This window comes from Psittacula echo (assembly GCF_963264785.1).
Source record: "Psittacula echo genome assembly, chromosome: 4".
NCBI lineage: Eukaryota > Metazoa > Chordata > Aves > Psittaciformes > Psittacidae > Psittacula > Psittacula echo.
Window position 1 is genome coordinate 105,903,447 of NC_137738.1, and position 69,873 is coordinate 105,973,319.

The 69,873-nt window shown below is 49.7% G+C and overlaps 4 protein-coding genes across 6 annotated transcripts in view; 1 reads left to right on the plus strand and 3 right to left on the minus strand.

The window, feature by feature from the left end:
* The first annotated feature begins 12,000 nt into the window (after positions 1-12,000).
* Positions 12,001-23,970, plus strand: CTSB (cathepsin B). Its single transcript, XM_080616247.1, has 10 exons — positions 12,001-12,120; positions 17,525-17,676; positions 18,186-18,271; positions 18,651-18,765; positions 19,013-19,131; positions 19,919-20,004; positions 20,703-20,849; positions 21,518-21,634; positions 22,421-22,549; positions 22,641-23,970. The coding sequence occupies exons 2-10, from the start codon at positions 17,551-17,553 to the stop codon at positions 22,736-22,738; spliced, it is 1,023 nt and encodes a 340-aa protein (XP_080472373.1). The 5' UTR covers positions 12,001-12,120; positions 17,525-17,550; the 3' UTR covers positions 22,739-23,970.
* Positions 23,971-25,827: 1,857 nt separating this feature from the next.
* On the minus strand, positions 25,828-37,248 carry FDFT1 (farnesyl-diphosphate farnesyltransferase 1; the record flags this gene model as incomplete). 2 transcript variants are annotated; one of them, XM_080614825.1, is made up of 8 exons in its annotated part: positions 25,828-26,553; positions 27,586-27,738; positions 28,012-28,188; positions 28,797-28,988; positions 29,445-29,573; positions 31,333-31,516; positions 35,988-36,085; positions 37,115-37,248. In XM_080614825.1, the coding sequence occupies 8 exons, from the start codon at positions 37,214-37,216 to the stop codon at positions 26,332-26,334; spliced, it is 1,257 nt and encodes a 418-aa protein (XP_080470951.1). In that variant the 3' UTR covers positions 25,828-26,331. The 2 variants fall into 2 exon arrangements, with proteins under 2 accessions (XP_080470951.1, XP_080470950.1); XM_080614824.1 differs by lacking the exon at positions 37,115-37,248 and having other exon boundaries at positions 35,988-36,304.
* A 2,656-nt stretch (positions 37,249-39,904) lies between these two features.
* NEIL2 (nei like DNA glycosylase 2) lies at positions 39,905-43,655 on the minus strand (the record flags this gene model as incomplete). The annotated part of the gene is made up of 4 exons (XM_080615367.1): positions 43,515-43,655; positions 42,132-42,463; positions 40,697-40,893; positions 39,905-40,221 (listed from the first exon to the last, which is right to left on the minus strand). The coding sequence occupies exons 1-4, from the start codon at positions 43,650-43,652 to the stop codon at positions 39,905-39,907; spliced, it is 984 nt and encodes a 327-aa protein (XP_080471493.1). The 5' UTR covers positions 43,653-43,655.
* A 7,035-nt stretch (positions 43,656-50,690) lies between these two features.
* The window catches only part of GATA4 (GATA binding protein 4), a gene marked incomplete at both ends in the record, with an annotated part of 24,331 nt that continues 5,148 nt past the window's right edge, over positions 50,691-69,873 (minus strand). Inside the window, 5 exons of one of the 2 annotated variants that reach the window (XM_080617019.1) lie at positions 50,691-50,873; positions 51,077-51,219; positions 51,484-51,571; positions 53,140-53,265; positions 55,365-55,531. In XM_080617019.1, coding sequence (XP_080473145.1) covers positions 50,691-50,873; positions 51,077-51,219; positions 51,484-51,571; positions 53,140-53,265; positions 55,365-55,531 — 707 coding nt within the window. Of the gene's footprint in view, positions 50,874-51,076; positions 51,220-51,483; positions 51,572-53,139; positions 53,266-55,364; positions 55,535-69,873 lie in introns of both variants that reach the window. The other variant, XM_080617018.1, reaches the window with a different exon arrangement.

The window sequence follows — 69,873 nt, forward strand, 5'->3', positions numbered from 1 at the left end:
ATCTACTAGACACTCACTGTTGGCAGGTTAACTTGGCAGGACATGAATGATCCCTCCTATTAAGGAGGGAATTAAATAAGTGCCTTTGCCTACACTTTTAAATTGCTAGGACCTTGTTTTTAACACTGTCTAGTGAGCACTGAGCTAAACAAGCCCTGGGCACAGCCTGGCCATCAGCATACTCCCAACAAGCTCTCCTGCAGTGAAGAGGTCTCCCACATGGCATGCTCCCAGGAGCCTGTGGGTAGAGAAATGATTCTGAAGGGCCACTGGGTTAGGTGTCCCTCCATTGCACCCATCTGTGTTCTGGGGAGAGTTACACCAAAATAGCCAAGATGGACGATGGTAAGCACCCGGACTGGGGTTTTATCCATGCAGGTGTAGGGCAAAGGCTGCATCTTGGATAAACTAAGCAAAAGGACAAGATTTCCACATGTGAAACGGAAAACATGTGAAAGTGAGACCTGCTCAGAGGTGATACCAAGAGCATGGGTCTGAGTGATCAGCAGGAAGGTGGTGGTGTCTGCAGAAATCACAGCACCATAGAACCATTGAATACCAGATTAGAAGGGACCTCAAGGACGGTCTGGTCCAACCTTTCTTGGCAAAGCATGACCTAGGCTAAAAGCCCCCATCAGGAAGTCAGTCAGGAAACACAGTTGTTACGTTCTACCACAGCAAGATTAAACATCAGGACACCCTGAGACAGGACAGACCTAGGACATGGACACAAAACCTGTCTCTGATATGGTTCATCTCAGCAGGATAGCAAGGTGTTGGGTTCACATCAAGTCCTGTCCCCAGGACACTCCCTCTCTAGGGCTGTCTATGCACAAGGCAGTGACTCGCTCTCACCACAATGGGAAGCCTGCCACTAACAGATTAATTAGCAGGGCTTCACAACACCCTAATTAGCAACTTCCCACAGGGCTGTGCTTGGAGTTTCCCAGCCAGGTACAACCCCATAGGTATGTGACAACCCCTTGCACACAGACCTGCTGGAGCATGCCCAGCTCCTACCTTGCTGTGAGGCTGAGACCTGTTTCCTAACACAAGAAGAAGGGTTTTTCTGGGCTGCCTTTGTCTTGGCAGCTTCCTTTGCTGTAGGAGAAGCCGTGATCTTCATTTCCCTCCTACCCTCCATTATTCCTCTATATTTCTCTTCCAGGATCTTTTCCTTATCTGCCGCCACCTTCCTGTTTTTCTTCCTCGCCAAGGACCCCCCAGCCTCCCTGGCTCCTGGACCATCGGCTCCTGTCGAAATGCTTCCTCTCTCTCTGGCTGATGTCCTATCCCGGTGATAGCCCCAAGCATCCCAAGGGACAGCAGGCATCCCGCCCAGCCCCACGGGAGGGAGGTGGTGCTGACCCCACACCAAAGGAAACGGTGCTGGGAGGAAACAAGGGCACTGGGCTCCCAGAATATCTCCACAAAGAGTTACCCCAGGGGTGCAGAGATAAGCAAAAAAAGCCTCATTTTGGTGGGGGGAGGGGGGGAGAGGAGGTCAGGGCTGTTCATCGAAAATGTCTGCACATCTTCTGGCATAAAGATCAGCCTGGGCTTTCCCAGCATCCTTTTTGGAGTGGTGGCAATTGTTTATTCAGCCTCTGCTCACCTTGGGACGTGCAGCTCAGAACCACGGTGGCAAGGAAGATGCTCAAAGCTATGGGGACACAATGGGGGAACAACTGCTGACACAGCAGTTCCCAGGAGGGGCATCCCCTCTTGTTTGGTGTTTGTTGCCTTGGGTGAGGGCCAGTTCAGGGTTAGGACCAACAGTACCTGTTGCTGCAAAGACCTGGGGCTATCCCTTGCCCCTCAAGCAGGACATACAGGCACTTGGTGCACGCTTGGGGCCTTGGTGACACAGCCCATCCCGTGAGACAGCTGTCAGCCTTGTAAGGACTACCACAGATGATGTCCAGCTTAGATGGAGGTCCATCATAGATGATGACCCCTATCCCACTTCAGTGAGCCAGTCTCAGGAGCCTATGGCTCTTGCAGACACCGGCCCATAGTATTTGTTGGCTACAAGTACTCAGAGAGGCTGCAGGCACTTGAAGCACGCAGTAAGACCCCATGGTGTTTTGTCAGACCTCAAATGCTGAGGTCCATCCCCTGGTAGATGACTGGGTGCCTCACCATGGTGGAGGCTGCAGCCAGCATCATCACCATCTCCTTCCCCATCCCAGAGGCTCTCCATCCCAGGAACCTGCTGCAGCCAATTGATGCAGGAACAGGAGCAAGGAGCTGGGGGACAGCTTCTTGGCCCCCACTGCACAGGCATAGCTGGAGATACCAACAGGACTGTGCACAAGGGCTGTGTGTTGGGACATCTGCCTCCCTTACCCAGGGGAAGGGGAACCTCATAGCTAAAGGAGGTTTGTTTCAACCTAACTGACCTTCTGCCTCATCAGCTGGGGAAAGACACCAGCTGCCAACTTCCTCTCCAAAGCTCAAGACTTCTCTGAAGTCCCAGAACAGCATAATTTTACACTTAAGTCTCATTTTAAGTACATGCATGTGACTCTGTCGCAATAAGAACGAAGCACGCTTGCTGTCTCAGAGCCAGCTCCATCCGCTCTTCCCAAGCCAAACCTACTGCCTTCCTCCTGCTATATTTATCAGAATGATGGAGATGGTTGGAAAGTGCCTGGGGAGGCAGAGAGGGTGGAGAGACTTTGGAAATCAGCCATGGGAGAAAACCTGCAGCCGCCTCCATCCCGATGTGGCTGTTGCGAGATGCTCAGAAGTGTCCCTCCGGCTAATTCCAGTGTAAAGCTAGGAGCTTGCTCATCATGTGTTGGATTATTCATGCTCTACAGATGATTTTAAAGCCTTTAGCATCCTTGTGTATGGCCAGCTGGGCTTATCGTCCCTGTGCTGGAGATCCACTTGCCTCACAAACCTCCACAATCCTCATCTCCCACTGGAGATTTCCAGGATGCGCTGGTGCCACTTCTACCCAGGAGATGCTCCAAAGCTGTTCCTTTGAACCCACATGGATAGTTAGCCTTAAATGGGAATTCTTACTGATGCATGTGAGATTAGTGCATGTACGTACCTAAAAAAAGATTTTAACACCTCCAAGCTATCCTTTGGCAGTGAGACCAGAGAAGAATGACAGGTAAAACCTCTTCAAAACCCCCAGAGTGAGAAAGGACAACATGCAGCTGCCTTCTCCTCCCTTTTTGCATCCTCTGGTGGGATCTGTACCCAGCTGGAAGCCCGTGCCAGCCAGGAGGTACTTGCTCAAATCTGTGCAGCTGCAGACGTTGAGCAAGCTTTGCAGGCGGTTTCTGATGTACACCACAGCACATGGACTCCTGTTGGGCAACCAGGCTTGCAGCAACAGAGGTTCAGTCCTCTCTGCATGGAGATTTTGCAGTGCTCAGCTTCCTGTTCATTCCTGATGCACACACCCCTTCATTTTGGTCTCTGATGTGGCTTTTCTTTCTGCTCTGTGATGAAGCAGCGCTCTGCAGTTGCTTTATTTAGCTGCCAGCAGGCACTTTAAACACTCCCACCAGTCAATATTTGCTAAGTGCTGTGCAAGGAGGCTGTTTCCAGCCTAAGCAGCTGACAACGGTGTCATTGGGCTCGGACTTGATTCAATCTCTCCTGAAGACACAGATAAGGATGCTGCAGCTCCAGTATCTTATCACATCCTGATTCTCCTCACCTTTGAAGTGGATCTGCCGTTCGTTTAGGGAGGGGCAGAAAGAGTAGGGGATCACCCGAGCCTGCTCTGTATGGACAAAGGGCACTGATCACATCTGGAGAGGGTTAGGGCTGAAGGTGAGGTGAAGCCTCCCTTGGAGGGGTGATGCCGTCAGGGACTTTCCCCCATAGGAGCTTACAATGAGATGGGATAACCCAACTCACCAGAGGTATTCAGGATGGCCATTCCCAAACAGACGTGGGATGAGGTGGTGGAAATCTTCCTCCAGGAACGAGACCTCTTCAAAGTGATGGGGCCAGGGCCAGCTTACTAATGCCTAGAACAGTGGCAGCAGGAGCTGCTTGACTGCCTGTTTCCTAGCTAAGGAAATATGCTCCACACATCCCTTTGCAAAGCCTTCCCGGACCACGAGATGGCATCAAAAAACAGAGCAGCCTCAACCAGACTGGTTTCCCCTCCGGTCTGGGCTCATCCTGCTAACCCAGAGGTCCTGAGTTGGGATCCCGTTGGGATGGATGGTGCAGTGTGAACCTCCTTACAGGGACTCCCCTTCTGCCCGTGGGAAACTCATCATTATTTTCCTCGTCCTGCACATTTTCCCTAAATATATTGAAATAAAATGTGCTTCCAGTTTCCCCCGTATCCTCAACAGGTCCATCTCAACCGGATGGCTTTTAGGCACCCGTCTCACCAGGTCCATAGTCCCTTGCCACTGACCCTCAGAAAACCTTCCCAGCACTTTGCCCTTCCTGCCCCAGGTCCTTAAGAACGACCCTGATTTCCAGTCCCACCAGTCCTCCTCCTATTTCTATTTCCCCCCTGAGGCTCATGTATAAACAAAGCAAAGAACAGGAGAAAACAGGGTTACCAGGAGAAAATGGGTCCCGGGTGGCCACTGGCCAAAGACCCTCCCACATCACTGAGTGCCTGGCACTGTGCCTGAGGAGATAACCTTTCCCTTCGGCACCAAAACCACCCCTTTCCAAAGGATCCTGGGAGGTTTCCTTCCTGCTAGGAGTCAGCAACCCTTCTAGCTCTGCAGGCAGGCAAAGGGTGCAGGCAGTGTGACTGTGCGGTTGCAGCAGGGCTCTCCATGGGACAGGGCTGCTGCTTTCTCCCTCTGGGCTCACCATGAGACAGAGCCTTTAGCCTCAGTTTCCCTTCTGAAAAGTGGACACTGATAATGGCTATGCAGAGAAACTGGTATCTCCCTGAACCTGAATTGTGCATGTACAAGACCCAGCCTCCATCCCTATATCATCACAAGAAGGATGTGCAGCTGCTGGCGTGAGTCCAGGGGAGGCCATGAACGTGCTCCAAGGGCTGGAGCAGTTCTGCTATGGAGACAGGCTGAGAGAGCTGGGCTTGTTCAGCCTGGAGAAGAGAAGGCCTGGAGAACAGCTTCCAGTGCCTAAAGGGGCTGACAAGAAAGCTGGAGAGGAGCTTTTGATGAGGGGCTTTTGACAAGGGCCTGTAGGGACAGGACAAGGGGAATGGCTTTAACCTGACAGAGGGGAGACTTAGATGAGATCCTAGGCAGAAGTTCTTCCCTGTGAGGGTGCTGAGGCCCTGGCACAGGTTGCCCAGAGAAGCTGTGGCTGCCCCATCCCTGGCAGTGCTCAAGGCCAGGTTGGACGGGGCTTGGAGCAACCTGGTCTAGTGGAAGGTGTCCCTGCCTGTGGCAGGGGGTTGGAACTGGATGAGCTTTAAGGTCCCTTCTATCAAAACTAATCACAATACAGAACAAGTATTTTGGTCTAAGGAACCCCCCACAATGTGTGTTTCATGCCATGAGGGGAAGAGATCAAGAGATGGAGATAAATTCAGTGACACAGATCAGAGTCTGGGGGTCTCTTTGAACAGACAATGATAAGCACAGCCCTGTTCCTTGGTCAGATGCTTGGGAAAAGTATCTTCCCAGCCTTGTACCAGGAAGGAAGGCTTAGGTGAGTGTAGGAGCAAGCCCCATCAGCCAAGAGCCTAGGTGGCCACCTTGCTCACGTCCTTGTCTGGGCCACATCAACTGCAGAGCCTGCAGGGAAAGGCAAAATCGTTAAATACTTGCCCAAAAAGCTGTGCCCAGAGGTCTCCCTGTAAAGTCAGGCTGTTCTGACTGCTCTCAGTGGAAGGCAATGACATGCTGGTCCTGCAGAAGCACAAAGGACAGGGGTGCTTTATCCATCCCTCTGTCTAGCACCCACAGAAAAATGCTCTGGATGCGATTTCTCATGGTGTGTGTGTCACTGTCCCTGTTTCTCTTTCACTTCCTCTTTCCAGTGGATTTCCTCCTCCGAGGCCAGCTGGAGGTTTCTTTTTGAAGCAGAAGAGCTGTCGCCATCCTAGGCCTTTCTTATGCAAACCTGTCATCTGAGCAGAGAGTAACCGCATTGGGGCACGGGGTGGGGGGGAAGTCAGCTCCTGCTTACCATCACAAACCAGGACACACAGACAGAGATTGCGGGCAAGAGGCTTAAAAGCATGGGTTCAGCAAGTGATGGAAATAGGAGATGAGGGTCAGGTGCCTGGGGAGAGCAGCTGAGATCTGAGCACATGCCACCACTCTTGAATTTCCTGGAGGTTGCGGTATGGTAGGGGCAAGACTGAAGTCAGGCGTGTACCACAAAGGGAAATGAGACCACAGCATCTGCCTCAAAGCGTCCAAACCTCCCTGACACCTCGCATGGAAAGCACATGGGAAAGGTGCCCTGGAGGTAAGGTGCTTCCCAAGAGGAGCATCTTGGTCTACCTGGGACCATGGCAGCTGCCCCAACCAGGCCAAAATTGATGGGAAGATCCTCCCCCTCTGCTCCACTCTGGTGAGACCCCCCCCTGCAGTCCTGTGTCCAGCTCTGGGACCCAACATAAGAAGGACGTGGAGCTGTGGGAGTGAGTCCAGAGGAGGCCACAAAGATGCTCTGAGGGCTGGAACACCTCCGCTCTGGAGCCAGGCTGAGAGAGCTGGGCTTGTTCAGCCTGGAGAAGAGAAGGCTCCAGGGAGACCTTAGAGCAGCTTCCAGTGCTTAAAGGGGCTAACAAGAAAGCTGGAGAGGGGCTTTTGACAAGGGCCTGTAGGGACAGGACAAGGGGGAATGGCTTTAACCTGACAGAGGGGAGATTTAGATGAGATCTAACCTGTGAGGCCCTAGCACAGGTTGCCCAGAGAAGCTGTGGCTGCCTCATCTCCCCCTGCGGCAGGGGGTTAGAACTAGATGGTCTTTATGGTCCTTCCAACCTAAACCATTCTATGACTCTGTTAAAAATTCTGCCAAAGTCATGGAGGAAAAGCCATTTCTGGGTCACTACACACAAAGGTCCACCTATGGCTTCAGGAATACTGCAGCCAGAAATTGCTGGGAGAGCTGGGAAGAAAGGTCTGGCCACACTGAACACCTGAGCAGCAATGGTCACACTTACATCTCAAACCAGACATAGGACGAGTTTTACTCTCAGCATCTCTTACACATCAGACATGAAGAAAGCCTTTTCCACCTTTGTATGAGAGCAGTTTGGCACCTCCTTGGGCTGAGCATAAGCTTAATACAGCCAATCATGTTTGCAGCCAAAGGAAGGGAGGCACCTCAGGAAGACAAGATGGATGAAGGGAACAAAGGAGAGCTTTTCAATAGCAAATACAGAAAATGTTAATTAAAGTTTAATTTACAGAAGGATTTTGCCTTTCAATAGTGCCAAGGATCTATTTTGTCACTGTGCAAAGGGAGAGAAGCTTTGCAGGAACCAGTTATAGCCCTGCCATTGCCTTCCCACACCCAGCCAGGAGCAGCAGGCTCTGCCATTACCACCTCTGTGCTCACCCAGGTCTGGATTTGATTTGTCCAACAACGGTGGGAAGAAGCTTTTTGCTTGTGTCACCCATTCCTGAGTCACCTCCCAGCCAAGTCAATCAGGTCCTCGTGAGCAAGCTCAGCTGAGTCACTGCGTGCCCTGGGGTTGCACAACCAGAGTTCCCTGTTTGTGGAGCCTTGCAGGAGCCAGAGTTCCCTGTTCGCAGGGATTTGCAGGGAGATGCAAAGGAGGAGGATGCTGCAGGATCTAAAAGGGACCTTCATCCTCTTAAGGAGCAGCAGCATAAGGCAAAAGGGGTGCACAGGGGTTGCAGGACACCAAGAGTCCCCCAGTTTCTACCTGCCTTGCTGCATGCATGGAAATCCAAGCTCGGTGATGGATTTAGCTCTGCTGCCGCTAAGCTGTTTTTGGGCTAGATACAGACCAAACCTGCAAAGGTGGAAAGAGCAGAGCTGCAAAGCCAGGCTCTGCCCTCAGAGAAACCCTTCCCACCTCCTCTCCGTGCCTGGGGGGCTATGCGTGTGGCATTGTGGTGCTTTACTCATCTCCCACCCACAACAGCAGCGTGGAGCCCCCTTGCCTGGCCAGCAGACACAGCAAGAGACAACCTCTTGCTCAATGCAGGCAGCAAAGCTCATTTGCTGTCTGGGCAGAAGGATCTGGTCAACAGCCCCCACTGACACTGGACAAGCCCAGATCCCATAGAATTAGCCAACAGCCAGTCCAAGGCACGTTTCAGTGAGTTCTTAAAGCCATGTGCTCCAGCAGCAGCTCTGTCAGATGTTGAAAGCTGGCGAGCGAGGATTTAAACTCAGTATATCCTAACTCCCATGGAGAAACAAGAATTACATCGGTGTTCAAACCTTCCAGCAAGGATTTATCAGGCAGGGTTATGGCTTTATAAAATCCTACTTACCAGGTGCCCAGGGCAGGTTATTTACCTTGGCAGCTGATCCAGCTGTAATAACCACTATTATTCCCACCAAAACCTAACTAATGAGTGGTGGCAGATTTTCTGCTGCTGTGAGAGTGTGCAAGTCAGGGGCAAAATTTACAGAAGCAATAGGACACTTACGGATGCAGGTACAACTCACATTCAAATCAATGAGGAATCTCTGAAGCACCTATTAAAATCACTGAGACACTGGTTTTCTGTTTTTCAGATTAAAAACCCAGATATGTTGTCTAAAATGACAAGAAAGACCAATCTAGGCCGTCTAAGTCTCAATTTAAAGCTATAAATGGTGATACACACCCTTAAAAGTAATGTCTGTTGGGCCAAAAATGCAGGCTTATTTCATTGATTCTATTAATTCCATTTATTTAATTTATTCCCCAAATGCCTCATGTTGGGTCACCTGCAACATCTTGCAGATGAGGTGGTTCAATGCACCATCACGATATAGGTGGGAAGAGGAAAAACTGGCACTGAGAATGGCAGAGTTGACTTCTGAGATGAATCGTGATGCTCAAAGAGGGAGACGAAGTCAGGAATAGAAGACCTCTAACAGCAAATATTGTACAGCTGTTTTGGTAGCAAAGTTTTTAGTGTTTAAAAGTGGTTGATAAGGGTGTATTAGGAAAAATCTTGATGGATATGCTTAGAAGAAGGTCTGGCATCCCAACTGGACAGTGCAAGCTTTGGATTCAGGAAGAAGCATGCTTCACCCCTATCCTAAGCCAAGCCAAACTATTTGCTTTATTAAATAAATCTGCATTTCATACCCTGGTCATAAGCAATAATGATTTTAAACCCTGGAGCTGGAAAAAATACAAATACCTGCATTATTTAGGGCTCTTTCGGGGGGGGGGGGAGGGAATGAATAGCATAGAAACCTTTTTTCTTAAAAGTTGAGGTGTTGGTCCTACAGCAGCTTCATTAGGAACTGTTTGCTGCTTAATGTTGGAGCAGGGACACCATAAGTTAATCAGCAGTGACTTAACAAGCGATAAGAGAAGGTTGCCCAAGACCTCCTGTCTGTTTTCCTTATCTCATTCCTGTAGCAGTGGATTTTGCTCTGAAGGCTGAAGCTAGCCATAGCCTGAGCAAACATCATTTATTTCTCTGATACGCTAAAATATCTCATAAAAGCAAATAAGGGGGGTTGTTTCATGGCCTGATTTGGACACACAAGGGATTTACAAGCTCCCTGGAGAGCATCTCTAATGGGGAAACTCTCCTGGTTGCATTCAGCTTCATATATAAAACCAACTAATCTCAACAACTAGCATGCTCTCAGCCCAAACCAAGTGAAAAAGGGATGGCAACTTTGACACTTCTCCAAAGAGGGCAGAAAGGTCAGTAGTCTGTGCAAAGCTTTAGCTCATACTTCCAGTCCTTGAAAAAGCTGCTAAGTATCCATGGAAAAATAGGCAGCTGCTCCCACCCTGAACAATTGCATAGCCTGAAGGATGGGCTCCATGATGTCCCATGACAAGGCAAACTAAAAGGTGTTTGATAGGGTTGCACAAGTTTTAAATTGCTAATGTGCAACTTCTAGGCAAAAAAACTATCTGGAAATACGGAGGAATTGGGAATAAAGGGGTAACTGCTGCAAGTTACTGGGAAAAATAAGCAGTAGTGATGTCCTGACTCCAGCTCCTTGGCGTCACATGCCATGTCAGCCCCAAAAACTGCTGAGCCCGATTGTACAAAGGGCAGGACACAAATCAGGCTCATTTCAATGTGTTTTATGTCAACAAAACCTCAGAGGGAGCGTGGAAAACTGCAGAATCAGAGCACTGAGCAGAGCAAAGGAGTCCTGTGTGAGTCAGAGGGAGGTTAGGCAGGTTGCAAGTGATTTATTTACTTTTTTATTATTATTATAATAGCCAAAGCATAAATAAAAACATAGCGAAGGGCTTTGCTCTCTGCTGGCTAAAAATTATATGTAAAGGCAATCAATGGTCCAAAGGCCATCGAAGTGCATCGAAGCATAAATAAGCACAGCAACAACATCTCCAATTTTACTGCATAAATACTGGGGCGTACAGCCAAGTGTATTATTTTACTGGGTTTTTTTTCATCACTTCACTAGGAAGCCTTCTAAACAAAAACCAGTATTTAAAATGTGAATGTGACCAAGGAAATGATCGGCTATAAATGGCAGCGTAGGGAAAAAAAGAATATTCTCTCATTTTCTAGAGAAAATACATAACAAACCTTCCAAAAAGTTGAATGCAAATACTAAAACTTATGTAAAAATATGTACACAATGCTCGTGAAGACCCAACAGAGAGAGGGATCTGACCAGATGCCAAGGGATGCATTTGTTACCTTGCAGAAATGCTCTCAGATGGCCAAAGAGTTTGGAGCAGCCCTACCCAAGCACCGCAGGCAAAGCTGGTAAGAAATGAGCATTAATCATCTGCTTCTGTTCCATCCTGTTTGGCATCTGCTTGTGTCCTGCCATGAAGCCTAAGCTCCTGTAAAGCTTCTAAAGCTCCCTGAATGTCTAGAGAAGCCAGTCAGCAGCATTGCATCAGTCTGGTCTCTGCAGACCAGCCCTTCTGCCCCATCTCTACAGCACCACAGATCATCCCTGCCACCTAAGGGGATCACTCTGCTCCTAAGGGGATCTCAGGGTTCACCTTTTCATCGTCCAAAATAATTCCCAGGTGATTCCCATTGCCAAGCTTTGATTTTCTACACCGGCTGCTGGGTGTCAGTAGACTTTTGGTTGCTGATTAGTTATTATTTTCCATTCTAGGCTAAATGTTCTATCAATTTCTGAGGGTCATGGGGCATACATTTTTTATATATATATATGTGTGTGTGTGTATTTTATCCCCACCTTTTTCCAGAGAGGGTTAAGAAAGAAAAATACATGTATTGTCTTTCTCAATAAAGAGAAGCTTTAGCATCGTGGTTGTTTAGAGCAGGGCTTGAAACTAGCTCTGAAATTTACTTTTCTGTGCTGTTCATATTTCTGAAAATCAGCCAGAATTAGGGGAAAAAAAGAAGTCAGCACAGTAACAGTACAGCAACACAGAAAAAACCTGCAGGACTTAACAGGTGAAAAACTCAAAGACACTGGCAGGCTGGAGATAGGATGGGCAGGAAACAGAGCAGCTTCCAGTGCTTAAAGGGCTGACAAGAAAGTGGCTTTCGACAAGGGCCTGTAGGGGCAGGACAAGAGGGAATGGCTTTGACCTGACAGAGGGGAGACTTAGATGAGATCCTAGGCAGAAGTTCTTCCCTGTGAGGGTGGTGAGGCCCTGGCACAGGTTGCCCAGAGAAGCTGTGGCTGCCCCATCCCTGGCAGTGCTCAAGGCCAGGTTGGACGGGGCTTGGAGCAACCTGGTCTAGTGGAAGGTGTCCCTGCCTGTGGCAGGGGGTTGGGACTGGATAAGCCTTAAAGCCCCTTCCAACCCAAACCACCTCTGTGGCTCTATACAAACTAAGCGCCACAGAACACAACCTCCTTGCGCTATCCGCAAGCGGGGCGGGCCGCGGGCCGGATGCCGTCACGCCGGGGGCGGGCCGGGTGGGGGGTGACTCAGCCTCCGAGAGCTGCCCCTTCCGCGGCCGCGGGGAGTGCGGAGCGGTGAGTGCAAAGGGGACGGGCCGCGGCGGGCGCAAGGAGCGCGGCGGGGCGCGGTGCGGGCGCTGCAGAAGGGCAGAGGCAGGGCAGGTGAGAGGTTGGGATGGGTGCTGCGCGGCACGGCTGGAGCGGGGGGACACGGGTGGGTGCGTTGGGATGGGGCACCCCTTGCGCTGCCGCCGCGGGGAGCAGCGGGGGACCCAGCCTTGCGCCCGCCAGGTGCTGCGGAACACCCATTGGGCAGCAGCGGTGTCTCCCAGCTGCGTTTGGGGGAATTTTGGGCGGTGGTGGATGCAGGAAGGATGCTCTGCGGCTCGGCGGTGAGGTTTGTTGCAGGGAAAGTGCTATTAAGCCGCAGCGAGTCTCAAAGGCAGCTAAACCTTCCCCTAAGTGCCACCGGAGGAGGGAGGAGACCGTGTTTATATAAGGCAGATGGGAAGAAAAACAAACCAGCCCTGCTTGTCTGCTGAAGGAGGTCAGTTTGGCATCAGCTGCAGTGCTTGTGGGAAGATCCCGTGATGCGCTGCCGAGCTGGGGTCTGGCATCAGGACCATGGCTTGGAGATGGCGCCGGGTAAAAGCTGCCTTGGTCTGCCTGGCACACGTTCTGGCTCCCATCCATATATAGCTGTCACCCATATACCGCACCAGCGGGGCTGCGCTGCGGGCGTGATGCAGCAGAGATCGCTTCCCTTCGCCTGTTTACCTAGAGGTTACAAAGTTGAAGGTTGCAGAAAAGGGCAAGGAATTTCAGTAGAGCAGGGTGTCTGCTGAGGGCTTGTGCAAGACTCTGGTTTGTGGAGTGGTCTGTGAGAAGAGTGGAAAAAATCAGTGCAGCTCCACTGGGGAAGAATCTTGCACTGTGTGTGAATGGAAGCTGTAGAGGCCAGCACTGCAGGTTGTCTCAAGATGTGTTTATTTGGCAGATATCAGACTTCTTGTAAGGATTTGGCTTTTCTGGAAATGAATGGGTGTGGGGAAGAGAGGAATGGGTGTGGGAAAGAGTGCCTCATGCTTTTTTATTCAATTATTTTTAAGGAAAATGTTCAAGCTTTGATAATTCAATAATAACTGTAATGTAGTCACCAGGCCGTGAGTTTGGTGCTCCCAAGCTGAGCAAGCTAAGCTGGACTGCGCTGTTTATATGCTTGCTTTATTGTGGCTTAGAGTCATGCACAATCGTTGGCAGCTAGAACAAAGGACAAAGCTCAGCCTGGGTGAGGAGGACACATGACTTGGGTTTTGCTGAGCACCTTTCACCTTGGAGGGGTGGGGGTGTTGTAGCTGTGATCATGGGACAGCTCTTATCTTCCACTAACCCCTGCAAAAGGGTACGTGGATGCCTCTGTCTGTGCCTGGAGGGGTTTAGCCCAGACAGTGGAGGAGCTGAGAAGTGTTTCAGGGCTGTTATCTCATGGCCTGACCTGCCTGAACAGAATCATGTGAGCTGGGCTTTCAACAGCCTGGTTTGGGTTTTTTTGGGTGGTGGTTTATTTCTTGACTATGCTCAATTACATGGAACTTGGGGGTTTGGAGTTCTGGGTGATATCCTACAACCTTTGTGGTGGGACTCTGCAGCAATGAACTGCAGAGGGATTTCTTATAGCAGGCATTGCGCATCTCCCCTGGCTGCTAGGAGGCTGTGGGACCCTACTGATAACATGGTCCATACAGCTGGATCTCTGTCCCTGGGAAAGCAGGCGGGAGCTGGCTCCAGCTCTGAGATCTGCTGCTCAGGATGGATGGAGAGGGCACCTGGGTGATGTCAGCTCCTTCCCTGTGCCCTATTTGCAGTTGCAGGCAGCACAGCAGGGCTGTGGTGCAGCACCAGCTGCAGCACCTTGCTTCTCACGCTCCTCTCCCTTGCATGCTGCAGCCACCCCGACCAGCTCACGCTGGAAAGCCTTCAGCCTCTGTGCTTCCTCCTCACTGGCTCGCACAGGGGTGTCTCGAGGGCTGCTCTCAGGTGGCCCAAATCTCCCCTTTTTAAGCAGTGTCTGAAGTGTGAGGGCCCGGATCAGGGTGTGGTGTGCTGGTGGGCAGAGCTTCCCGCAGTTATTTCCTGTTCATCCTTCAAGAAGCTGAAGGTATTTTGGGTCCCAAAGCAGGGGGCTTGTTCTCAGCGCCAAGATCTGCAGCCCCAGAGGAGATGGAGAAGCCTGGGAGGCTGTTGGCAAGCCCCAAACATCCTCCTCCCACCTGGAGAGTTTGGGGCGAAGCTGCTGTGTCTTAAGACATCCAACAGCCAAGCTTTGCTTGTGTTTTCAAGCTGTGGTAGGATGTGACCTGTGAAGACAGCTTGAACAGGGTTATCCTTGTGCTGCAAGGCACCTGCAAGAGATTGGGGGGTGCAAAGGGAAGGAGGGTGCTCCCCTGGCCTGTTCAGTGCGCAGGCTTAAGAGCAGGTCTCTTGGTGCGAGCCTGGTTTTGGTGCTGCTCTTGTGTTGATATCTAAAACATCTGTGGGGCTCTATGGGGAGGGAGGTGTGTGTGGAGGAGATAGCAGTGGCGGGGGAAGTACACAGGCAGAAACGCTGCCGCGGGAAGTGTGTCACTGCTGGTATCTGCAGGAAGGGGTGACTGATGGTGGGAGCAGCAGCTCTGCTTGCCGTGTTGCTGCCGGGGCTGGCGAATTGCTGCTGGAGGAAACTCATCCTGCGGGTCCTGTGCCTGTGCTCCCTATTTATAGCTCTGCTGTACACAGGGCGCTTCTAAAGCTGGGGGGCAGGGAGAAGGAATCACATGAGATCGAGGATTTCCCCTTCCTTCTCCACGCAGAGCTTGGGATATTCTGTGCCATCCAGCTGTGTCAGCTCCCTCTGAGGCCTCACAGCCACAGGAGACTTCATGGATTCATGGAACGGTTTGGGTTGGAAGGCAACTTAAAGCTCATCCAGTTCCAACCCCCTGCCACAGGCAGGGACACCTTCCACCAGACCAGGTTGCTCCAAGCCCTGTCCAACCTGGCCTTGAACACTGCCAGGGATGGGGCAGCCACAGCTTCTCTGGGCAACCTGTGCCAGGGCCTCACCACCCTCACAGGGAAGAACTTGTGCCTCAGATCTCATCTCAATCTCCCCTCTGTCAGGTTAAAGCCATTCCCCTTGTCCTGTCCCCACAGACCCTTGTCCAAAGCCCCTCTCCAGCTTTATTGTAGCCCCTTTAGGCACTGGAAGCTGCTCTAAGGTCTCCCTGGACCCTTCTTTTCTCTGGGCTCAGCTCTCTCATGGCCCATAGGGAGGCTTCATGCCAGCAGGAGGTTTGGCAAGAGGCTTGTTTGCTGAAACAACCGAATGGCTCCGAGCTATTCAGGTTGCACTGGGCTGTGTCGCGGTGCTGCTGCTGGGTGTGCTGGCCGCTGGCCATGCCGTGGAGCGGGTGCAGTGCAGCAGAGCCTAGAAGGCGATAGCTGTCCAAGGGGAAACTGCCTGATATCATTTTCGGTCTGGTTTCAGGTTGTCTGGAGCAATAAGTCTGTGGCTGTGTGGCCCAGTAACCTGAGGATGTGAGATATCCCTTGTGTGCCCATCAGGAGCTGTACTGATGTGGGAGGCTTTGCAGGGTGGGTTTGAGCATGCCAGCAAATTTACAAGCAACCTATTGAAAACACAAGTGTATCAGGTGGCTTCTGGCCTCAGAAACGCTTCCCTTCTGTGCTACAGACAGTATAGAGTTGACTGCAGGAAGCGCATCGGGTTTGGGGTTTGATTTGATTTGGGTTTCTGCTGGGTTTTCATTTTGTTTCCAAGGATTTTTCATTAGAAAAGGCGCTTCAGATGAGGCTGCTCACCTCTAGCCTTCCTATGGCCATGTTGAAGGGCACAAGGCAAACCCTACAGTATCCTTAGGACCGTATATTTGTTTCTCTGGCCATAACTTCTTTCCTGCTGCCTAAGCATGGTGAGGACACCAGCGAGGCCCTTGCGTGCGAGAAACCTCTAAGCAAGGAAATAGAAACCCCTTCCAAGAGGTGAGATTGAGGGGCAGGAGAACCCATGTGCTGCTGAAACTCAGCTAGCATTTGGGCTGGGCATCCTGTTGGAAGCACAGAGTGGGGATAAAACCCAACAAATGGTGGAAGGAGGAGGGGGAGAGAAAGCAAGCCCCTTTATACAGTTAGCTGCAGCCGCCTGGGCTTGTCGCTGGCAGAAAGTAGGGCACTCCTGCTGGGTTCTCTTCTCTGGGAAGGCTAAACTTGGCTGTGAGTAGGTGGCGGCAGCCTGCATAGGAAATACGTGTGTGTCTCCCCATCCCTGCCCCGGCTCGGCTGGCTCTGTGGCCGCAGGGCTGGAGTGCTGCTGCCAAGAGCTGCATGTCCGGCTGCTGCGGTGTATTTGCCCAGGAGGGCTTAAACCCAGGCTTGCAGAGGTGATCACATGTTGAGCTCACTGAGATGAGTAGGAATTACAGCTTAAATATCTCTGCTGCTCAGGCTGCTGCGGAGGGTCAGAGGTGTTGGGTTGGAGCTCATTGGGGTGGATGTGGGGTTGGTGGAAGGGGAGCTGGGAGGTTTTGGAGCAGGGTGCCCTGGTGTGTTTGCAGGGATTCAGCAGCTCATGGCCAGAGTGTGTGTCCAAGTCAGGTGTGAGAATGTGGAATGAATGGTGGTTGCTGGTGTTGGGGCCGTAAGGGAGAAGCTGCTGCTTAAACCCTGCTTACTTCGGCTAAATAACTGACGTCTCTTAACAGGGAGTTAAATTGGAGTTGTGAATGAGGTTAAAGGAGGCAGGAGAGCAGAGAAACCACCAAACCCTGGAGCATCTTTGTACTGGGTGATGCCTGTGATTCTGAGTGGGAGGTTGTGTTCCACTGCTGCTGTGCTCCTGGATTTCCCCTGCATCTCTGTTCCCTGAATCAAGGACTTTCCTGGTGTCTTGTGCCAAGAGAAGCAGCTTCACAGCCTCCCCTATGAAAAACCCCAGTGGGAGGGGAGCACAGGCAGCTCTGGTGCTTGCGGACATGGGCAGGGGGTCACTACCTCAGGGCTGTAACCCCCATGCAGGTCCCCAGGGCAATGGGCTGGCCAGCGTGAGCCCATAGAGTCCAAAAATGTGATTTGGAATGGTAGCCTCAAAGGAAAGAAAGGCAGTCGCTGGGGCAGGGGCTAGCAAATCCCTGAGGCTGCAGTTTGATGTGGAGGTGGGGTATCACTTATTCCTTCTAGTCCTTATTCTCCGTTTTTGTGGAAGTAAACACAGCCTGTAATACCCTCCAAATCCCTTGGATCTGCTTAAAAAGATATTTTCCTGTTACTCCTAATCCTGCAGTGGTCAACAGACAGGGTTGCCTTGTCTGATTTCTTATGAGCTGCAGGAGGGGGGTGGTTACTCTCCTCCTGCGTCTCTCCTGACCTTTGGGGTAAACTGGGATCGGGAGGGACTTTATGCAGCCACGTGTTTTATCCTGCCACGTGGTGCTGTGATGGTGCTTCTGCCAAGCCTTGGGTCCGAGCCTGCCTTGGAAAGGTTTCCAATGATGCCCAAATCTGGCTGCAGGTGGAGTGTTCCTGTCTGTAGCCAAGATGTGGCCGTCCGTGTCCATCCTGTGTGTCCTGGTGGCCTTTGCCAATGCTCGCAGCATTCCTCACTACCCTCCTCTCTCCAGTGACTTGGTCAACCACATAAACAAGCTCAACACCACCTGGAAGGTGAGTACTGGCTTGGTGAGTACTTTTGGATGCATTGCTCAGCGGTCTCTTTGTGGGACTCAATAGCTGAGCTCTGGGAGTCTCACCATGGTGGTTGCTTCAAAGCAGCCTTGGTCCCAGTTGCCTTCTCTAGTGAGTTGATGCTGTCAGGGATTCCCATGGTGACAGTAACTGTGGATCTTCTCTGTGGAGCAGAGCACTGATGGATCTGTAGAGCAGGAGCAATGATAAGAGGAGGAAGGCTGGAAACAAGCAGCAAGTGTTGGTGACCTGGCCAAACCCAGGCTGCAGTGGCCAAAGGCTAGGGTTGGACCTTAGCTTGCTGATCATGATGCACTGATCAGGGAAGGGGCTGTGTTCTGTGTCTGTAGATAGCCTGGCTCTTAGCCTCTGGGTTGTATAGCAAGTGTCAGACACTGGTTGGGTCTGAGGGAGATCTTGAGCGCCAGGCTGGTCCCAGCATTGGTGGCTGTGAGGAGTTGTGTCCCATTTCTCTGTATCTCTTCCAGGCAGGGCACAACTTCTACAACACTGACATGAGCTATGTGAAGAAGCTCTGCGGCACCTTCCTGGGTGGGCCCAAGCTCCCTGAAAGGTAAGTGCTGGGAGAGGAAGATGAGCACCCTGTAAAAGCTTGTGTGGATGCTCCTGGTGCACTTGGGATGTGCGAGGGTCTCCTAGGTGCAGCTTGGTGGGCATCACACATGGAATTAAACACAGAAGCATGTGGAAGGGGATGGGAACATCCGTCCTCTGTTCTGTTAGATACTTAACCAATCATACTCCTTGAAACTTAAAACACTTGAGGAGCTGCTGACCTGGTCTGAGGAATTCAGAAGTATCTATGCTCCTTCACTACGCAAACAAGAGCCCTTGTCCTCCAGGTCACCTTCAGAGGAGGCTGGGGAGTCCTCCGCGCCCAGTCCTGTTCCACTGGTGTCCCTGTAGCAGGGCTTCTCTCTTCTCACTTTCAGGGTGGATTTTGCTGCAGACATGGAGCTGCCTGATACCTTCGACTCACGGACACAGTGGCCTAACTGCCCTACCATCAGTGAGATAAGAGACCAGGGGTCTTGTGGCTCTTGCTGGGTAAGTGCATGGGCGGTTTGAAGTCATGTTGGTACAGAGTTTGCTGAACAAAAAGAATGCCAATCAGTTCGTCAATGAACTGAATAAATGGGAAGTTATGGGGGGGATTCTGCAGTGCCTGAGCTTCTCAGTGAGCTTCTCCTAGCCAGGCTTATGCTTGCTGTACTCATTGCCAGAAGGTTGCCTGGTTTCTATCCCATGTCTGGCTCTAATGGTCTTCCCTTGGGTTTCTGGGGGCTGCCCACAGGCTTTTGGTGCTGTAGAAGCGATTTCAGACAGGATCTGTGTTCACACAAACACCAAGGTGAGCGTGGAGGTCTCGGCGGAGGACTTGCTGTCATGCTGCGGCTTCGAGTGCGGCATGGGGTGAGCTGCTCTTGGTTCTTGTGCACTGAAAGGGTGGGTGGGAGGAGCAGGGGCACAGCCTGGAGATGCTGATCATTTCAGCCCTGTCTTCTTGACAGGTTGGACGGGGCTTGGAGCAACCTGCTCTAGTGGAAGGTGGCCCTGCCTTTGGCAGGGGATTGGAACTGGATGAACTTTAAGGTCCCTTCCAACCCAAACCATCCTGTGATTCCTGGTCTCCCTGTGAGCAGGCAGCCTCACTAGTAGTTTATGCTGTAGATACTGGAGTTAGGTCGGAACATAAAGGTGACTTCGTGGACTGAAAGTCCCTCTGGGGCATATCCTACCCCCAGCAGCAGTGGATAATGATGGCTGGTGGTGGGAGGGCAAGCACGTAACAGTGCTTTCCTATATAGAGTTGTCAGCTGCCTAATCCAAATGAAGGATCTTCTAATAGCCCCAAGCCTTGGTGTTCAGGCACAAGCCTTTTGCAGTTGTAGAGAGCAGGGTAGAGAGTTGGGTCTCCAAACTGTAGCCTCTGCTTGCTCCTGGCAGCAATGGCTGACCCAGGGACCTGCTAAGGAGACACCACTGCTTTGGGATTTGGAGGCATGGGTGCTCTTAGCTGCTCCCTGCCCTAACACTTTGGTGTGTTGAAGCCTGGAAACCCTGGGGAAGGCAGGGACTCAACGTGCTGAAAGCTTCCCTTCAGCCACCTCAATTTACCACCTCAAAATCGATGGCTCAGTTTACCCCAAAGGGGATGGCTCTAAGAAGGCTGGAGCTGGAACTGCTGCTCTTTCTCTAGGTGCAATGGTGGTTACCCCTCTGGCGCGTGGAGGTACTGGACAGAGAGGGGCCTGGTGTCGGGGGGTCTCTACGATTCCCATGTGGGTAAGTCCTGGCAGATACCCTTGTGACAGCAAAGAGGAGCATCTCTGCTCCGTTACAGGTTCATGTCCTTCACAGTGCCTCTCTTCTGGTCTCTGTTGTTGTGCATGCTCCCTCCTTCAGGTCTGGGCTCAAATACCTGTGTTATCCCAGATGGCTGCTCCTGTCCCCATCTATGACTCCCTCTGGTCAGCCCCTGGGACAAGGGTTTATGAGCAGCATCTAGTGGCAGGAGGGACATCCAGGAAAAGAGCACAGTAGCCAGGCTTAACAACCCTGCAAGGCTTCTGCTGCCATCCCTGGCAGTGTTCAAGGCCAGGCTCGATGGGGCTTGAAGCAACCTGGTCTAGTGGAAGGTGTCCCTTCATATGGCAGGGGTTAGAACTAGATCTTAAGGTCCTTTCTAACCCAAACCAGTCCGTGATTCTATGGCTATGAGTTGGTTCATGTTTCCATCTTTTCCATCACATTTCCAAGGGGGAGGTGGTGGGAAGCAGGTCCGGAGGGAAACCCATTGCTGAGGCAGGGGTTGCCCGTCTAGCAGTGACATACCTACTCTTGCTCACACTGCACTGATATCTGTGGGATTTCTGGGTCAGAAAGGTCCTATGTTTTCATGGGTCATCCGGTGCCTTCTCCAGCACAGCTTTCGGACAGAGGTGCTCAGGGACAGCCAATTCATTACTATCTCTCCTCCACAGGCTGCCGTCCCTACTCCATCCCACCCTGTGAGCACCATGTCAATGGCTCCCGACCACCCTGCACTGGGGAGGGAGGAGAAACCCCGAGGTGCAGCCGGCACTGCGAGCCTGGATACTCACCCTCGTACAAGGAGGACAAGCACTATGGTAAGGGAGAGTGGCCTCCAGCACTGCTCCGTGCATAGCAGCTCCAGAGCTGTTCCCAATGGGGCTGGCAGGGTTGGACCTCTTCCTAAGCTGGTTTATAGTGGTTATTCTCTGTGCCCTCAGTGATGGGCAGTCCTGCAGCAAACATAAGCCTGGCAGATGCACAGTTTGTATTTGCTGAGGCACAGCTGAGACAGGTGAACTGATTTGTGTCCTTGTGGTGCACATGCCTGGGTTGAAGAGCATGGTGGGACTCTGGTATCAAAGCCACCTCGTTCTTACTCTGTGGTGGTAGCAAACCCTATACATGTAATCTGGTTATGTAACCCTACACATAATCTGTGGGATTTGTCTTGTCTTTGACTAATTTGGGTTGTTTTGGAAATGAGGATGAACAAGGAGAAAACTTTCTACTGAAGCTGTCTGAAACAGGTCTTCAGGTACAGAATAGAACTCGGGTTAAATGCTTCCCTCTGGAAGAGGGATGGTTGGAGTCCGCTTTTCCTGCCCTGGCTGTGTTAGTGCCTCTGGAGCAGTTGAGTTTGAATTCAGCCTTTAAGTGGAGAGGAGCTCTTGCAGGGGCATGCTGAGCAGTCTCTGTCCAGCCATGCCAAGGTCTCTGTAGACTGACAATGCCATACTAATGGTGGGACTTTTTTCCTCCCTAGGCATCACCTCCTATGGTGTCCCTCGCAGTGAGAAGGAAATAATGGCTGAGATCTACAAGAATGGCCCAGTGGAAGGAGCCTTTATTGTCTATGAGGACTTCCTAATGTACAAGTCTGGTAAGCATCAGCGCTGAGGCTGCAGGGAGCCCTGTTCCCTGCTACATCCATAGGGTCCATCCCTCTACTCACTTCTGAGAGGAGATCTCAAGTTCACACTAAAGTACCTGGTGTTACAAGAACGTGGGAAAAAGGTACCATCTCCCTTATCCATTGATTTATAGCAAGGGGAATAAGTGCTTGGGACTGGCTCAGGGAGGAAGCCCCAGTGGGGACCCCTCAGAATTGCAGCTAGGGTTTGGAATGACAGCTAAGGTTTTAAGTAAGATCCTGGCAGATGGCTTTCCTGATGTGGACCCCAGTTCCCTGTTATGAACTGCTTGGGATGTGCTGCCTTTGGGCCCCTTGCCAAGTGGCTCTGGGTGTCCTGTGCTGAGCTGACGCTGGGCATCAGTCCTTCCTTCAGACTCTACACTAAGCTCCAGGTTTGCTTTAACTTGGCAGAGGAGAGATTGAGATGAGCTCTTAGGCAGAAGTTCTTCCCTGTGAGGGTGATGAGGCCCTGGCACAGGTTGCCCAGGGAAGCTGTGGCTGCCTCATCCGTGGCAGTGTTCAAGGCCAGGTTGGACGGGACTTGGAGCAACCTGGTCTAATGGGATACATGCCTGCCTGTGGATGGTCTCTAAGGTCCCTTCCAACCCAAACCATTCTGTGATTCTAATGGTTTAACCAAACTCACTTTCTTGGCCGGTCTGTGGGGTTTGCTATCCAATGTCTCGCAAGCTGTGGGCGCTCTGAGGTGCAGCAGCACAGTGCCCATTGATGTGTTGGTGTGTTTCCTTGCAGGGGTCTACCAGCACGTGTCCGGGGAGCAGGTTGGAGGTCATGCCATCCGGCTCCTGGGCTGGGGCGTGGATAACGGCACTCCGTACTGGCTGGCTGCTAACTCCTGGAACACTGACTGGGGCGACAACGGTGAGGCACCCTGGATGCTGCCAGGGGCAACCCCTTCCCTGTTGTCTGTGGTCCGATGGGGATGTTGACTTGTGCTGTTGGTTGCTTTCAGGCTTCTTCAAGATCCTCCGAGGAGAGGACCACTGTGGCATCGAGTCCGAGATTGTGGCTGGCATCCCCAGGACGGAGCAGTACTGGAAGAGGATGTAACCTGATCAAACAACCCTGAGTCCCCGATGCTTTTAACTGATAGTGGGTTGAGTGCAGAGCCTCCCCTTGTAAGAGACTATAGTTGAAGTTACTTTATTAAAGCTTTTTATCTTTGTTTTTTAACTGTATGGTGGAGCTGGAGGTGGAACTGCTCTCCACCACCCCTTTGCTCCTGCTGGGTCACAGCTATGGGACATTCCCTGCTCAGAGGACTCTGAAGGGCTCGTTGGCCACTTGTGCCATGATACTTGTTTAGCCTGGACCCCTTCCAGCCATGTTTGTTGCTGGGAAGGTAGGAAGCAGTAGCTTTGTGCTGGGACTAGGGACTTGGTGGGGGGGTGGAAATGGACCCTGCTGGGAAGCCATGGCCAGGGGTGATTTGTACCTCCCTGGCTGGGTTGTTCTGACTGTTGGTGCCCAAAATGAGCAGGGTATGTTAGCATGTGCCTTGAACTGGTTAAACTTAGAGCTATTAATTATGATGTACTCATGAACTTGATATGGGGCTGGCTCTGGCCGGAGCTGCGTTAAGGCCCCTTCCTGCCTCCAGTAAGTCCTTTGTGCATTCCTTGCTCCATCCACTCGGCTGCTTTTTAAACCACTTGTTCCTCAGCTGTTTATCCGCTTTTTCTGCTGTAGTCAGGGGTTATTGGTCCTAAGGAAGGGCCTGGCTGGACCTCCATGAGCCTTTGATCTAATGTCCTGCAAGCATCTAGGAGCACAATGGAAGGAGCAAACCACTTCCTTGCAGCTTGATGTGTACAGCGGGGTCATGCCTTGGTAAGGTGCTGCACCCAACACTGATGTGGTGCTTTGGGATGGCCTATGCTGAATGCTGAGCAGGGATGAGGGTTGTTCCCCGGGTCTGCTGCAGGGAGCTCATGCAGATGCTTGGAGGATTCTTGCTAACTTGCACACAGTGGAAGCTTTTTTTCCTTCCTTTTTGAGCCACAGGCATTAAGGAAGAAGAAATAAATCCTTATTTTTATTACTGGGGGAGGTGTAATGGCTGTGTAGGAGGGATCGTGATTTGCTGACACTAATATAGTGAAAGAGCATTTCTTTTCATTTTAAAGCACAAAGTATATTGCTGAGGCTACATGCCTGGAACACGTGAAGCAGGCTCTCCCTTGCACTGTAAAATAGCCCCTTGCCTCTGCTTACTCACCAGTGAGACAGAGCTGTGGTGTATGTGATTGGAACAACTGTGCCAATAAATGATTTCTCCACTGTCTTGTCTCATGGCTCTTGGTTGCTTCTACTTGACCTTAAGCTACCGCAAACTATACTCCTGCACACTGTAGAAACGATGCTGTCTTCATTCAAGTGAGGTCAGTGCCAGCCCTGTCCTCTGGCCATGCTGGTGACAGTACAGCTGCAGCCACTGCCTGGGGCTTGTGCTGACTCCTAAGCAGCCGCTGGGTATCATCTGCTCTTGGTGTTGGGTGAAGTGCTTCTGCCTCCATCATCTCTGCACACTGGTACAGGGGCTGTGAGGATGCACCAAGTCACTGGGGAGCATGCCTGCAGCCCCAGGCTGTGCCACTCCTCCTGCAGGCAGTGCAAGGCCCAGTAAAAGTCACTTTACTGACCTTTAGTTGTCTTCCACTCTGGTTAAAATCTCTCCTTTGGGTCTGGCAAATAAAGCTTTACTGCAATGCCTGAAGTAGCAACACCTTAGAGCAGCTTCCAGTGCATAAAGGGGCCAACAAGAAATCGGGAGAGAGATTTTTGACAAGGGCCTGTAGGGACAGGACAAGGGGGAATGGCTTTAACCTGACAGAGGGGAGATTGAGATGAGCTCTTAGGCACAAGTTCTTCCCTGTGAGGGCGGTGAGGCCCTGGCACAGGTTGCCCAGAGAAGCTGGGGCTGCCCCATCCCTGGCAGTGTTCAGGGCCAAGCTGTGCAAGGCCTGGAGCAACCTGCTCTAGTGGAAGGTGTCCCTGCCCATGGCAGGGGCTGGAACTGGATGAGCTTTAACGTCCCTTCCAACCCAAACCATTCTGTGATTCTCTGATGTGCATTTCATCCCAGCAGAGGGCTTGCAACTTGTGGCATGGTGGGGAAGTACCAGTGTGAGATGACAGCTAAAAAAAAGGACCAAACTGGGTTTTTTCCCAAAGAAAGCTTTAATTTCAACAAGACGGGAAGCTGCACAAAGAGAGCTACCGCAAGTTTCTTTTCAACAACAGCTTAAAACTATCTACATCAGTATTTATGGAGTAGGGATTCTCCTTCTGAGTAACAGTCTGGCCCCAGGGGCTTGGCCTTGCACAGGCACCAAACTGCTCTATGTAAAGAGCTCTGCCCCGCACCAGAACAGGGGCTGTCCTTCACAAAGGCAAAGCAGCATTTACAGGGGGCGGGTAGGGACCCTGGTAACAAAAAATTCCACCCCAGGAAAACACTTGCTGTTAAAGTGCTGTTTCCTCCCAAAGAAAGTCCAGCCTGATGTGTTTCAAAGCACAGCTTGCACATCAGTCTAACCCAAAGCATTATCCCAAGCCAAAGCCAAGCAGGCCAGGGAAACCCACCCTGGCCATCTCAGTGGCTCAAGCCTTCCAAGCCCATAGCAGGGATTGCTGCTGCCTTTCAGGCTGGCCAGTGCACCAAGGCCCCCAAAACACACTCATGAGGGATACGACAGTGCAAACTCTCACCCTCCTGCCTTACACAGGCACCCATCACTGCTGGGATGATGCTACTCCCATCCCTTGGGCTGAAGAAGTGCTGCAGAGCCCAGAGCCTGCAGTGGAGCCAGGAATGGGGTATTAGCTCAGGACCATGCAGGCAGCTTCCTTCTCATTTTAACCACCTCCCCATGCTCAGACATGTACCTTTGCAAGTGCAGGGTGCCACCTGCGAGAGGGCAGGGAAGCTGCAACACGTGGCTTTCAGCTGTGAGCACATTAAAGTGGACAGAGCATCCCTCCTTCTATGTATTTAACATTAAAAGGGGCTTGTTTCAAGTCTAGCAGCCTCCTTAAGCACAAGAACAGAAATGTAAAGACTGACTCTGTTTCCAGGTTGCAGGGTGTCAACCAGCCTGGGCTGAGGGCCAGAAGGTGGCCACAGCTTTTTCCCTGGGTAAGGAAGCATGTTGCTCTCCTGGCTGAAGCAGCATCCTTCCAGTGTGGAGCAGGCACCAGAGGCAATGTGGAAGAGGCTGCTTAAGAAAGGGAGGCAAAATCTAAGTGGTTTTCCTCAGCTCTGAGCTGGAAAGGGCGTCTCACATCTCAAGCAAAAGGGAAGAGGCAACTGGAGTTTCTATTTAAAACCATCCTAACCAAAAATAAAAAGATTCAGGGAAACCATCCAACAGGAAAGAAGGGAAAAAAATCTTCAACCCCAAACAGCAAGACTCCGATTAGTGCTTGTAACCATCCAAGCAGACAGCAAGGGCGGTGAGGAGCAGAGCCTGGCAACGCTGCACCACTGCCCTGGGGCCACAGCTCACCGGTGTCCTGTCCTTATCACCATCCAGGCCCCATGGCACCCCGATGCCCGGCCATCCCCACCGGCAGGGGATGAGGAGACTCCTACCTCCGCTGCCCATGTCCAACCATCTCTTCCCCCCGCCCGCCTCTGCCCATCAGTTCTCTCCTGCCTGGACATAGTCCTCGGTGGCCTTGGAGAGGGTGCTGAGGTACTGCCAGCTCAGGGCAGCCAGGAGCATGGCAAATGACAGGTAGATGGGGGAGTAGTGGTGGCGCGAGGCCATGGGGCTGCTGGGCAAGCTCATGGCGCGGATGGAGGTGATGATCTGCTGCGTCTTGTTGGACGATGGGTCTGTGCTTGGGATCTTCTGGTTGATCTGGGGAGGAGGAAGGAAAGAGGAGTTATGGCTCCCACCCAAGGTTCAAGAGGCAAACGGGACCACTGCGTGGAAGGGGAAATGTTAAGGGCCATCATGTCCTCAAGAACAATCTCAGTGATGGATTGCCATGGAGCAACGATCAGCAGCAAGGGATGCCTGGACCGGGCCAGGGCCCATTTCCCTTGAGGAGTGCACTAAGCCAAGCAGCCTCTTGAGGGCACCCTATGATGAGAGATGGACCACATCAGACATAATCCCTCAATCACAAGTGGTGTTGCTGGAACTAGTGGTTCTTGCCCTGCAATCCTCACTGCAGTGAGATACTTGTCTGCATGGGGCATAGGGAGGTGTGAATGAGCAGAGATCCTCTTTTTTGCTAAGGTGCCGAGGTGTCCCTTGCCATAGGGTTGGCCAGCCCACAAAGGGAGCTCTAATAATCCATGTTTTGGGGTCTCTCTGGTGCAGAACTAATGTCCTTTTATTTAACACCCCTTGCTGGATTTGTTTTTGAGTTGCTATTTTATCTTCCCATGAAAACAATCACAGTTGTGAACTTTAACCTCCACAGTACCCTCAAGCTGGGAGTCCCACTGCTTTAAGCAGCTGTAAAGAGCTGCCCTTATTTACTGCTGGCCATGGAGCACAACCACCACATCATCCTGCAAGCTGCAAGTACAGAAACCAAGAGAACAAGAGTGCTCACTTGTTTTCAAGCAGCTCACAGGGAGATGATGCAACCTGTTCAGAAGTGTGTTGTGGGAAAGGTCCTCTGTGCCTACTCAGCCCAGGTGCTCTCAGAGCTGACTACTCTGATTCTCCATCAGCAAGGCAGGACTTCAGTCTCTGCCTCTTAACACAAGCACCTGGACCCGGTTTGGTCCAGGCCAAAACCACATCAAGGTCACCATTTCCTGCCACCACTGAACTAAGAGATGTAAAGAGAGGATTAACAGATTCATGTGTCTTCCCAGTTTCATACCATGAATGAGGATGGGAACAGCCAGAAATTAATCAAACTGCTCAACCTACCTCTTCCACGTACTGGTACATGATGGCTTTGACAGCTTGTATGTTTGTGGCATCCATCATGAGACTGACGGCTTGTCCCTTTCGTATCTTCACTACACCCCTGAATACTTGCTTGTTGTTATAGCAGGCAGCCAATGTAGCAATAGCCATCACCTGAGGAGAAACACAAAGAGCCCTTACCACTTTGTGAGGAGCTTGCTAAGGGAGTAACCTCAGCTCTACTGAAATTGATGCTAAGACACTCTGGAGAGGAGCCCCAACCTCACCAACAGCAGAAAGAGCAGGTACCAGGAAAAAAGGAAGAGAGAGAAGAGATGGAGAATAAAACAGGCTAATACCAACATGATACATAACAACATCCTTCACCTCCAGCTTCTCATCAGCTGGGCTGCAGATGATGAAGAACCACTTGAAAACGTAACTCACCTGGGGGATAGCACAGAAGTTGAAGACAGTTTGGTTTTTCAGGCGGGATAAGTACTTGAGGACATCAGGGACGTGGTGGAGGGCGTTGGTGATGAGCTCATTCAGACACTGGACAGCCATATCGATGTTCTCTGGTTTGGCAAGATCCGAGAGCTTCTTTGCGTATCTGCTCCAAACCTAAACACGAAGATAAGGATTCACAAGTTGGAGGGTACATTCCTGCTGTAAGAGTGACATCAATAACACTGAGGTCTGGGAGACCAACGTGAACCACCAGAGACCCACAAAAGCCTTGAAGGACTTATTAGGCTCAAGAAAAGAAGGAAGATTGCAAAATTACAAGAACTGTTATTATCAAGGTGTACAATCAATAGTAGCAATCTTATGCAGCACAACTTTACTGTCAGATCTAATAAAATTGAAGCCGACCATCAAGTCTCTCCTGTTAACTTTGGCTTAAAGGGCCATGAGAGACAGTAAAATTTTAGCTGTCCACCTTCCACTGCACACCCTATAACGGCTTCCTAAGACGGGTGTCCTGGGAAGCATGGATGGTTGGCTGCATCCATTAGAGTTCTCCAACACAAGTGTGAAAGACTGTCAAGGGACACCAACTTCAGAGGAAAAAAAATGGATTTGCGTATTTCAAAGGAAATTCCAGTAGGAATTCTTCTAACGAGAGGATTCAATTCACTGTATCAGAGTAGCAACAGCACCTTCAGTCTCAGTGCATTTCCCAAAGAGGCACAGCAGGAACCTCACCCTAAGACAGTGTTCTCCCTCACCTCTCTTGGCCAGAACTCCCTTCCCTCCATCTGGTCTTCCAGATAGTCCCGGATAATGTTGGTTTTCTGCAGGAAGAGGCCCATGGAGTTTGCCAGCTCTGTGTCCTGTCCAACAATAGCATCTTCTAGCTCTGATGCAGAGAAGAGACGGGAAAGGCCGATCCCCACCAGCCCAGCAACGTAGTGACAATACTGCGAGGCACAAAGAGGGGAAGGGGCAGGAACAAAACAAGATAAAAGAAGCAGTTACAGGCTATTTACCACAGTGATCTTTACAAAACTGTTGCTCAGAAGCCATTGGGAGTACACGTTCTGCAAGTTCTCACAGCCCTTCCTGGGACATCTCAGCTTTCCCATACCCAGCAAACACCTCAGCATGTCCCACCAAGCTGTCACTCTGCTGTCATCAGCCAAATGAACCACCCACAGGGGAACAAGCTGATGCAGTGGGTTACCCCAAACATATGCTGATGGGCAACACCAACAAGCTACACCATGCTCCCATTACCCACAGGACCAGCAGTCTCTCAAAGCCTTCCCAAGCCCACAGTCTTCCTCATCCAGCTGAACCCTCTTCCCACAACAATGCCTTCACAGTGACAAAGTGGATGTTACATTCAGTCCACTCCTCTGTCCAGGCTGACTTACCTTATCCCACTCACGCTGAGAGTCCACCTTCTTCTCTAAGAACTCTGCCATCCCAACGCCCATTTTGTGGCAAATATCTGAGATCACATCCCGGTAGACCTTTGACAGGTTCCTGAACTCCATGGAGATCTGCAGCACAAACCACCACGAGGAAGAAAACAAAAGACAGTGTCAGGAAAAGCCAGCAGGGTTCAACATTTATTAAGGAATAAGAAAAAGGCTGTTTACAAGGCTCTTATCCCACCCTGGCTGCAGATACAGGACAACTCCCACAACCAAGAGTTGTTTCAAGGCCCTTAAAGCACAGGCCCTGTCTGTTCTCAGTACAGTCTCTGGCGGTAGATCAGACACAGCAGTATCTTTGGGAAGGCTCAGTGGCCTTGACTGGTATCATCCGGGAGCTGCAGCACAGAAGTAGCTACACTTGGTGCACAGTCGGGGGTTCTTTTGTAGTTTGTGAGAGCATTCCATCACAGCAACCATGGGAAAGACAGGGGAGGTTTCTGGTACTCTGTTCTCCTGAGCTCTCTCCAGCTCTGGCTTCACAGTGTGCATTTTGCACAACAGGAGAGGCACCAAACAACTTAAAGAGTGTGAAATCCTCCTTCTGCATATTCACGAACATAACTCAGAGACTCAATTGCTCTCACATTGGAAACACAAAAGTGCATCCTCCCCTTCCCAAAACTGAGGAGCATCACGTTTTGTAGTGCTAAGCTTTATTCTATGATTGTGCTAAGCTAAGGGGTCTTTATAGTTAATTTATTATTTGATAATGTATTACTTATTTATAGTGGGTAACTACAGCCAGCCCAGCATGTGTGACAGCATAATGACAGCGGTCTGACTGATTACAGCTCAGACCCCAGCATGGATCCAGGCTCCTCTCCTGACTCTATCCACAGCTGCTGGCATGTCCTTGCCCTGTAAAATAGTCTGTCTATAAAATAAGCATACTGACTCTGCTTCTGTTTCAGTTGCTTCAATCTACTACATGGAGAAGCACAACCTGCAAGTACTCCTCTATGAAACATTACTAGAATCAAGTCATACCTGAGCATGAAGTCACATTGCCCAAGTGAATAACACATACACACCAAGACAGACAACAAAGTGCAATAAACACTGTTTATTTTTCCAGTGCCTAAAGGCACCAACAAGAAAGCTGGAGAGGCACATTTTACAAGGGCTTGTAGGGACAGCACAAGGGGGAATGGCTTTAACCTGACAGAGGGGAGATTGAGATGAGATCTTAGGCACAAGTTCTTCTCTGTGAGCGTGGTGAGGCCCTGGCACAGGGTGCCCAGAGAAGCTGTGGCTGCCCCATCCCTGGCAGTGTTCAAGGCCAGGTTGGACGGGGCTTGGAGCAACCTGGTCTAGTGGAAGGTGTTCCTGTCCATGGCAGGGGGTTGAGACTGGATGAGCTTTAACGTCCCTTCCAGCCCAAACCATTCCATGATTCTATGATTATATATATCACAAAGGTCTGCAAGCAGAGTACTGTAGCAGATCTTTGCAGGGCCAGCACAAATGCTGTCCATCCATAAGCCAAATGCCAGAGAAGCTTTCCTCCTCTCCTAGGAGTCCAGGACACCCAACCCAGGTAATGCAGAGTGCCCAATCCAAAACACTCTCCACAAGGTGATGGCCATTTAATCTTCCAACAGGGGAAGAAAAAAGCCGCTTTTTAAAGCTGGCACTTCTCCACAGCCAGACTTTCACAGAGTTGCACAGTATTTGGGTTTCTCACTCCAGCTCTGCATTCAGCCTCATGTGCAAGTGATGAACTACGGGCTCACCAGGGACTGCATGACCTCAGCAGGCATAGGCAGACTTAGTGACAGAAAGGCATCACAAGGCAGCTGAAGCAAGGAGGTGGATGCCTTACCGTTGGGAAGTCTTCGAGCACCTGCCGGTCCTTCTCCTTGCTCTCCATGTACTTCCACTCTGGTTGGTAGAGATAGGAGTGAAACTCGTGCAGCATTGGGACCTTCACATCTAAGCTGATGGTCATGTCATCCTCTATAGTGTCCAGGGCCCGGAGAACTAGGTAGAATATACAGACGGCATGTCTGGGGGGAGGAGAAAAAACAATCCCTTACTTGGGATTGCCTATTAGGCAGGACAAATAGCTTAGATTAACCACAAAGCCTTCAGCAGGCACTGAAAGCTCAATATGATACACATAGGCACTGCCAGGTTGTTGATGCCTCAGGAAGATAGCACTTCCAGCAAAATTCACTGTAATGTTGCAGGTGATACAGTACTGCTTTGGTCAAAGGATACCCAAATACAATCCCTCCTCCTTCAAGTCATGGAATGGTTTGGGTTGGAAGGGGCCTTTAAAGGTCACTTAGCTCAACCCCTCTGCAATGGGCAGGGATATCTTCAACTATATCCCAGGTGTCAGCTTCCCCAGCCCTCATATGAGGGACAGTGACTGTCCCCTGCAGTGTAGGAAAGTAAACCAGACGCATTAGAAACATGCTGCTCACATCCCAGAATCAGAGGAGCAGGTTAAGGATGGAAAGCACCACCAGCAGCACCTCCCACCTACCTTGCTCATCATCTCCTTGAACCTGTGCTCTGAGCAACAGTGGTGCCTCCACACAAACTCCCCATGGGCTGACTGCTGTGAGAGCTGCATTAGGAAACCCTTTCCTTCCTGCAGGAAACTATAGCATGGCTTTTGGCTTTCTAAGATGCATACACCGGGGAAGGGAAAGGCCTGTTCTCCCTGGGCAGGGCACTGCCAGGTCCAACCCTGCAAGCAAGGCCAGCATTTGTTAGAACCTGGAGGACAGAGCCTGAAGTCAGCTGACTGGGAAAAGCAAACACAAAACAAGGAAGGGAAAAAGCTGGTGTAATTTTCCTATCACCTCCCTTTCTCTGCACCCAGCACCCTTTTATCCTGCTTGTGGAAGGAGTAAAGGGGTGCCTTACTGGAACATTAGGAAACAGGAACATTAGGACAGGAATACAGCCAAAACCACCCTTTATTTTATATCTCCACATGCAAGACACTGGAACCAGCCCACATATCCTAGCATCCGAGCAGGAAGCTGCTTGAAAGCCACTTCCCCTCTCCATCCCATTGCCTCTGCCTTCCCTATTCCTGCCTTCCCCAACCAGGCTCCACACTTCTGCTGCCGAAGCAAAGACACAAGTGCTGATGGCAAGAAATATTGGCTCCAACTCTACAACTTATGTAAATTAATCCCCTAGCTCTAAATGAGCACAATGATACATCAAGGAGATGATGCATTTATTAATTGCTTAACAAATAGAAACTAGCTTGGACTGCTTAAATGCTAATTACTAGGCAAAAGCATTGCTCTCCTTGAATGACACCATGCAAGCGGTGATTAACCAGCCAGGGAAAACTGACTGGCTTTTGGAGCCAATACTGTTAAATTTGGCATTTTTTCCTTAATTGAAGAGTATTTAATATCTCCATCAAAATACACATCCCAGTGCTCATGAGCAGTTCTCTCATGCCCTCCTGCTCCTTTGCACAACTGAGTTTTTCCATTTTGACCAAGCTGCAAAGGTTCACCTGACACAATGCAAGGGTCCAGGACTCCTACCCCCTTTCAGCAGCAACGAAGAAAGGCAGAGCAGAATCTGAAAAGTCATCCCAGAAGCACTTCTCACACTGACACCATGCCAAGGGAAGCAATAACTCCAGCATAGTTGAAACACTCATTTAACCGCACTTCTGCATCCAAACCTTAACTCCATCCCTAGTTTCCATCATACACTGAATTTAGCTCTGTGGTGATTTGGGCAAATGAAAGGAAGAAATTGTTTATGATGAGGGTAATGAGACACTGGAACAGGTAGCACAGAGGTGGTAGATGCTCCATCCCTGAAAACATTCATGGCCTGGGAGCAACCTGATCTTGTTGAAGATGTCCCTGCTTATTGCAGTGTGGTTGGACTAGATGATGTTTAAAGGTCCCTTCCAACCCAAACTATTTTATGATTGCATGAAATATAAGACCATAAAAACAACTATGCACTGGAGCATGGTCTGCCTGCAGCTCTCCATTTCTCTGCAGGGTTCCCAAGCACCATGATCTCAGTTGGGCTCCAACTTGAGATCCATGGAGATGACAGGCGGCTAACCAAAGCCACACAGTCTTCACCAGGAAACCTGTGTGACACTGCTAGAAGAAAACACTGACATTACCTCTCCTTTGCAGAACTGGAAGTGCCTACTTCCCAACAGCAAGCCTGGTTTCATCTCGGGGCTCAAGCTCCTAGGTGCAGCTCCCCCTTCCCAGGTGAGGAGGTCTCCTTTCTCCTTGCCACAGCATTCACCCTCTACTAGCACAAAGCTGGTCCTTTCCACAAAGCAGCTGAACCTGCAGGGATTGATGCTGAAGGGTCCCAGGGACAGGCACCAGGAGAAGGCAGAAGCATCCCTCCGCTCCACCACCAGGAGAGGAGCTGTGGTGCTGTCTCCTAACTCCTCGCTCCCACCAGAAGTTATGACATTGGCTCAGCTGCTGATGGAAGCTGCAGTTTTGAGCCTCCCACCTTCCAAGAAAACACCCTAAGCACTGATCAACAGGCTGGACAGGGCCTTGGCCAACAGAACACATGGTTTATGGGGCCAAGAAAGATAAACAAGGAACCAAACATTTTAGCTCAACTACCAACACCTTGGCCAGGGAAGCATGGCTCCAAGCACTCATCTACAAGTTCTCTGTTTTCCAGCAGTCCTTAGGAGATGCATAGAAGCTCTCCCGGGAGCAGTGATTGGAACCAGGGAGCAGGAGCCTGCCAACATGGAAATTTCACTCCAAAGAAGTCACAAACAAAGTTAGGGCAAGGGAGGGCACCAGGCTGTGGCACAGGACACTGTGCTCAAGAACAGACCCAAGCAGTGCTGTGTTTGTCAGCACAATGTGGTTGTTTCAGTGCTTGAACCCTACGCTCCCAGCTCATTCAACCAGCAAGAACAGAGGTCAGTATTAAGTGGTTTATAACCACATAGGTTCCCCCTAACGGGGTTAACATCAGTGAAAGCACAATGATCACCTCACACTTTGAGGTGATCCAACAAAATTAATTCCTTCAGTAAGCTGCTGATCTGCCTATTTCTATATTCTGCCTATTTTGCATTTCCCTCTTTCGTCCTTAACTTTTCAGCAGAGCCACTGTGTTTCGAAAACGAGTTTCTTCTGACGCACTACAGAGCCAGCTGTAATTCAGCAGCAATCCCTGCACAGCCCTAGGTTGGTAATGGCATTTCTAGGATGCCAGGCATAAGTTTCTGTGCCTGAAGGATAGCATCTTCCTGACCCCAGCAAGCTGCAAAGCAAGGATTAAAGAACAGAAAAGAGAGATGAGAAAGACAACCAAAGGAATATGAAGGCAAGCACACCACATACTGACGTTGCCAACAGGATTCAGGATGTTTTATTGAGTAGCCTTTTTTTTTCTCCTCAATTTCTACATTAGCTAATATAGCAAGCATGGGAAAAAAAGCTTAATTCTTGGCCCCAGTTGTACCTTTCCACACATCCCCTGCCAAACCACTGCATTTCTTTGCCTTTCCTGTAAAACAGGCTGCAAACACCATTTCATAAACACTGGACAACAGCTATGGGGCACCATCCCAAAAGCCAAACCAGGGCTCAGAAATCCAACAGCTAACCCAGTGTACAGCACCTACAACCGCTCAGCAGAGCCACAACCACATCATTAGATGTATCCAGTACAGAAACTTCCCATATTGATGATTAACCCAGTTTGGGATTAACTGAAAAGAGACCTATATACTGAAGTCAGTAGTCACCATACAAATACAAGGAATTATGGAGAGCATATATATATATATATATAGCCACAAGGCCCCAGGCCAGCTGAGCTTTGCATCCTCCACTACTATTACTGTCTGAAACTTTCCTGCATGCAACAACAATATTTGTACAGCAAAAAAAGAAGCGTGCAGCAAGCCCACCTGATGACTGAACAGGTTTTGAGGCAGCTGCTTCCAAAAGCATCTTTCAGGCAGGATGCAGACCCTTGGTCAGCCCCGGAACGTTTCCCACCTCCTCCCGAAGCCCAGCCTTGGCACTGCCAGGACACATTCCCAGGGTATCACTAACAGCACAGGGCCAGCCGCTGTGTTTAACCATCTGCAGGCCGAGGACCTGCAGTGCTAGCCCCCAGGAACGCGGCTGGTGGGGGGGGCCGTGTGCGACAGCCAGCTCAGACGTGAGAAACCCCACGTCCCGCTGCACGGGGTGGGGCTGCCCTGAGCATCTCCAACCAGCGCTGCTCAGCACAGCACCCCTGAGGCACAGGAGGGAAGAGGGAGGGCTGCGCCGTGGCTCAGATAAAGAACATCGTATGTGGGGACACTGCATGGGGAATCCTGGCATTAGAGGGGGGACACTGCACCCACCACCTCTTGGGGAGCCCCTGTGTTGGGGAGACATCGCACCCACCCCTCCCGGGGAGCCCTGCATCCTCGGGGGGTGCATTACCCCCACCACCATCCCCAGCCTCCTGCCTGGGACCCTCACTCACCGCAACTCTCCGTCCAGAGCCTGGATGACGGCGGCGAAGCTGCGGCTGGTCTGGTTGAGGTACCGATAGCAGGTGCGGAGCCCACATTCCAGCGAGTCCTGCGGGCAAAGCGCGGTGCCGGGGGGCGGCTGAAGGCGGGGGGCAGGCGGCGGCGAGGCCGGGGGCGCCGCAGGGACCCCGCGCTGCTGAGCGCGCTGCTGAGCGCGCCGCCCGCCGCCCCGCAGCCGCCCCACAGCCCGAGGGGGACCCCGCGGTGGGGAAGGGGAAAGGGCCAGAGCCCGCTTCAAGAGGGACACCGCTTTAGTGCTGGCCGCCATCGGGGCGGGCAGCGGCGGTGGCGGGGGGCTGCAGCCCGCTCCACCCCCCAGGACCGCCCGCTCCCCGCCCCTTAACCCGCTCCGTGCCCGCCCCGTCCGAGCACCGCTGATGTACGGGGAGCATCAGGACCGTGCGGTAGTCGGAGCCGGTGCGATGCACGCAGAGTACCGGCCCCGGGCAATGCATGAGAAGTCTGAGGCCAGTGCAGCACCGGACCCATGCGATGCAGCGGAGCCATGCAACGCACGGGATGAATGAAGCCGGTGAGGAGCACCCGGGACGTGCAGTGCCCGGAGCCGGTGTGATGCACGGGAAGTATCCAGACTGTGGCAGCGGGTTTATACGATGCCCGGAGCCGGTGCGGTGCTCGCGGAGAGCAGGAGCAGGGTAAAGTCCCGATCCCGTGCAAAGAACCAGGCCCGTGCGTGGTTTGCAACCGGTGCGAGGCACGGTAATGCAAGACCCGCTGCTGGGAAACCAGGAGCCGGTGCGGTATCCGGACCCAGCGCAATGAATGAGGCCCGAGCCGCTGCAACACCCGGGATGCTCCGATACCACGCCAGGCACACGGAGCCGATGCTGCCCACGGGTGACACCGGGCCGGTGCTGCCCACGGCAACGCTGCGGCCGCACAGGGAGATGACAGCCCCGCTCACCCTTCCCCTCCTCCTCTTCACCCCGTCCCGGCCCCACATCACCGCGGCACCGCATCCCCCGCCTCCCCCCCGGGCACCGGGCACCGTGCACCGCCCGACCGACGTCGATAACGACGCGCACCCCCGTCTGTCATCACACCCCGTCCCGCTCACCGGGTCGACCCTGGGCATGACGGCGCGGTAGCCGCCCATCTTGAACCGCAGCAGGTTGTAGATGTCCTCCGGGTGGCCCAGCCATTTCTTCAGCAGCTCCATGGGGGTATCACCGCCGAGCGCGCTCCCGCCGCCGCCACCCCCCCTCTATCCACACACCGGCGCTTAACCAGAGCTGGGCGAGGCCGCCTCTGCCCCGCCTCTCCGCCAATCAACGCTCTCATCCCATCGCTCGGTGGGCCGGCTGGACGCCTATTGGCCGAGAGGCGCTCGCACCAGGGGAGGGCGAGCCAATAGAATGGCGGCGAGGCTGGTGTGACGGCCGCCGGCCAGCGCTGATTGGGTGGCGGCGCGCGTCGCCACATGCGCGGCGCTGGCGGAGCGGGAAGACGGCGGGAGGAAGCGGGCAGGCCACGGGCCGCCGCGGAGCCTCCCGGTTGCATCCCCGCTTCAGGCGTGAAGGTGCTCGCTTGTTCAAGGCACCTCCTGTCCCCTTCCCTAGCGGTACTTCTCTGGAGCCACCCTCCTCTCGGCAGGATCTCTCCAGCCTGCTGTGAGCTGGGACATGAGACCGCTGCCGGCTCTCTGCATTTGGCTCAACCACGAGTCATAGAATGCTTTGGGTTGGAAGGAACCTTAAAGCCCATCCAGTTCCAACCCCTGCATGGGCAGGGACACCTTCCGCTAGAGCAGGTTGCTTCAAGCCCCATCCAACCTGGCCTCCAGTACCCTCCAGACACCTAGGAGCTGCTATCTCATCCTTAACAACATGAGCTTCATCTGCTGGAGGTTCTTTTGTGTGTGTGTTGTTTTCTGTTTTAGAAGGGCACTGACATTACCACGTCTCACTTCCAGGCTTGCACTGACACCCTGCAGGACATGCTCAGCAGTGACATTAACCATCTTCCCTGGCACCATTGATACGCGGAGAGACTCCACAACTAGTAAAAGTTGTAAAGTAGGTATGCTTTTATTCAGCGCTGAGGTGCATCGGGATCGCTCCTCCAAAGTATGCACCCCTCAGTGTCGTTTTCCCGCTACATTTATCCTCCAAAGTTACACGCCTATACATATTCATGATCTATCCCCGCTTCGTATTATAATGAGCTAAAAAGTCCTTTGCACATGCGCACCATAACCCCATTAATTGGATTATTCATCAATCCCATAACCTGCAACCACTCAAGGGCAGCACAGTTCACAGGGGAGAGGCTGTGAAAGACTGGGAAACAGCCTACCACTGAGGTGTTCAACTCCAACACACCCTGTTGATGTGCAAGCCACCTTTAGATCATGTGCCCGCAAATACTGTACTCAGCTCTGGGCCCTCACTACAAGAAAGACATTGAGGTGCTGGAGCAGCTCCAGAGAAAGACAATGAATCAATGTCACAAGTCTGATGAGGAATGGCTGAGGGAAGTGGGGGTATTCAGTCTGGAGAAGAGGAGGCTCAGGAGGGACCTTATTGCTCTCTACAACTGCCTGAAAGGAGGTCATAGTGAGGTGGGAGAAGAGACTAACCCCCAATTAACAAGTGACAGGACAAGAGGTAACAGCTTCAAGCTGCACCAAGGAAGGTTTAGATTGGATAGTAGGAGCAATTTCTTCTCCAAAACAGTAGTCTGGCTTTGGAACAGGTTGCCCAGGGCAGTGGTGGAGTCACAGTCCCTGGAAGTGTTCACAAACCATGTAGACGAGGTCCTCAGTGACATGGTTTAGCGGTGGACTTGACAGTGCTGGGGTAAGGGTTGGACTTGTTGATCTTCAAGGTCTTTTCCAACCCAGTTGATTCTATGAGAACAGTTTTGCTGTTGACCCACTCTTAAGCAGCTGGGGAAAACTGCTACTTCCATCCTCTACAAGGCAGCACCAAATGCTGGAATTCCCCTGTGCATCTCAGCTTTCAGGCAAAAAACTACCAAGACAAGACACACTGAACTTCAGATGAACATCACTGGTTCTAACTCCAGCTTTTATTCTTCGAGTCAGCAATCTATTGTGAAAATAAACCCAAATACTGGGAGAGTGAACAGCAATAGCTCCTGCCTGCTACATAGACACACACACAGAGTCCAACAAAGGAGGGATCACACCATCTCTATTTCCAAACCTTTCTGCTCTCAAGTTACTTTGGAGGTAATGAGTTTCATGCAATCCCTGTCACAAGCACAGCATTTTTAATGTTTTTATTTTTAAATGAACTGGCAGTTTGCCACAGAACTAAAATCTGCAGGGGCAGAGATGAGCTCCACCAAGCACTGCTCAGGATTATTTTCTCCCATGGGATGGAGGCAGCTGTTCATGCAAGAGCTGAGAGATGGAACAGCCACATCTAACTACACCTAATCACAGCCTAGCACACAGGTACAGAGGCAGGATTACCCAGTACTGAGTTAATCAAGTTGTTTAGGCAGAGGGATATGCTCCTTTCTGCCAACTCCACCACAGGCCATTGCACCCATAGCAGGGCCAAGGGGTAGGAGCTCTTCAGACCCCAGAAATCACCCGCTTGACCTCCTATGCTTTCCATTTGCTGTAGTGGTGAAACAGGGTGACCAAAACATTTCTATTTACACTGTTGTGTCACTGTAACAAAAATACAACAGACACGTACAACTGCTTTCCTTTTTGCATCCAGAGGCCCAGAGTGATTCCTGTAACCTCTGCTGAGCACTCAACTCTGCCAGCTCTTTGTCCTTGAAGAGCAAACTCAACAGCCTCAAAGAAACCATGAAGACCTTCTGGATAACCAAGAGACACCCTCCAGGAAAGGAGGAGCATAAGGGCAGGTCACTCAGTGCCTGGGGAAGGATCCCCATCGCCTGACAGTACTGCAGGCTGGCATTGAGGACACCACCATGTAAGTCTTTTCCAGCCACCTGACGGTCCAAGAGTTTCCTTCATCACTGCATGCCCAAGAGGACAGTGCTCCTTCTGATATATCTGAAGGTGCAGCTTTCTCCCGTGCAGCTTGTTATTCAGCCAGTCAGAGCTGAACTGTATGGCACAGTCAAGCAGACGTTCCAGATCCAAGAGCGCCAAGAGAGTGCCTTGTGTTAATGGATGGATCTTGGCCAGGTACAAGATCTCATTCTTAATGACGTTCCCTGGAAAGAGTCAGAAATAAGGAGACAATAAGGATATTTCTTACCAAGAAGATGCAGACCTATAGCTCCAACCTGTGACTTCTGCCTCACGGATCACAGCTAGCAACACCATTCCCATTATCAGAGGTGGCATATTAAGAGTAGACTTACAGGTGGGATCAGACTGGAAGATGTTCTCTTCCCACAACCCTGGAAGCAGACCTTTCCTTCAACAAGTACAAGCCAATCCAATCACCCAAACCAAGACATTTCACAGGGCACTGCACCACTGGACTCACACAGTGCACCCACATAGCTGAAGCCTGTGGTTACAGGCTGCAAGCCTTGTCCTCAGCAAGAAGACCACATACCCTCAGCTGGATCAGCCAGAAACCATAAACTAAGGAGAAGGAGGCTCACACATGCAGCTCTGGATCTATAGACATCCCACCCACCTTCCTCTATCTCTTGGAGGCCACTATGCCCTGGAACTCACCCAGCCCTGAAAAATATCTTTGGTCTAAGAGCGTGTAGCAGATGGGATTGGGTGTGCGTAGGGCATCCAGTGCCTGGCCACGGTGGAACTCCCCAGACAGGATGTCAGAAGCAGGATCAGCCCTCGGAGAGGAGCACCAGTGCATTCGGCAGTTGTAGAAAACAAGGAAGCCTCCACTCTCAAAGTACAGAACAAGCCTGGGAATAGCAGAGAAGTTCAAGTCTCTCATCAGAAACATCCTTGAACCATTTGTTATAATCTGTTCTGGCTGAAGAAACTTTCTGGCACACAAAAAGACAGCAATGGAATGAAAAGCTACCACAGGATGAGAAAAGAGCCTGTACATGATGTAAGCTTAGGGAAAAGCACACAGCGAGGCATCAGCACTCACACATGCCTACCCATCCTCATGAAAGACAGGGAGGCATCGTGTACCAGTCCCCCATGCAGGAGGACTGCCACAGTTTAAGCACAATCACAGCTGTACCCTAGTCCAGCTATTCCTTCCCTACAGCTTATCACCACTCTTGCTTGTGTGCACAGGGTCACAGCAGGCATTCCAACACTCTAGGCCATCATCTTAATACAAGGTAGCCTCTTTAATGATTTCAGCCAGGAAACTTGCTTGTGAACCCACACAACTTGCACACAGTTGTTCATTCTGCTGCCCTGTGGTCCCTAGCCAAGAGACAGCAGCAGGCAGGGAGATACATCAGCACCTCAGCTCTCCCCAGCAGACAAGCCAGATGACCAAGGGCTCCAGCAGTAGGGCCCACAAATCAGGGCATCCGATGCTGAAACTACTTGTATAGAAATAAAGTAATCCTTCAAAAGACTGCAGGATAGGAGGGCATGGAGTGTGTCCCTAACAAGGATACCACAGAGGCCAGACCTACCTTGTGCATTATTAACCACCTGGGGTAAACAGCTCACAAGAACAGACTCCACACTGTCTTCCTATACTTATCCCTTGTCCGGGACACTTCCACTGGGAAGTTACACAGACTGTAACCCATGTTTTCAACACAGTGCTGCCTTTAACAGCATCACTCCAGCCTGTGGCTCCAGCCACCCTTGATGTAGGCTATTTACCCAATGCTTTTTTTTAAACATGTAATTGTGAGAAACTGGCATTTTCAGGGGATGATTCAGTCTGGCACCCTAAAAGTTCCCTCTTTGAATAAAAACCTTTACCGAGATGGTACTATGATCCCCAGGCTCACAGGCAGCATGCACACCACAAGTGCACTGTGGATTCCCCAGCTGAACACACCACACAACCACTCATTCCATCTCTCCTGCCTACTTATCTTCAGACTTATCAGAGTAAAGACAGGGCTGAGAGCATCCCCACACACATCTAGTTCAAGGCAGAGTGCCTCTCGAGAATGAGACGCAGACAGAAAGCACAGTGAGTAAGGGCTCCATTAAATACCTGGGTGCAGGGTCCTTCCAGTCCCCCCTCTTATTGGCTTTGTTTGCTCTTGAGAACTCATTTGCCCGAATGCTGCCAAACAAGCCGAAGTGGAAGCGCAGCCAGTTGCCTGGACCCTCTGCTGCTTCTGGGGCTTCAGATCCTGAGTGCTGGGGTTCCTGCAGCTCCTCCTCCTGGGGATGTGTCTGTGGAACACAAACCTGTCCCTGCCCTCCCTGAGCAGAAGGACTTGCCCCATTAGCAGCCTCTTCCTGCAGTACTGTCTCTTCTGCAGCTGGTGCTAAGGACTTTCCAGCTGCCACAAATGCCAGGTACAAGTTCTTCCCATGAACCTGAGGAAAAAGAAGGGATGTACTGAGGATTCATGGAACCCCTCGCTGTTTCCATACAAGTGACTATTTTCTACAACCTCTTTGAGACAGAAGGCACATCATCCCATCCTGAACATGGGATTCATTAGCATTTGAGCACTGTAGTCATTCTCTCAGCATCCCTTCGTCTACATGAAGCACATGGTATTCCAATGCCACTGTAGCGTGAAGCCCTCCCAGAGGCCCCTGACAGTCCAAAGAGACACCCCATGACAGACACTGGTGACAAAGATCAAAGTCTGTCACCACTGCTTCTCATTTGCCTCCCCACTTTGTGCTGGCCTCAAGTGCCTCAGGACAGGGTGAACTAAGTCAAAGGTGGCTCTGAAGCCACAGCCTAGCCACAAATGACTATTAAACAGCTTGCATCTGTGCCCCTGGCTGAAACTATCATGTAATCAGAGGCGAAGCTGCACTAGCACCTGGTCAGTCAAGTCCAAGTCATCACCTGAGGGAAGTCAGCAAAGTGAAGCCCTCAGCAGGACTGACCCAGCATGACTATCTCACAAGCACCCACAGTGTAGGCAACCCAACCCGGTAAAAACCTTGCCCTCTGGTATAAGGGGAGCAACTGTTCAAGTTCACAGCTGAGGGGAACAAGGCTGCTGCTTCTCACAGCCACATACTGGAGAGATCAGCTTTCATCTACAAATAGCTCTAAACAAAACCAACTCTGCATCCCTTGAAAGACACAGAGCCAGTGCATTAGCATGACCGACACAAAACTGCAACTAATTCTGGGCATCCCCATGCCCAGCCACATCACTGCAACAGCCTCTTCCTCACAGTAACCTCGATCCTAAACTTTGCACCACAGAGCAGTACTCCAGAGTGAGTGTTCACATCTCCCTGATCACACGCACCTATCCTGGCTATAAACAAAGCAATGGCCTACCTCAAACACCAGCCTGGTTGTTCTCAGGTTATGCACCTTCTGTGACCCAGATGCGGGACAATGGTGCTTTTCTCAGACTTGTCATGGACCAGTGAGTCCATCTTTAGTACAGCTCACCTGGGACTCCTGGAGCCTCAGCGCGTTCAGGTCATTCACATTGATCTTCCTGCTGCTTCCCCCCACCTTGACCACGGCTTGTCCCACAAAAGGGGAAGTCAGCAGCTGGAACTTCCTCAAGGATGGACCCTCTGGCATCTCCAGCAGTTCAGGGAATAGCAGGTCTTTTTCACACTTGGTGCCCTAGGCTTGAAGGAAAGTTGCACCTCACAAATACACAAAACCACTCAAGAGGCTGAGCTTGCCACAGTTTCTTCACCCCCATCTTCCTTCTCTAGGCACTGTGTCAAAGTCCATAAAGAGAAACAGGTTCATTTCAGGCCCAGGGATGTTGGGGAATTTCCACCCTTGGGGATATTCTTAATTCAATTAAATAAGGCCCTGAGCAACCTGCTCTAATGGTGCTTTTTGCTCCATAAGCAGGAATTTGGCCTGGGGTTGTCCAGAAGTTCTTTCCTACCACAGGTTCCCCTGGAGTCAGAGAACCTTAAATTAGACTGTTTAGCATCTCTCTCCTCACCAGAAATGAGAGCTCACCTAACTCTAACATTTAAAGCTGTGATGTTCCAGTACAAACAGGGAACACAACCTTGCATAAATATTAATAAACCAGAACAGGCCAGTGCACTGTTCTTTCCATGCCACCATGGCAAGTGCTGCTCCCTGATCAGCACCGGAGTTAGTTCATCCCCTTCCCTTGCTTTACCAGCTGCTCGCCCCACTGACCGCAACAGCATGGGCGGCTAGGGAGCATTTATACGCTCTACTAGCAGCATCTGGGATCAGAAGATGTTGTATGAGAGGGAGATGAAGCAGCCTCATCCTACAGCATCCTGTAAGTCCCTCCAGGAAGTCACACCAATATATAAGGAGTTATTTCTGGCATGAAATCCCAGCCACATTTGCTTGCAGTGAGGACTTCTGCCAGGACTGGGTGTACATGAAAGCAGGCTCTAGGACAAAACACAGTTTAGCTTTCATCCCACAGTGCCAATTTCCTCTGCCAATTAATTCTAGGGACCAGCACTGACCAGAGGCTCAGCTTCTAACCTAGCTACAAGGCTGTGTGTTACCAGGCACAGCTGTTAGTTTGATGTGAAAATCAACAGCAATCTTGTGCGTGGTCCTTCATCAGAGGGGGCATTCCCATGTTACGCTAGCATCTCAGCTTCTCCAGTGTCTGGGCTAGCTCAGACACAGACCCACGCTTGCGTCAGCTCAGACTGACTGCGAACCAAAGCCTTCAGCACCACACATTTCTGCCACAGCAAGAAGCTCTTAGCCCAGAAGGGACATTTAAGTCAGCAGCCACCTCAACAGGGTTATGAACTGCAGTGTGGTGTGGACATAACCTCAACAGGAGCAGGCAAGGCAGTGTGGCTGTATAAGCCTTCATGTGCACAATATGTAGCCCTTCTGGGTGAAACTAGCAGGCCTGTGAATAATTACCCCACACCTTAGGGGATACAGGAATAAAGCTCAGTCTTTCACTCCATCAGGGAGTGATAACAGGGAGGATAACAAGCCCTGTGCAGGGCATGACACCCATCTTCCCAAAAGCATGGCCACTGCATCCCAGAGCAAACTGCCTTAGCTGAAACTGCTACAGGTCTGGGACCAGGAGAAATCCTCCATATGTACATGCTTATTTCCAGTCCTTGCACTCAGACAGAAACCAAGCACCAACACATGACAAGGGTAAGGCTGCCCAGTTCATCTGCCTTAACCCAGCACCACCTGCGCCCAGGGACTGCAGCCCCAGCATGGCTCCACACCCCTATACAAAGCTCCTGCAGTGATTTCAAGGCACAGCCTTCACCTTCCACGTGCAGAGGGTGCATGGGATGCAGTACTTCCCATCTTCCCACACTCAGCCAAGCAGCAACGTGCAGCTCTCCAAAACAACCGCATCCAGAGTTTCCACCCTCACGTTTCCCCAGTGCAGTGGGGGTGCCCCTAATCCCCACATTCCTGCATCCAGCCCTCAAACCACCCCCTTTCCCAGGCCCACCCTTTGCATGCATCTGGGGAAGCAGAGCACGCAACCCTTCTGCTCCTGCGTGATCTAGAGCCCTTCCTCTGCCCCTAGCAGCTGCCCACAGCAGCTCCATCCTCTCCCAAACCACTTACCCAGCTTCACCACAACCTTCCCCAGCCAGAGCCTTTCTACCCATCTGCTGTTATAGGGGAAGAGGAAGACCCTCCTCCCAAATAGCAGGGAGCGCCTCCATTGGCTGGTGGTGCAGGAATGGGCAGGGTTTAAGGTCTTAGGCGCTGGTCGCGCTCATCCCATCAGTTGCGCTGTGTCTAGGAGCTAGTTGGGTGAGCAGGGACGGTGAGGGACCTGGTTGGGAAGTGGGCTCGGTGTTTGTAAGGAGGGCTGTGCTCAGTCACCTCTATCCTTTCCGGAAGCAGGGCACTTGCTGGAACGTGTTTTCGGTCTGAGGGTGGTGTTTCTGAGTGCAGCTGGCAGCTTTTAGGCTGAACAGCAGCCTGCTATGCAAAGCTGTGTTAGTGAGCAAACTAGAAGTCAGTACTAAAGTGCCTTTGGGAGCTTTTCTCCTCTCCGCTGTGCGAGGAGGATTACCTGCTGCACGGAAAACATATTTAGTGTTTTTTCCCCCTTTGTATTAAAATCATAGACTGATTTGGGTTGGAAGGAGCCTTAAAGTATGTATAGTTTCAATCCTCTGTCTGCTAGACCAGGTTGCTGAAAGCCCCATTGTACCCAGCCTTGAATTGCCTCGTTGCTGGCTCTGTCACTTTTGGTGTTTGTCATCTTTCTGACTAGAATTACTCCGTAGTTCTATCGTTGTGAGCTCCCTGGAGCAGGACATTGCGTCATCCCTTCTCCAGGTGTACTTCATGGGGGCTCATTTACCCCCAGCCCTCTGCAAGAAGCCCATGAGGGTAGTCAGAGTCAAGCAGCAGCCTTCTGCTTTTATTGTCATTCTTTTATTTTCATTAGTTCTAAAGGTGTAGAAGTTACATGGATTGGTAGCCATACTACTTCATAATATATATTTTTTTACATCTTTAAATAATTACAGCTTGTTCAGTTGGTTGGTTTTCCTCTCCCCCTTCCAAATAAGCATGTTTCTGTGGGACCTTCCCAGATGACCCGAGAAGCTTCAGACTTTATAAATGAAGAGGAAAAAAAGCAATGCAGACCACTACCCTGACCTAGTCACAGCTTCAATGTTCTATTCGAAGTTGTTGATCAGTTTTTAAGCTCCCTTACAATATTCCATTGGTCCTCCTGACTGCACCCTCTCCAGCCAACCCATAAGATTGGAAGGGAAATAGGGGTCTCCTCTGACCAATTTACACAAGAATAACTGAAGTGATTCAAGGTACTGCGCTTCCACAAAGGGGAAAGACGTTTAGAACTGGTTAAATGACCTTTCTGTCCCTCTAGTTCCCCATCCTGGTCTCGTTTGCCCATCTCACTCTGGTGACCACCGACCATCGCTAACGTCTGGTTTGGTACAACCAAACCCTTTGACATCAAAATTTGCATGTGTCGTTAGTGATGGCCTCTAAGGGAACAAGTCCTGCAAAGGTGGTTATATATGTGCTTAAGGGTTTTGCAGGATTAGGCCCTTCCCTCTTATTCCTCAGGGCAGGGATAGTTCTCGGTCCTGCATTTGTGTAGGACCTGGCCTGGTATGGTCTTCACTAGGCTCTCCAGCAATAATAAGAGCAATAAATATCTTGCCTTAATGTGTCTCTAATAATTGCATCTAATCTCATTACCAAAGCGGACTCTAAATGCCTTTCCATTCATCCTGTGAGTATCCCTTCATCTGTCACTTCTGGTGTTTGTCATCCCAGGTTGCCTATCCCAGCTCCTACCCACAAGCAGGGGTTCTGTGTGACTCCAGGGCTTGGAGACAGCTTTCAGTCTCCTGCAGTGACTCATTGCTTGGAGTGCCCATGCCTGAGCAATTAATTTACCAATGATTTTGCCTCTCATGAGAATCTGATGTTTATTTGGGAAAGCCAGTTCCAGCAGGCGGGTAGTATACACTGGAACAGGAACCCTGAGAGGCTGTAGGATTTCCATCCTCGGGGATATTCAGAATTTGACTGAGAAGCCTGATCTAGTCCCTTCAGATTTGAATTACTCTATAATTCTATTGCGAAGAGTTCCCTAGGACAGGACCCATATATTATGGCGTGTTTGTACAACACCTAGCATGGTGGTGCTCCATCTGAGGTCAGCCTCTCACCCTCTTGGTATCAGTGTTGGCCAGCATATGGCCAATGCTCCTGAGCCAACAGTAGCTTTACAACAGTTCTGGGTGGTTCAAAAGAACAACAGAACCAAGTGTACCTGGAATTCTACTGCTTATGGTGCAGAATGGGGGGACAAAAGAGCTTATTTCTACCACTAAAGAGAGCTGAGTTGTCCTCACAGCTCCCAAAGTCTCACCTTTTGAAAGCAGACATCCTGTTCTGTTATCAGGGTCCTTGTAAATGCTCCTGACTGTGTTTAAAGAGTTATTTTTGAGGCTCTGAGGGAGTCTGAGAACCAGTTAACAGATTTCTACCATGGTCATTAAGATAACCTGAGGGAGCCTAAGCAGGCTCATGTTCTGCAGAGGATTTTCCCTCTTGCATTGCAAGCAGACTCCTTTATGGCATCAGGATGTGTTTTAAAGGCAGGAGAAAAATTCAGCCAGGGAGTTTGGCATTGAGGGGGGAGGAGGAGCACAGTAGTAAGGCAAAGTGGACAGAGCCTCTGGGAGCATCCATATGGAAAGAGAAATGGGGCATGTGGTTGGACTTTCACCTGCTCCCCTCCCTCTCAGGTTGTCCAGGGGAGTTCTAAGTATCTCAAATATGTGCATTACCCAGGTGGTATCTTTGTGGTGCATGCTTCTCTGATATGGACAGGAATTCAAGCCAGATCCCAAAAGAGCTCAATTGCCATTTACAAAGGGATATAGTTCAAGGAGGAGGCTGGCTAAAGACTTGCTTGTCCAGGGCGAAACACCTTTATGTTTTCACCCCAAATTCGTGTTTCAGGTGTTATTTCTGGCCTCTTCTCTGCAACCTACCAGGCCTGAGCAGAATCACAGAACTTCATTTCTTTTTATTCGTGTTTCATCAATGTCTTTTGCTTGTTTGTAATTAACACTAATGAGGCTAGACCCTGCATTAGCTCATCAAGACAGAGTGGGAACTCTGATGCAAATCCCATCCAGCCATTTCCATGGCATCCTTTGCCATGTTTTTTTTTCTCTGGGGAGTGCAGAGGCTTTGCCACCCCTCAGAACCTTGCAAATCCGAGTTACACAGAGCACAGGGAATGTGGAAGGGTCTGTGACTCTAGTCCCAGTCTTTATCACAACCAGTCCAGTTGAATTCTTCTCTTTAAAGAAGCTTTTTTCTACCACCAGGAGGAAAATGACGAATTCAAACAGAGACAATACAATGCCATTCTTTTGCTTCAAACACGTAGGTGGCTTTCCATGTATCTCGGTGTTTGTGTGGAAACACTCTTTGTGGGAATGTTAAACAATGGGAGACAGAGGATGGCGCATTTGAGAGGGATGAACAATCCCTCTTCTAGTTTTTCACTTGGCAGTTCCGTACTCAAGTTCTGGATGCAGAGAGGAAAAGAGAGGAGCTGGGAAGGCAAGAAGAGTAACAGAGTGTGAAGTGTATAGAAATCAGAATGGAGAATCTTGCAGGATGAGGTCTCTCAGAAATTCTTTGTCTGGACATAAATGAAGAAAATATCCTGGCAAGCATCTGGTGAAGCCCTTAGGCTGCACAGGGAAGCTGCGGCATTTGCAATGCTGGAGTTTGTTAAGCACATGCTAGAGGAAGAACCGTCAGGGTTAGTTTAGGTAGAATTGATCCCTTTGGGAAAAGGGAATGAGTCAGTGAGCAATCATCATCTCCTCCAGCTCCATTTGCTACAATTCCCTGGTTGCTGAGAGCCTTATGGGCAAGAAGAAACAGGAGTCTTGTTTAATACTCGTGCATGGATGGAGTTACGCCTCTCTTGCAGGCAAGCAAGTCTACGCACATGCTTGGTACAGAAAACAGCTCCCGCCTACCTCCATTAGGGGCTGAAGCCTTTGCTTGTTTGCAGAAAGTGGAGTCTTAAAGGGTTGGATGTGTGAAATGGCCATGAGGCAGTTGTTAGGGGGAAGTGGGCACTCACAGTACAACCAAAAATAAAGAACAATCAGGTTTCATCAATGACATCAAAACCAACATAAAAGTATGCAAAAGACTTAAATTAACTGTCTTAAAAGCAATGGCACAGCAGCGTTAGCATCTTTCATTTGCTGTGCTCTTGAATAATCTCTCAGCCTGGTTTGTAGCTATCCGTAAGGGAAGAGCCCAGCAGTTTCCTCCAGGATTTGATAACCAGTGTGGGTCTCCTCTATCTGCTTCCAGAAGCTTCTTCTTTCCAAAATCCCTCTTTGATTTTGGACCGACCTTCTCCAGGCTCAGCCAACAAACTGTTGAAAACCCAGTCCCATGATTTCATACGGATAAATAGGAAAGGAGTTGCTATTAAATACGGGCATTCATTAGCTTTTCAGACCATCTAGGAAAATGAAGACAACGCCCTAGATGTGTGAGCTGAGGATGTGTGTGCAGGAGGGTCTCTTTTTTTCTCTGCCCTAGATCATATCAAATCCACTAAAGCCACTACAGCATGTCTAGTGGAGTCTATTCTGGAGCTGGCTCCATTTGGGGAGACGATCACCGAATTTGGGTAATGAGAAGATGGTGGCATTATCTTTTGGTCAGGAAAAGAACAGATGGTGACAGTCAAACAAAGTGTCTTTGTTCCACCTTTGTCTCTTAAATGCCAGATACTTTTAAATAAACAAAACTCAAGTACTGTGTCCATCTTTGTGTTTCTGGCTATTTCACAGAAGGTGGTGGCAATCAAATAGAGAGGCTCATTTAAAGTGGGGAAAAAAGGCTTCAAATCCATTAGTTACTTTGAGACTTGAGTCTTTGTTAGTTTCAAAAGAGCTCTCCTACACCTCAGGTAAGTCCTCTTTACCTCTTTGCTGGAACACCTCACAGGTGGAGAGAAGACAGGAGAGAGGGAGGTGGGAAACAACATTGATTTGATGATTACATGGCATCTTCTTCATCTTTCAAGCAGATCAGCCTGAAGTTCATGGGTGGAAGACCAGGTTATGCAGTTATGATGTCCCCATGATTTTCAGCTAACACCAGGCTGTTCCAGGAGTCCTGTTTGGAGCTGGTTTGTGGAGACTGGCTGATTGCTGACTGGTAAGCCTGTGGGGAAAGCTTCAGAGCTGTAATCGCAGGGTGAATAGATGCCCCATGTCCAGCCATGGCAGAGACTGAGAATGCCTATGGAAACAGGAAAATCCTGTGAACAAAGCTTCAAACCATAGAGGACTATACAAATCCTTTTATGGGGCGCTGGTGCTATTCTAATAACATGTCAGAGGATTTGCTGTAGAGCTGCACATTGCAGCCTGTGCGTGATACTTTGAACCGGCTACCATCTTAGTTCCCATCTTTGTCCCACTGCCAGCATCTCCCCTCTCTACCTGAGAAATTGGGCTGGGGTGCCCGTAATGAGATGAGAGCCCAGGTTCTGTTTTTATGGGGCGCATTTCCTCCGTGGTTGTGGTGCTGCTGCTGCTGCTGGTGGAGCTGGTGGTCGGGGTAACACTCTCACTGCTGGATGGACCTGTGAGAAAGCAGATGGTAAAGCAGGCTCTTCCCAAAGACCTTTCATACAGAGCTGTACCCACCCATGAAGAAGTGAGTTTGGGTAAAAAATAGCATATAAATAGTGGGAAGGGCTTTGTTGCTGCTGAAGGACATTCAGCCATCCCCCACTGTTGAAGAATCATCCCATTTTGTGGTGGTGTGTCTGACTCGCAGGACATGATGGTCAGAAGCACAAGCACCCACATGTATACACCTACAATAAACTCCCGTTAACACTTACCTGCTGATGTCTTTGTTTTGTTAAGGTTCTTTGGCTTGCGCTTCCTCGTCTGAATACCTTCTTTTCTCATTGCTAAAGGCCTTGGAACCTACGGACCCAAATATAAAAGCACATTAGTTTCTGTATAAGGTAGATAATGTATAAGGTGTATAATGGTTCTGTGCATAAGGTTATCTAGGAAAATATTTCCAGCTCCACCTTGTAAGCTGCATGAAAACTATCTGATTTTATTGAAAGTAACAAGGTGAAGCCCAAATTCACTGGTCAGCACTGGTATGTCAAGGCTATAAGATGTGCATCCAAATGAGGATAGGGTTTCACACACAGGTATTGTTTTAAGGCCAGAAGGGAAACAACAGCTCATCTGATTTACTTTCCTGTTTAACTCGGAGCAGAAGGCTTTCTGGCTAATCCCTGATTTCTGGAAACATACCAAGCCTGTGTGGGGAGACCTCCCTTAGGAACTGATCCCACTGAGGTAGTCATCCTCATAGTCAGAGACTTGCTGGGATTCCTAGGAATAACTGTTGAGTTAGGTAAAGCTTCCCCTCATCCACCTTGTCTGTCAGCTTTGACCTGTCTCTCATGAATGCTCTTTCATCCACTGTGAAGCAGTGGACATAATTGAGAGCATGGATGTGTATAAAAACCCTGGGAGTAGCAGGCAGAAGCAGAACTAGGATTTGCTTCTGTAGCCAGGGTGTTGAAGGCCTCCATCTCTGCCATGGGGGTGGCCTCATTGCCACTGACTGATGGAAGAAGGACTGGAGATTTGCATCTTGAAGTTCTGCTAAAACTTGGAATCCAACAGGACTCTTTAGATATGACATAGATGCATGAAGCCCCCACTAACAGGAAGAGATGATCTGGGCATCCATGCAAGAAAAATCATCTATTAGTCCCATGAGAAGTCTACAGCCAAGTCTTAGCTGGGGTCTGACACCCAGTGTCACTCACTTTTGACTCAGATTTTTCACTAAAGTGCCTGAATTTAGGTAGGAAGAACCTGGTCCTAGTTTTATTGGGTTTTAAGATTTTGATGCACAGGGTGGCTAGTTAGTATGTGAGAAATAGAATCATAGAATCATAGAATAGTCAGGGTTGGAAAGGACCTTAAGATCATCTAGTTCCAACCCCCCTGCCATGGGCAGGGACACCTCACACTAAACCATGCCACCCAAGGCCTCATCCAACCTGGCCTTGAACACCGCCAAGGATGGAGCATTCACAACCTCCCTGGGCAACCCATTCCAGTGCCTCACCACCCTCACAGTAAAGAACTTCTTCCTTAGATCCAATCTAAACTTCCCCTGTTTGAGTTTGAACCCGTTACCCCTCGTCCTGTCACTACAGTCCCTGATGAAGAGTCCATCCCCAGCATCCTTGTAGGCCCCCTTCAGATACTGGAAGGCTGCTCTGAGGTCTCCACGCAGCCTTCTCTTCTCCAGGCTGAACAGCCCCAACTCTCTCAGCCTAATGCCCTACATTCATCACCCATTGCCAATATAAACATGGTGTAACGTTGAGGGGAGACTAAACCCCACAGCGACAGCAGGACCAACAGCTCCCAGAGAGGATGGGGTTGTGCAATGGACCCAGCCCCTTGCTGCTATTGATACCCGGGCTGTAGAGAGCAGAAATCACTGGAGATGTTACCCCGTGGAGCTTCATGTAGAGTCCGCAGGCATTACACACAGGCTCTCCCTCGGCGTTTCTGCGCCACAGCGTGGTTGTCGTCGTGTGGCAGTTGGCACAGGAGAGGCCGACACGGCGGGAAGCTGACTGCAGGGAAATGCAGAGGAGAAAACACATCAGCACTCTGCTGCTACCACCAGCAGCAGCTCAGATCCCAGTGAGTGGGAGGCTTTCCTCTCCTCTTGCCTCTCTTTTTTCTCTGTCTCTGTGAATAACACAACCACCTTTTCCTTCCCCTCTTGCCTGTCAGCTCTGCTCCACTGCCTTTCCCACTGCCTGCCAGTGCTGCACAGACATCTCCTGGGGCATCTCACATGGTGCCTGAGACATCACCCGAACAGAGCCTCAGATCTCCAGCAGGTCTAATAGCAGCTTAGAGACCCACTGCATGTGCATACCCCGCACTGAGGTGTCTGAACCTCAGACCCTCCTGCCCTTTCAGGCTCCCAAGCTTTTCACCTTACAAGCAGCATGGCATATCCCAAGAAGAGGTTATCAATGCCATGAATGTTAAATACTCCTTGCTGGCTTTGTGTGATGTTGCATATGTGGCTTGAAGGGGAAATAAGAAAGAGTGCTTCCAATACCATCATCTTCCTAAAGAAGGATAATTAATAGGAATCCCCACTAATGAAGCAGTACAAGGGAATAGGCTTTCTCAAGTTCCCTTTCTGGATGAACTCAGAAGGCCACAGGAGAAAGACAATGGGCTTGAAATCACATAAAATATAAGGTTTGAGCTTGGAAGCAGAGTGGGAGGTGGAAGAAGGAAAAGCCACATCCTCTGTGCCTGCCTGAGACCTCCCAGCATCCTTCAAAGCTCGGGTCTTAAGAGGCTGAGGATAATGTCTGGATGGGCAGGGGTCAAATTTGCTTTCCTTGCTTATAAAGACTCCCTAAAAAGGAACCTACAGGGAAGAAATCTGGTGGTCTTGGACATCTAATCAGCTCTGCACACCTGAACGGCACAGCTGATAATGGGGTCAAAGCCTGGGAGATGAGGACCTGGCAGCTGCCAGAGATTTCCTCTATGATCTTTGCCACAGCCTTCTCTCTGTGCCTTCTCTGTCATTATAGCAGGATCGGTTAATCTACAGCTGTGGGACAATAACAATTGAAATTCAAGTACTTCTTAAGACATTGAAAGCTGGAAACCCCCTTGGTGAGGAGAAACCAAACACTTCTTTAGTTGTAACCTCACCATGTATTTGCTTTAATCACTGTCCTTTGTAAATGGACCAAGAGCTTAAAAGAGAGCCTGCAGCAAAGACAAAGATCTCCCCTTGCAGTGCGCTCTGTCATATCTCAGTCACCAAAAGAAAAAAGGTTTACACAATGACAGATTAAACCAAGTCACTGACTATATTTATTTAGGTAGACCAACTGCCATTAATTTAACCACAGTTCTACATTGCATCACTAGGCAGGTCCTCCTTTTCCTTGTGGAAGTTCTCTTCTAGAAGAAAAAGCAGGAATTTGGCCATGTTTGCAAGGTTTCCAGATTGCCAGCTGCCCAGCCAAGTGACTAAAGTGCATGGATAGATCTGCACAGCTCATCCATTTCTATTTCTCATGGGGATTTCCAAGCCTTACCCCAGGGCTGTCAGAGTTAACAGCACGCATGGCTGCTTGCTGTAAAGGACCAAGCCTGGTACCCGGCGGGGCATCCCAAATGTGCCCAAGGGTTAGAGGTAGACCAGTGAATGAGAGAGGGCAAGGTCCTGGGTGCTAGGGTGCAGGCGCTGGCTGTCAGCGCCGTGTCTAGGAAGGGGCATCACAAGAGGGCGCTGGGTGGCTGCGGCTGGTGGCAGCGCTCAGGCTGCCGGTGTCATTTCTGACGCTTGCGGGGGACGGTGTGAGCACAGACAGGTCTGAGCCATGCAGAGCGCAGCGCAGGCTGGGGATGGAGCCCCATGGAAGACAAGGAGTGGGCAAACATGGTCCTCAGGATGGCTTGGTGGCTCCCTTCTGCCTGGGGTCACAGAATCACAGAATGGTTTGGGTGGGAAGGGACCCTAAAGCTCATTGAGTTCCAACCCCCTGCCATGGGCAGGGACACCTTCCACTAGACCAGGTTGCTCCAAGCCCCGTCCAACCTGGCCTGGTGCACTGCCAGAGATGGGGTCTTTTTGCCTCACCCTTGCACGCAGCCTTGCCCCACATGCATTTTTGTGATCTTGACTTACCAGCCTCCTCTGAGGTTTGAACAAGGGCCGGTTGATGCCGTTCATCTTGTGGTAGAGCCCGCAGGCATTGCAGAGGTAGTGCCCCGTGCCATCTCTCCTCCAGAGTGGGGTGGACATGGCCCCACAGTTGACACATTCTCGTCCCTCTGAATAGTCATCAAAAAATTCTGCTGCCATGATGGGAGAGAAGGGAGAAGGGTTGGTTATGAAGCCATACGTTTAATTTCTGGTCTGGTTCTCGGTTTAGCCCAGAGTGACATTTCAAGAAGTCACAAATATTCAGCTTTATCAGTTGCAAGAAACAGCTCTTTCTTTCTTAAGGAAGCCCCCCTGGGATTACTGGGCAGAGGAACCCTTTTCCCTGCCATACAGTGTTGGCGGCAGGACTTTTGTGGCAGCAGGGATGTGCTGGGACACGGATACAAGGAGACAGAAATAGAAACCTCCCCTTCTGCTCTGACGTTATCTAATTTTCAAGATTGGACATAGCCAGGGCAAACAGATTGGGGCAGGCAAACAGCCGTGTTTGCAGTCAAGACAGATTTCCTGTGACCAGGACAAACACAGACCTGGACCCACAGAGGAGAACTGCCCAGAATCAGATGTACATGCATCTCTCAACAGGGCTTAAGCAGGTGTGGGCAGGGAAGGCTATGCCTCATTCTCTGTTCCTCACCCAGCCCTCAGCAGAGGTGAATAGCTGCAGAGAGCTCAGGGGAAGAGATGTTTGTGGGTCTTTGTCCTATTCTTTGCATAAGAACATCTCCTGAACTAGAGGAACCCACATGTACAACCCCAGACCAGGCTGTCAGCTAACAGACATCATCATTGGGCGTTTGTGTATCAGAGACTGAGCTTTTGATGCAAATCTTCATCGTGTTTGATGTCAGTCTCCAGGGTGCATTGACCCACCATATTCCTGGTTTCATCCTCCAACAGGGCCTGGCTGAAGCTGATATAAGGACCACTGCCCTGGGCTGGGCCAGTCCAATCCCTCCTGCTATGGTAGTCCATATCATCCGCAAGGAGGTGAAGAGATCAACACAAGGCACCTTGACTGCACCATCAATTGGTCAACTCACCCTTGAATGCAATGCCCTCAAAAAGCCAAGAACTTTGCCTAATGAAATACAAGCATCATCTGTTGGTCTTGCAGAGATGTAGATATATCTGTATCAAAGTGGCATGGCCCTTGAAAATACATGTTACTGACAGTCCCACCTGAAGAGTACCAGCTACTGAGTTCAGCTTGGGGATGTATTTCTTGTACTACAAAACCATTCCTTCCTGCACATGGGCACGTTCTGATGTGGAGACCAAAACCAGAACACGAGCCAGTAAAATAACTGGGGAGAAGACGAAATTGACAAATGGCAGCAAAGGGCTCCATTACTTGGCATAGGCTGGGAATAAACAAAATTCCTGAAAAAATTCCCCAAAAAATTCCCAAGAAAGCACAGCACACAGGAAGCATTTGGAGGACAGCAAGAGCTTTGTATCAGGACCTTCAGCCAGCGTAAAATCAGCTTTTAAAATGTTATTATGCATCTTGCTATATTTTGTGCTTGTCTACCTGCTTCTTACATGATTATCTCAACTTCCTGCTGGAAGAAAATTGTTCCCTAAAGAGCAAACCAACCAAATTTGGCCTCCTGCCGATCTGTGTCCCAATCACGTGTGGATTCGCTGATATATACCAAGGGTAATGTTCAAACATCAGCATTATTTTTCTCTTTTCTCCAGACTATTTTTGGAAAATCTGTAGGAAACTACATAACCATGAACCAGCCAAAGGATTAAAAAATTACTAAAGTGGCGCCAGTAAACTGAGACACAGAGAAAAAGATTCATGTGAGCTTATTTCTTCCTAGAAAACCAGGCTAAAAATGACAAGAGACAGGCCCATGGGGTAATGCTAGAAAACAGTAATGAGTGTACCCATGGAGCAGAAAAGGAGGAATCCAGTATCTTCTCTGCAGCTTAGGAAAATCTTATTACCTTTGAGCAGTTCTGGTGGGTTAGGAAAGATGGGAATCCCTCCAGGTGATTTTGTACACGTGGATTCAGTGATACCGATAACCATAATGCCTCACTTTCCCCTTTAAAATCATAATTGAATCACAGCCAAAATCTAGATCAAATAAACTTGCTTTGAAAAGAGAAGGGATTGGAACAGCTGGTCAGGAAAGAACTCATTTCCTTGAAAAATCTCAAGGAAAATATTTCACTATTTTTTTTTCTCATCTTAGAGGTTGTTGAGGTTTTTTATTATAATTTTCCAAAGAAAAAGCCAAATTATTTTCACAATAATTTTTGTTCTGTGAGAAAATCCCTTCTTCTTTGAAAATAATTCAGTACAAAGTTGTCAGCATAATCCAGGGACAATTTAGAGAGCAAAAGTGGTCCAAAGGTAACAGCTAAAACTCTTGACCGATGTGTGTTGGGTTTGTGACTAATTACAAAATATCATCTTTCCTGGAGATTTTTGCACCAGAAAACCCAAATCTGAAAGTTTTTAAACAAAGAAAAAGGAGGAGATTCCTAACAAACAGTCATATGTTAAGAGTTGGACTGGCTCTTGAATAAGAAGGTCCCTCAAAACGGGTATGATACAAAGAGATGTCAAATATGAGTACACTTCTGGGTTTAGAAAAAAACAGAGCATGTGGAATTGAAGCCAGGCAAAGTGTAAGTCTCTTATTTTCTGACAATAACCAAATTTGCTACTGAACAGTGAGTGTTATTTCCCAAGAGTTTGTGTGACACCCAGCTCCACGTTATTTTCACTGTTGGCTTGTAATCAGACAGCCACACCACCAATACAAAGCAGTCTTGAGGCTTGCTCTCCTTTTTAATCTGTATTTTTTGAGCTGTATTCATCTCTACTGGTTTGGTGGTTTGGTTTGGTTTGTTTCAATTTACATGAGGCTTGGACTGAAGCTTCTTTCTTAAGGGACTTTCATTGGTTTAAGTTTTCACAAGTCCTCTTCTGCTTCCATAATCATAGAATCATACAAGAATAATTAAAAAAAAAAAAAAAAAAAGTAAAAATAAAAAAATAAAAAATAATAAAAAATAATTAAAAAAAGGAATAATAAAAGCATTTGTGTGATATTCCCCTCTCAGCTGTAGACAAAGGCAATCTTTGTGAACATTAATAAACAGGAATCACTGGTGCTCGAGATGGGAAGGAACAGACTTTGTTCCCAGGGCGCTCTGAGGCTCCACGCAATGGGTGGCTCTCCCTAATCGCAGCCTTCATGGGGCAATATCAGATGGGTGCGTCCCTGAGTGCACCACCCAGTGCTGAGTCAGAAGATGACATCTGCACAGTGCAACCTCATTAAAACCGTTCGTCAGAGCAGGGGGAGCTCCTTGACCACAAGAGATCTCACCTCGATCACAAAAGATCCTCACCACAAGAGGAGAAATAACCTTCTCCTGCTTCAAAGTAGGCTTGATGATGGCAAAGGATGCGTCTTGGACACTAATGGTTACTGGCTTAGAGAAGATGGTGTAGGCTTAGTGCATGGCCCTTAGTGAATGAAAGGCATTTGAGCCCCAGTGGAAAACTGGAAGGAAAGGGTCTGGATTTCTTTTTAATAGAGGTGCTATAATTTCATAGCGTCACTAAACTCAGGGATGAAGTTGCCAAGGGGAGCTTTCTGAGTTGGCCTTGCTGACACATCCCAGCTGCTCTGGAAAACCTGAGGATTACCAAATCTCATTACAACATAATGAGAAAGCATCACCTGCAGAGTTGCAGCCCATGCAGTTTGACGTAGGTGGATGTTCCAGGACCTAGGAAACCCAAATGTTCCCAGGGCTCAGAGCCCAAAGGAACCATGATCCATCGCTGGGCTGAGCTATATTTGACATGGAGGTCACTGAGCTTCAAGTGCACTAATTGTTTAATTTGCCATTGTTATTACTAATGGGGATTAAGAAGGCAAAAAGCAGTGAAGTGTTTTCTTGGCTTCCGTCTCGGGGCTGGAGCTCTAAATCCTGGCGTTATGAGATCCCCTGACACTTATTCCTTGTACTTAGCAGCCGGGAAAGGAAGCGTTTATTCAGGCAGCAAATTGCTCGAGCAGCTCCCGAAGGGCCCTGAACAATGCGGGGGGAAGGAAAGGCTCCCCCAGTCACACTCAGGGCAATAGCTTCCGTTTCGTGGCATAGGAGCCGCTGCCTGATAATGGAGATTTATGGGTCTGTCCAGTGACCTCTGTAACAGCCTTTCTGCTGGAAAGATTTACTCCCTCTCCCAAAGCCAGGTATGGCCAGTGCTGGGACAGGGCTGGGGAATGGATAGCGTTTGCTGGATACACTGAGAAAGACACAGTCCCATGACTGGAGTAGCCTCACATGTGCTGAATGGCCTCATCTTCCTCGTTGAACACACAGCTCCTATGAGTGCCTTTGCCTAGCCCTTATCTTGGATAATATCAGTCTTGGGACAGTCCTTTTTATGGGTTGGGTCGCTGGCATTGACTAACGCTAATGGGGTTCTACCTAAATCTTCATAAGACCGTACCTTTAGTCTACAACGGAGCTTCTCACATGACAGCAGATCGTGAAATCTTGCTGAATGATCCAGACAGTGGAGAGGATGGATTGGGTCCTGTCCCTATCCTGGTCATCAGTTTACTGTGTAAAAGGAGATCTTTTTCCTCTCACATCTACTGTTTATGAGAACTGCAAGGTCCGCAGGGCAGGAAATGTCACTTGTGTGTTGCACAACAGCCTCCTAATCTTGGGTGAGGCCTTAAGCATGCTAATGTCAGAAATACTTTCTACAATGCGACATTCAGTACCCATGGAGCCAGGCCTAACTCCTAAGTGGGGTGCTGGGGTCAGTAGGGAAAAAGATATGGCCCTTCATGGCTCCTAGTCATTGGGAGTGGTGCTTCATATCCCCTGCCATGTCCAGAGAGATCAACTGGTATGGACAATGCAGGGCTCAGGAAGAAAGCAGGTCTGAGCACTGCCAGATGGCCCAAATCTCTACAGACACATGTCCAGCATGGCTAGAACATGACAAGCATCTCTGACCAAAGGCATGGCCCACCCAAAGTCTGAGTGCTTTTGCCTTCCCAGCCAGGAGAATCAGATACCAGATGGGGATTAGAGGGAGATTGCCCAGGGTTTGAGTCTGAAGAGCTAAAGAGTGACTTGAACAGCCATCTCTGAGCCTTTCCATCATCTCTGCCAACCCCAGCTCTGCCAGGCTGACTGTGTCCAGACCTTCCGGGTTTGTTTGGGCTTTCCTTTAACAACCCTCAATCTCTCAGCCTTGGAGAGATCATCTTGAATGCGTAAAACCTGATGGATCAGGACCTAAAAGAATAATAATAGCAAAAATACCTCCAACAGAGAGATTTTGAAACCTTCAGTTCAGAGCCAGCAACCAGTTTATAAGTTCCTGTTCCCAAACCAGCCTCTAGAAGAGGACAAAGAGCCTTCCCTACACTGGTTTGGGTCAGACCCTACTGCATGAGAAACAACAATCTGGGTGAAGAGAAATGGAGAGAGACTTCCATTAATATAGCACTGGAGTTTTGTTTACAGCTGGAGGGATATTTGATATCAACATTTCCCCCTGCAGAAGCGTCTTCTCAACCCAACGAAGCAACTCGGCAAAGAAGAAGCTGTCCTTCAAACACAGCCAGGCACTTAGAGGCTCTAAACAGACCCTGAGAGCAGTTTTCCCCACAGAGAAGCAGTTTCCTAAAACAATTTGTTATGATAAGAGGTGAGAGCCACAATCCTGTGTATACACAAATCCCAAATGGACTCTCTGGGGAACTCGCAGCTGAGGCAAAGGACGTTGGCCCCTCGGACACATGGACACCCTAGGATGCCACCCAAGACACCTTCTGCTCCAAGGGACAGCCATGACAGCATGTCAGGGGGAAAGAGGATTTGTCATCCCAGCTGCCTAGGATGGTTTGTCCCAAATCCCACAACTGTTTCCATTAAAAAGTGACAGTGTGAAAATCCTTCCTGAAGTTCAAGCCTTTAGGGATCCTTTTAATAAATCGTAGAATTGTAGAATGGTTAGGATTGGAAATGACCTTAAGATCATCTACTTCCAACCACTAGTGGAGCTGCAAGTCACATCCTCTATTTCTTTTGAATGGGTTGAGATGCTCCCATGGATTGCATGACTCCAGAACCTGAAGTTTCAAGGGGAAAACCCCACCAGATCACAGCAGTTAAAAGTACTGGTTGGTCCAGTACCGTTGCAGAGCACGGCTGAACTGGAAAGCAAGACAGCAGCAAAAACCAAGGAGAGACAAAAATACAAGGGGCAAGGAGCGACTGTAAATACATAAATAAAAGAGCCCAGATTTATGCATGGGAGAGGCCTGTAGCCAAAAGAAAGCTGTTAATGGGTCTTTCCTTTTTTGACGGGGACATCATCATCTTGACACAGACTTGGATCAGCAAGCCCATGTGCCTTATCTTGCCCTTCAGCTAATGGAGCTGAGGCTGTTTCTGTAAAAACAGGTTCTGCCTGTTGGCTTTTTTTCCCCTCCCTGTTCTATGCCTGTTTCCCCTCTGATGGAATTTAGGGGAAATTCATCAGGGCCCTACTATTTTAGAGACTAATGGGACCCAGACATGAGGAGAGAAGGGCAGCGCCTGTTTGAGAGGTGCCCATCACCACGCTGGTTGCTGGTGGGAATGTGGCTCCTTATTCTCCTCTGATCTGGATTAGCAGGCATCACTGTGTGATAGCTGATCTGCAGGAAATGGAGAAGTGGGTAAATTCCCTGTGCTTGCCAGAAACACAGTTTCAAGCAAAATGCATCATTGTGCTGCTCCACAGAAATGGCTTGGTGCTGTCTCAGAATGTTTTGAGGTGTATCTGACACCTTTAGGGTGGAGAAAATGGTTGGTTATTCAGTTGGCTGCCTAGACCCGTTTTCCCCCTGCAAACCTAAAGACCCTACTCAATGCTTAGGAAACATTAAGCCTACAATGTGGCTGAGCCAATGCTGCTTTCAGAAAGGCAAAGAAATCTGTTTTTTCCTTGGTTTGAGAGACACCATTCCTGTGCAACCTTTCGCAGGCCAAATGTTTCACATCAAGGCAAAGAGAACACTGTGTCCTCCCCTGCAAAGCTCCCTCCTCTGCCTGTGGCAAGCCAAGGTCTATGGCACACGCCACTGCCAACAGCCAAGAATACTCTTTTCCTTCATTGATATGTTTTCCCCAGTTTGAAGGACAGTGGAGGTAGAAGCGGCCAAGGGACCAGCTGAGATCATATGCAAGAAGGACACAACAAACACAAAGGTTTGTCATATTTTGGGACTGGCTTTTAGTTCAGTCTTGGCTCTGCAGTAGGCCTCCTTTGAGCAAGGCTTTTCATCTCCTCGTAACACTGTTCTTCACTCATGAGAGGGAGCAAAGGCCCTTTGCTGCCTCACTAGAGAGAGGCAACAAGGCAGCTATCAAAGGCCATGGTCATAGACATGGAGACAAACCATATCTTGGCTGTCTCCACATCTGTGGATGTGGACGGAAACAGCCTGGATTCCTCTAAAGCAGATTCAAACAAACTGCCTGTTTTGGGAAGGGGCAAGAATTGGTCCTGGGGGACCTGTCTAACCTGGTTGCTTGGAACAGCACTGACAGCTTTCCAGCACGCCAGAACCGCCAAACCCCAAGCCATCAAAGCCAGTGGTTGTACCAGAGCTGAGTGGAGAGACTGTTGACCCCCCACTGAAGTACCATATCCCACATCCAAATGGCAAATAATCAGCTACACAGGAGACAGCGTGCAAACTGCCCCAAGGATGGAGGGTGCTTTTGGTTGGAGCACTTGCTGGCCACCCCTTTAATAGCAACCTGGTGTCCAACGGCAGCTTCTGCTGACTGGTTGTGTGTGAGTGAGCTCCAAGGTCTGCTTCCTTTTGCTGGGATGCATGCCTGATCCCACCCACCATGGTGACCTCCCCTTTCTTAGTCCTACTCGCAGTTCTTTCTTACACTTGTAAATATCTGAGGCTCTTCTGATAAACAGAAGATTCCTCTGCTTATCGACTGTCCAAATATTGTTTAACAAATCTTAGATCAGCATGGAGAGCCCACGGAATGGCCAGGATGGGGCCATCCACAGCCTGGGGTCTGCTTAGCAGGAGGCACCTGAAAATGGTCTTTCTCTCTTTTGACTAAAGAAAAACAGCTACAGCATTATCCTGCTTGAATATGGTCCATCTCTAATGGGATGTGTCCTACCAGAGGCTCTTCTTTGATGACTGCAGGGGAAAGGATGATGGGGGAAAAAATATAGAGCAAAGCCTGGAATTTGCAATGCTATGATCCCATCTGGGCAGCTGTGCTAAGATTGAAGAACATGGTCTGTTGAGTTCCCACGGCTAGCATCTGGCACTAGTTCATCATCAAGTATGACACAGCCTTCACGTGCTCTTGGTCCACTTGGGCTCCTACAGAGCAGCTAAAGAGCTGAAAGTTCTTAAACCGCGGGAACCCAATGGTGTTTGGTCATACATCCTGGTGCAGCATCCGTCTGTTTGATGGTGACCATCTGTCTGTCTGTAGAGGTGACTACCAGCACCCAGGTGGACCAAAGCCAGGGCCAGCTCTGGGCCCAGAGAAATTGATGCTGTTTGGGTTCAGTACAAGGATATCAGTTAGCCGGATATATGCAAACAATGGAGCCAAACCCTTCTCAAAAGTGGGAGAAGGCACAGGGAGATGAAGCACAAACCACAGGCTGGGAATTAGGTGTTTTTGTTTGAAGGTGAGGGAATTTCCATCCCTGGGCATTTCCAAGCTCTATCCAGGTAAAGCCACAGCTGACCTCAGACCCTGCTACCAGTTGTCCTCCTTTAAGCAGGAGGCTGGACTAGAGATCTTCTGACCTACATTTCTGCAGCTCTGCAACTCCAGAAACTCAAAGGTTTGTGTTGGTTTTTTCAGATCAGAAGGAAAGATATTGGATATTGCCAATATCCAATTGGAAAAATTCTGCTTGTAGGAAAACAATTGATTGAATTATGTTATCATCTATCTGTATAATATGCATGTGTATATATACACATATAGACACATATATGCACTTATATACGCATACGCACAAATGTATACATTTGTATATTTACACATATACCATGTCCTTAAGAATGCAAGCTAGGAGTCATCTCTAATCAATTCTGTTTGGTTTTGCTGTTAGAATTATTATTATATAGCAGCCTTCCAGTATCTGAAGGGGGCCTACAAGGATGCTGGGGATGGACTATTCATCAGGGACTGTAGTGACAGGACAAGGGGTAACGGGTTCAAACTTAAACAGGGGAAGTTTAGATTGGATATAAGGAAGAAATTCTTTACTGTGAGGGTGGTGAGGCACTGGAATGGGTTGCCCAGGGAGGCTGTGAATGCTCCATCCTTGGCGGTGTTCAAGGCCAGGTTGGATGAGGCCTTGGGTGGCATGGTTTAGTGTGAGGTGTCCCTGCCCATGGCAGGGGGGTTGGAACTAGATGATCTTAAGGTCCTTTCCAACCCTAACTATTCTATGATTCTATGATTCTATGATTCTATATGGCTATACAGAACGTAGCTCTATACACTTGTGTGTCTGTGTATATATATATGTGCACAAATATAAGATCATAGAATCATAGAATAGTTAGGGTTGGAAAGGACCTTAAGATCATCTAGTTCCAACTAGACACATATATATATATATAAAAATATATATATGCACAGACACATATATATATTAAAAATGCTCACTTTATGTGCCTAAATCATATATATAGCATATGTAGGAATACAGGAAATATGTAGGCTATATACTGCTCCACGTGTCTAAGCCCTCTCTGAGCATGACAGCACTGACCAAGATTGACGATCACATGCATATCCAAACCCCTGCCCCAGTTTTCTTTAGCTCGCTATTTAGACACAGGCTCTGGCTCCAGTCAAGAGGTGTTACACTGATAAATCCCACTCAGAGGAGTTACACCAAAATAAGTTAGGGCAGATCCTGGCCCCCCTGCGGGACGCTAGCCAGGGACAAACAAAAAGGTGTTTACTACAGTTCATCACATTATAGGGGACAGTCAGTTTGTCTAACCCCTGGCCCTTCTCTTTTCCTCTTCTATTAGTTATTCTGAATGTTAAGTCAACTCAGCCCCTGAGCGGGGTGGGAGGATGGAATGATTGTCCTGGCTGCCGATAAAGCATCTGCAAAGGTCAGTTCGCACAGAAACTGCAGTCCAGGCCAATAAAATGGCAGGTATTGAACTTATCAGGGCAACATATAACTTGGAGTTTTTCTAACTCAATTGATTGGACTTTTTATCTAAAATAACAGGCATTATAAGATAGGGGAAAGTTGAGATAAGGAAGAAAATTGAGTAGGTCTTGAATCAAGATCAGCCTGGGGACAGGTTCAAACTCCCACACCTGCCCCGGAGGAATCAATGAAAGTTGCTTGGCATTGTCCCCTCATTTTGAAATGCTGGTGAAGTTGAGTGAACTTTGAGACCGTGGCGTTTATTCTGTGATTATAATTAACCTGCTCACCCGTTGTTATTGATTTTGTGTGAAGGGAGGTGACAGAGTCTGACTGGGATGTTGGTTTAGGAATAGAAATGGCTGGGGAGGGCAGGCAGTGGGGCAGGCAGCAGGGCAGGCAGCTCGGCCTGCTGAAGTGAGACCCTTCCCTGGCTGAGGGAAAAGGGAAGGAGGTGAGAAAGGTATTTTGCACTCCTGCATGTGGTCCTGCTTGTGCTGGGAGTCGGAAAAAACATCAAGGCCTGGTCTTCATATCCAGAGGTCAGGGTAAATCACAGCATCAGTGATTTGCCCCGTTAAAGCAATGAAGGACTGAAGGTGGGAAGCCCCTGGAGAAGAGCCTCAGTTGTTCCCAGGATCCAGGGCATCCTCCCAGCCCAGGGGAGCATGAAGAGGAGTCATCCCCCCAAGCCAGCTGCCGCTCTCGTGCTCCACATCACCAAGGCATGTCCCAACTCAGCGTCCTTCCCAGTAGCCATTCCCCCAAGCAGCCAACCCCTGGGGCCAGCACTCCCTTCCCAAAATAATCTCAGCCATCTGGGGCCAAACATGTCATTTGGAGGAGTCCTGATGTCTGGGGCTCACTGCTTCACTGGGTTTTTTACAGCTCCACTGCTGCAAGCCCTGAATATTGAATAATGATGGATCCCCGGCTGGCAAACCCAAGATCCTGGCTTGGAAACTCATAGGAGTTTAACTAATAAGAATTATGTTATGGTTTTGGTCTCTTCTAGAGTTTCAGCATGAAGGAATCAGGGTTTCCCAGTTTCTCTCTTGTCCAGAAAAGCTGGTCTTTTCCTTTCCTGCAAAAGCAGAGCCTGACATATGATAACATGACTCCGGAAGCTGGAGCTGGAAGGAAAAACGAGGTGCACCAAAGCACAAGGGCTGGCAACAGTTGGAGGCAGGCAGCTGAGAAGCAGACAAGAGGGAGATGTCTCCTCAACTGTTTGGAGATGTTTGCAGAGCTAAAGAAGACAACCCTCTCCCCTGGCCCTTGGGGCCAGAGGACAGCCTGGAACTTGCTTAAATATTATAGACACAGCCAGAGAGCACTGTGCAAGCAGGAGCTGTGGGGCCAAAGAGGCAAGAATTGGCAAAATCTGGTCTCCTTCTACCCCCCTGCTTTGTCTTTGCCCTCAACTTCTTCTGCTGGGTTCAGATTTTAACCTTTCAGGGGAGCCTGACAGCAACAGGCACCCAGTCCTAGCCCAGCACCCTTTAAATACACTGTGCTGCAGCTGGAAGCATCGGCCAGAGGAAAACGGGTGAGCTTTGGGAAGAAGAGCAAGAGCAGGCAGCAGCGTCCGACCACGGGACCTCTCCTGACATGCTCTCCCAGCAGACACCGACCTAATTCCCAAGGATTAGGAGGAAACATTTCCAGGCAGCAATTCTGTTATCCCAGATTCAGAAGCGTCCAGTACCAGTCCCTGGTGGAGGCGAGAGATCAGCCCCACTGCATCCCTCATCCGGCTGCCCTCACCCCACCTCTGATGCAAAATTTACTTTTCCCTGACTTTCCATGGATTATTTTTTCCTCTTTCACAAACAAGATGAATTTTCAAGTCTCTCCCAAAGCTGGTGTGAGTGGTTCGAGCCCCACTGGCTGCGATAAGGGGCTCACCAGCTTTACGTGATGCTAGAAATAATTAAAACAAATCCATAAATCCCTGCATGCTGCAACATATAAACCAAGTAGCCACTTTCCAGAAAGGAAAAAGAAAGGTCCTGCTGGCTTTTAGGGCTTCATATCCCCATGAGATGAAGCCCACAAGGCTTCATCTCCCTGTAGATCCCCATATAATTTTCAGGAGGCTGCATTTCTTCCCTAGGAAAGCTTCTTGCATGGGCCTGATCCTGCACCACCTTCGTTTGCTTTAAAATAGTAATGGTTTCAGCTCTGAGCAAGTGAGATGATTTTCTGGGGGGTTGTTTGGGTCGTTTCTCTTCATAGTCCATACTGAATTTGGATAGGGGGTGTTTGTGGGGGAGAGAGCTGATTCCTGCATCCTGGGTGAAAGAAGGATTTGGCTTAGAAAGACAGAGGAAACAGCAGAAAGATGTTGGAAGGACCCAGCTTTGCTTCCCCCAGGCAAAGGGTGCATCCTACATTTATGTGCCCACCTAATTAAGCAAAAAAACCCCTTTGTGCCAACAAATAATTGATAAAGAAAATCATTACTGGGCACTTCTTGGAAAAGAAGAAATCATTTTTGCTTCCAGTTGACACTGCCCCAAACTTGGCTTTAAAATCCGGCCCTTGCCAAAACCTAAGATCTGAAACGTTTCAGCGCTGATGGCGGGGTCAGATGTACTTCCAGCTTTGAGAAATCTCTGCCCAGATATTCTTTCTTAGCAGACCCAGGACCCGCCCGCCTGTGCTTTTTTGAGGGATGAGAAAATCCAGCTCCAGCTTATTGTGTTGAAGAAGAAATCACAGCCGAGTGCCCTGAGTGTTCCAAAGAGTGCAACAGCACGGGGAATGCTGCGAGCTCTGCAGCAAGCGACCTTCTGAGAAGATGCAAGGGACAAAATAAACCCAACACGTTTCTGCAGTACGAGACCTTATAATGGCATCACTCGTTGTGGCAGAGCTATAGGGGCTTCCAAAAGAACCTTTGCTTACAGTTGCACCAGCCAGTGCGAAGCCAGCGATGATCGAATTATTTTCAAGAGCTGTCACACATGTGTAAGCACCCGTGTATAAAGACCTCACTGCTCAGGCATGGCAGATAATTGGGTTTAATTTGTCATTACGGATGTATTTACAGCTTGGACCAGTCACTGTGACCGATGATATGGGGAAGACTTGTAAAGGCCAGAGAGATGTTAGTATTTTGCCATAATGCTGGATGTTCTCGTAGGCAGCTGCGAGGTTTTTGTCCCACAAAGGGTACCCGCAAGGGTTTTTTCTCCATAAAAACAAAAAAAAAACCTAAATACAACCTTATAATTAAATTTCCTTGTATAATTTGGGTTAATTTTGGAGGTAAGAGCGTGTTGTCACATATTTCCCTGGTTAACTTAAGCGGCACTTCACACTCGCACACCAAAGGCATATTTACACCTTCCTGCCAGACAGCAGCGTGAATGCAGGATCCACCTACAAGGTGAATATTTGGCTTTTCCAACCTCCTTTTTCACAATCCTGCAGGCGTAATTACACATCCCCCTCCCAAAGCAAGCTGGACCTCTAATAACCCAACCTCGCCGTTAGGACTGAGGGGTTTCAGAAGCGTAATTGTGTTATTTGGGGATCACACATCCCTGTAAGACGCGGCCGGCGCAGCCTCCCAGCATAGGCAAAAGTGGCTGATATAAGCCCATAGTCTGAGCTCTCGACATAGATCCCCACCTGGTTTCACAGGCAGCGGTGAGCCCCAAATGGAAGGCAGACGCTTCGTTAAGTCTTTTTACTGTAGGGTTGAAAAATCCTCAAAAGACTCAAGGTCTTCTGCTGCATCCCCCCACCTTCCTCTGCCCCCCAGGAGCAGGAGGACATCCCCACGTATCCCATTTTCAATGAGGAAACTATAGGGAGAGAAGGCCACAGCGGGCTGGCATGTGAATTTGGGAACAAAACCTCTGAAAGACAATATATTCTATTTCCACCCTTTTCTCTTTCATGTGCAAAGCTCTGCGGGGCTTGAGGAGCAAAAATTTCAGCCCATGAGAAACAAGGTCTCTGCAGGTTTGGGAACTACACCATCAAATTATTTTAAATTGAATTTTCCCTAAAATGGCGTTTTTCTACCCTTATTTTATCAGCCCTTGCATACATCCTCCTCCAGTCGACCTTCAGGCATGAACACTTGCTCATCTCACTGTGCCGCTTGCTTTTTTCACTCGGTTTCGGATTTTATTTGCTGGTTGATGCTTTGTTGGAATGGGGTTCTTTCAAGGCATCCCTAGTTTTTTAATGGTTTGCCTATTCAAAATACCCAGCTGCTTTTGG

What these genes read in the sequence shown, in the direction of transcription:
- CTSB (XM_080616247.1), top strand. Translation starts at nt 17,551, where the DNA reads ATGTGGCCGTCCGTGTCCATCCTGTGTGTCCTGGTGGCCTTTGCCAAT. An exon ending in GGCTTCGAGTGCGGCATGGG is followed by an intron (nt 19,132 to 19,918) that starts GTGAGCTGCTCT and finishes CTCTTTCTCTAG; the next exon opens with GTGCAATGGTGGTTACCCCT. An exon ending in CACTGACTGGGGCGACAACG is followed by an intron (nt 22,550 to 22,640) that starts GTGAGGCACCCT and finishes GGTTGCTTTCAG; the next exon opens with GCTTCTTCAAGATCCTCCGA.